Genomic DNA, 70,246 nt, shown 5'->3' on the forward strand with positions numbered 1-70,246 from the left:
AAACGCATCCTATGATTGCGACGTACTCTCTAGTGACATGTAAATGATCGAGATTGTGACATGCCAACACATTTTGGCACATGCCTTGTACCTACATGAATTGTTGTTAGGTTTCGCAATCTAAGGCAGGAAAATTCCGTATCGAGATTGCCCATTTGTCCAAACGAGATTGACCCTAGAATTATAGCTTTATGATTGCTTCTCTTTTTTAAGGAATTCCTTTTCTGATCCTTGATTTTTTTTTTATTTCAAATACTTAAAATTTCGTCAATCAAATATAATAAAAAATTATTCTCATCAATTGTCTATTATGAGAGTACGAGATAAATAATTATCCGGTGACCTAATAAATGTGTCAAGAGGGCTCATTAATGAATATCAAAACTATAACTAGTAAATGGGAGATTGGTCTTGCTCATAGGTCCATTCCCATAGAGATAAGTATATCTTATCGCAGCTAACACGATCATAGAAGCACTTACGATGGAAATCAGCCTGGAGATTAGTGCTGCTGCTTCTTGCTAGCATCTCTAACTATTGGAAAAGATTTGCTGCTATACATATAGAGTGAAAAATTTCCGAATTCGCAGTGTACTTATTTCAAGATTCTGTAATTATCGACGACTTTTTTCCTTCAATGAAATCTCGGTCTTTGCATGTAAACTATCCGATTTATCTGAGTTGAACCGGCGTGACGAGTCATATTTGGCAATCAAATTCAAATGCCAGTAGCTTCATTGGCATGCATTATATGCGGGTATGGGCCAAAGATTCACCTGTCTCGAGTAGAAGGTTAGAGTTTGCATTATGGAACCTTTTTGTAAAAGCTGAAAATAAGCCGAAAATTTTTTCAATGCTCATGGCTTCAACCGCAGCTGAAGTGCAAGATGAGACAGAGAACAGTTGGCCAACCATTAACAGATGCTAGTTTTCATGATTAATCACGTCTTTTAAAAAAAGTCGTTAACAATCTATTGCTGATTTTACGTGATTTTCCCAGATGTTATGGAAAAAAACATTGTTTGATCCGATGAATAGCTCGGTTTTCCCTTAGCTTATTAGTATGAAAACCAGGAAAACGCTCGAAACAAGAGTTGATGGAGAAAGAATTGAGCCCAGATTCATTCGCGCTTGACTGGAATGCATGTGTACTTATCTAGACAGATCAATGTATAGGCCACGTTTTCTTTAGGAACTTTTTGTAGATTCAGAAGCATTTGCCGTCTTCATTGCAAGTTTGAGAAGGTCTTGTTCATAAGAATGTGTAAGACATCACTTTGTTTAGGCCAGAAATCATTAGGAATCAATGCTTCAGATTCTACTCAAAGAGCCGCTCGACAATAAGGACTCACGTCCACTTAAATTAAAGGTCCGACATGAGATTTAAGTCTGTTGATGGGAAAAGTTGAAATTTTTTGTCAAAATTGAAGAGTGTGAACCTAAATGTGCAAGCATTGTTGGGTCGATGCAGGCAAGATACTCGAGGGTGACTTGCCAAAGCTCTTGCTAGAGAATAAGTGCTCTTCGTTCTCAAAGTTAGCAGCCGAGTTTTTAAGGAGATCATCTAGTAACAGCTGCCATAGGGATTGGTCTTGGGGAATGTATACGATAAACAGAGCCAAAGGAGTCTTTTTCCCTCCAAGCTGGTGATCAAGCTGGTCATGTGACCGCTCCATCCCGGCTATGCAGCTCCAAAGGATTTCAAATTTGACCAAAACAAGCGAGCGATCACAGTTAACATGGTCCGAGAAGCACTTACGATGGAAAACCAGCCTGAAGATCAGTACTGCTTCTTGCTAACATCTCTAACTGCTGGAAAAGATTTGCTGATATACACATAGAGTAGAGAATGCCAAATTCACAAGGCATATATTTCAAAAATTCGTCGTCCGACTTCAATACATCTGCCACTTCAATTGAATCATATATCACACATACACAGACTGTTTGGCTAGGAACTCCGAAAAACTGTGCAGCTGTAAAATTTTTTCTCGATTCTCTAATTATTGACGACTTCTTTTCAAGAAAATGTTAGTCTTTGCGTGTAAACTATCTGACTTATCTGATATGAACCGGAGTGACGAGCCATATTCAAAAGTTGGCAATCAAATGCAAGTGCCAGTAGCGTTCTTCGGTACGCATTATTTGCAGGTAAGGGCGAGAGGCTCACCTATCACCGGTACATGGTTAGATTTGCTTTATAGACCCTTTGTGTGAAAAGGTGAAAATAAACTGACAAAAGTTCAATACACATGGCCTCAGCTGAAGCTGAAGTGCAAGATGAGACAGAGATGCACAATTTCACTCCAAAGGCATTTTCAGTACTTTGATGATTGCACATGAACACAAAGTTTGAGATGTTGGACCAGATTGCTTTCTAGATTTAAAGAGTCAAGGGAAAAGGTGAAAAAAAGTAAAAACTGCAAGTTTGAGCAATGCACAGACCATGGGGCTCATGAGTGTGTAGCCTACTTGAGCCTTCAATAAGGCATGGAACAGTTGGACAACTATTGATGGATATGCTAGTTTTTCTGATTCATAGGGTACTTTGAATATTTTAATTACAATCTATTGTCGATTCTACGTGATTTCCACAGATGACTTGTGGGAAAAAGATTACTTGATCCGGCAAATAGCAAAGGAAATATGAAAAACCGGGATAACACTCAAAACTGAGATGATCAAGAAATGAATTGAACCCAGATTCGATCGCACTTGACTGGAAATGCATGTGCTACTTGTCTTGACAGACTGATGCTCAGGCCAAGCATGGGAAGACAGATGAATGTACAGGCCAAGTTTTCTTTAGGAAAATTTTGCAGACTCAGAAGCATTAGAACTAGTTTAAGTGCATGAGGTTAAACGAAATCTTCTCCTATGTTCTATTCAAATTAAGACTTACCAAAACCTGACAATTACTCCATGCATATACTGGAAAACAATTTCCATTTTATATCCATCATGCATGGAGAAACCAAGGGTAACTTTCCCATGTGACAGTGAGTCCATTTCAGGGTCTCATATTTACTGCCTGGTGCACAATTTGCAGACCACCCTTATAGCAAGAGGACAAGTTAGGTGGTTCGTGGCAATTTAATTTCGCCTGACCATGTTTCTGCACTTGGTTTTCTAGTTGAGTCCTAGCTGGTGACTGGGGATTGGAGATTTGAAGCAAATTGCAGCTGTTGGATCCATGCTCCTGCTCCTGCTCAAAACGGGGAAGATGCTAAGCAGAGTTGAGCAATTTGCGCGGCCTCAATGAGGAAAAAAAGAAACTGTTGGGCAATTAGAGATGGTGAGCTCGTGTGAACTTTGAATGCTGAGGGGTCTAGAGGGGGGACCACAAATTGCATGATGGTATTATTTAACAAGGCAAAAACTTAATGTGAAATCAGATCTTTAAGTGGTGGAGAGCTCATCTGCAGATGTGAACAAATTCGTGGGCGGAGCAGAGCAGTGCGGTGAGTCCTTAATGTTTTTGCACGATCATAGACTGAGTCCTTTAGGTTTTCTTTAGCCAACTGATTGGAAGAGATCATCGATTCTGATCAATCGAGACCTAATGTCACTTTTCTCCAGTTGGCTTTTGCGTTCATCCACATCGGGTTCACAGAATTGTGTATGATGACACTGTTGTCTCTTGGTCTGCCACTTGGGTTCTTGCATCTTTCTTTTCATTCTAGGAAGACAAATCTTCGACGGGGGCAGAAGAAAGTGGCCTCTTGTCATAATTCTTTGGTGGGTCTATTTCACTGTTTTTATATGTTACACATCTTTACAGTTGTATCTTATATGTCAAAGTATGTCAGCTGAATGATGTGTTCTGTTTCAGACATCTTGGGTTCAAGAAGACAATTCTGTTGGACAGAAGGCTTTTGGAGGAGTTGACAGACCAGTGTAACGCTGGAGCACTGAGCTGGGATAGGTTTTCATCTACTGTTAAGGAAGTTCATGCAAATCGAATGGGGAATCCGTTGAAGCGGTTGGTCATTCCAGACAGGCCAAAGGAAGAGGATCATTTCTATTCCAACCCTCATGAATGTTTGCAACCATCAGATGATCCCTTGAGCAGTACATGAGCGGTTAGCATTTGCGATGCTGCCTATTCCTTATGGTGCTTCTGCGAAGCTGTCAGTTGTTGGACATATCTTGGACAGTGCCGCGATGCTTGTGAAAAGTGGATGTTGTACAGATCAAGACAGGGTCTGGAGTTCGAAAGAAGCCTGAGATGTTTTGTGGAAGCAGCTGGAGGACGGTTCCATCCTTATATGTGAAATAATTCGGATGTATAGAAGCTGCCCCATGATTACGTGGTGAAATTGCGTCCAGCCGGTCCCTTGTACAAGGAAAAGAATTCGTGAAAGGTAAGTCACACGACCTCACGTCTTCTTTTAGTTTCTTTTTCCAGCTTAGCTATCCTCTACATAGTACTTTCAAAAGTGGATTCATTCATGTAGTCCACTGTAGCTTCTGTGTGTTTCTCTTTTGCCCACCCGAAATTATGTGAACTAATGTAGTGAGGACGAGGAGTGACGGTTGGAATGTGCACGCATGCTTGGAAGCTAAATAGTTGTCAACAAGTAGAATATAAGCCATTGAAGAGTTTAGAAAGCCCAGGAATTGGTGTTCCAGTTGCGAAAATCCCAGGAATTGCCCTGTGTTCTCCTACAAGCCAATACTGTTGAATTCGCGTCCCTCCGTTTTTCACTAGCGATTTCTGCTAGTGTTGTGGTCATTAGTTGCACCACCAAGCCTTAGTAGTAGTCATCATCTCAACCAACCGTTGCTTCGGAAAGAGGTAGAGAGTCTAGGTAGAGATTTGGATGGCTTCGACCAAAATTTCCATGGCTGAACCCCTTTTCAGTGCAGGTCGAAAGCTTGCCATGCTAGGGTGCTTTTGAAGAAGAGAATGATCCTGGTTTTGGATCAGGCAATGGCCTCTCTTGACACGGCCACTGATAACCAGGTTCAGAGGACAATCAGGGAAGAGACTGGTTACTGCGCTATCATTACCGTTGCTCACCGGATTCCACTATTATCGATAATGACCTGGTTTTGGTGCTCAATGATGGTAAGCCCTTCTTGTTCTGTTAAATATAGATTATCACACAATTGAAGAATCATTTCCTATAACTAGATAGATTGGTGATTGCTGAGGGAGGCTATTGATAGAAGGTTTAGAGGAAGTCTGCTCTTCAGGTAGAAAACTAAAATGACGATCTTTCAATGCGTACGGTGGTAAGACTCTTTGATCGCTCGAAAACCAATGATTTGAATGGATAGATTCTACTAAAAAAAAAACAGGTTTTTGAGCCGGATGGTGGTAGACTTCATTTGCATAGACTGTTGATATAGTAACAGTTCATCAATTGGTACAGTTTGTGCTTTATGAGGTTGGTCAGCATAGGTTGGTACCTGCATTCTTTCGATAGCATCGGAGTCAGAGTTGGAGTCATAGAATGTGCTTGCAGCGTCCTAATGCTACCCTGAAGCAGGATTGGATCCTACGGAAGAATAGTCAGCCGCGATCTCAAGTCCTGCAGACAATTGTGCAGATGACCACCCTGTCAATAAGTATTCGCCCTCCTGATGGTTCAACCACCCTGAATAACGCCTGGAGGAGAGTGGACTTTCCACTGCCTGTTCGTCCGACAATTCTGATCTTTTTCCCTCCGGGGAAAGTGCAGGTGATCTCCTTGAGGATCACTGGGAGAGAAGGAGCATACCAGATGCTGAGGTCTTGAAGCTCGATTTTTCCTTCATATGGCCATTCAGGGGTTGGCCAGGCAAGTTTTCGAGTTATGCTTGCGTTAAATCTCCATGGCTCCGCATCTCAACGTCCTGTTTTGTAGCGCAACTTTCCACCACGTTCTCATAGGAGGCGCAAGTCAATTTCCTGCCAACCAAGATGTTCTCTCTCACAGTTCCAGTTTGAATCCAAGCACTCTGTGGTACGTGTGCTTTTGTTCCATTGACCCTTATTGCTTCCCCAGCTGTTCTAGGAATCCCGCCAACCATACTCCATGACAAGCCCAACCAACCCGCAAACAGCAACATGGTAACCTTCCATTATTTTAACCTTCTCCGAAATTTCAGTATAGGTGTTTTCAATGAGTCATGGCCTGAACCCCAAGTATATTCCCTGGCCTCAATCTCAACAAAAACATCTGATGGTTTTGGGGATTGATAAGCCAATATTCTTGCGATCCTCTTCAAGGAACTCGATGGAAAGAGACCTTAGTTTGTGTGATCATGGAAATGAGCTCAGGCAAGTGTTAGATTGGCTCCTGCAAAATCCTGAATGTCGCCAAGGCCGAAAGAACTGTACCTGCTGATAACGGTATATTCAAGATAACGCAAATGCCGAAAGTAGCCACCGAAACCAGAGTTGGCAAAGCCCGGAAGAGAAAAGCCACCGTGGAGCATGTGTAGAGAGGTGTTTATTCATATTCGATCGCACTTGACTGGAAAAGCATGTGCTACTTGTCCAGGCAGATAAATGCTCAGGCCTAGCAGGGCAAGACAGATGAATGGATAGGCAACGTTTTCTTTAGGAACATTTTTGTTTATTCAGAAGCATTTGATGTCTTCATTGAAAGTTTGAGAAGGTCTTGTACATAGGAACGTGTAAGACAACCATGAATTTCTGTTCTGCGGTTTTCTCCCATGAGGGTTTTTCCTCCTCTGTTGTTTTTGGAAGTTTTAGTGTTCTTTGGATGATCGAATCCGGTGCAGAGAACTGAATGAAGTGTTCTGATTTTGACTCAACGAGGATTGTTTCCTTTTCTGCAGAAAGTATTGATGGGGTATAATTGGCCATTAATTAAGATTAATTGGCTTAATGTCAGGTAACGTAAATTAGGATCATATTAATCTCAAACCCCAATTTCATTTTCTCTAATAGAGTTGATCGAGAGGAAAAGAAATCACCATTGTTTTGGAGTCGTCTTTGCAATGTCTGGATTCTAAGTTTTTGGATTCGATCAAAATATCCTATATAGATTCGACCAATGATCACTCCTTCATTCACAATCCCCAGTTGCAGATGTGTTGAAGTCGGAGGACGAGTTTTTGAAATAGATGCCTTGTGAATTTGGCATTCTCTACTCTATATGTCTATCAGCAAATCTTTTCTAGTAGTTAGAGATGCTCTCAGGAAGCAGCAGTACTAATCTTCAGGCTGGTTTTCCATTGTAAGTGCTTCTCTGATCAAGTTTACTGTGATAGCTCGCTTGTTTCAGTCAAATTTCGTTCCTGTGGACCTGCTTAGCCGGGATGGATCGGTCACATGACCAGCTCGATCACCAGCTTGAAGGGCGAAAGACTCCTTTGGCTCGATCTATCATACACATTCTTCAAGACCAATCCCTATGGCAGCTGTTGCTAGATGATCTCCTAAAAAACTCGGCTGCTAACTTTGAGAATGAAAAGAACTTAATCTCTAGCAAGAGCTTTGGCGAGCCGTACTCGAGTATCTTGCCCGCATCAACCCAACGATGCTTGCCCATTTAGGTTCACACTATTTCAATTTTGACAAAAAAAACTTCAATTTTTTCCATTAACAGACTTAAATCTCATGTCGGACTTTTAATTTAAGTAGACGTGAGTCCTTATTGCCGAGCGGCTCTTTGAGTAGAATCTGAAGCATTGATTCCTAACGATTTCTGCCCTTAATGAAGTGATGTCTTACACATTCTTAGGAACAAGACCTTCTCCAACTTGCAATGAAGACAGCAAATGCTTCTGAATCTACAAAATGTTCCTAAAGAAAACGTGGCCTATACATTGATCTGCTCTGGATAAGTATACATGCATTCCAGTCAAGCAATCTTTTTTTTACCATAACATCTGGGAAAATCACATAGAATCGGCAATAGATTGTCAATGACGTATTTCAAAAACGTGATAAATCAGGAAAACTAGCCTCTGTTAATGGTTGACCAACTGCTTTCTGTCTCATCTTGCACTTCAGCTGCGGTTGAAGCCATGTGCATTGAAATTTTTCCAGCTTATTTTGACCTTTTACGAAAAAAAGGGTCCACAATGCAAACTCTAACCTTCTAATCGTGGCAGGTGAATCTTTCGTCCATACCCGCAATAATGCATACCAATGAAGCTACTGGTACTTGAATTTGATTGCCGACTCATGAAATATGACTTCCCACTCGTCACTCCAGTTCAACTCAGATAAAGTGGGTAGTTTGCATGCAAAGACCGACATTTCATTGAAGGAAAAGTCGTCGATATTACACAATCGAGATAACTTTACAGTTGCACAGTTTTGTGGTGTTCCTAGCCCAACAGTCCCTGTATGCGTGATGTTAGATACAACTGGAGTTCCAAATGTATGGAAGTCGGAAGATGAATTTCGAAATAAGTACGCTGTGAATTCGGAAATTTTTCATTCTGTATGTATAGCAGCAAATCTTTTCCACTAGTTAGAGATGTTAGCAAGAAGCAGCAGCACTAATCTTCAGGCTGATTTCCATCGCAAGTGCTTCAATGATCGTGTTAGCTGTGATAGCTCGCTTGGTTTTGGTCATACTTCAATCCTTAACTGGGGTTTTTAGGGAAACCTCTTGATAAAAAGAACATCCCTGTAAGCTTCCCCGGCGGTTCTAGGAATCTCGCCAACCATACTCCACGACAAGCTCGTTTTACCGGACCCAACCAACCCCGTAAACAGCAACACGGTGACCTTCCATTATGTTAATCTTCTCCAAGATTTCAGTGTAGGTGTTTTCAATGCTTCGCCTGAACCCCAATTATATTCAGCGGCCTCAACCTCGACAGAAACATCAGATGGTTTTGGGGGATTGATAAGCCAATACTTCTTATGATCCTCTTCAAGGAACTCATGGAAAGAGACCTAGTCTGTGTGATCATGGAAATGAGCTCGGGCAAGTGATAGATTGGCTCCTGCAAAATCCTGAACGTCGCCAAGGTCGAAAGAACTGTACCTGCTGATAACGGTATCATCAGGATAACACAAAGGCCGAGAGGAGCCGCCGATACCAGAGTTGGCGAAACCTGGAAGAGAAAAGCCACCGCGGAGCATGTGTGGAGAGGTATTTCTTCAGCGAACTGCTTTCCGACTCTCGGAGTCAATGGAGAAACAATTCGAAACCAGATTTGATCGCACTTGACTGGAAATGTATGTGATACCGGTCCAGACAGATCAATGCTCAGGCCTAGCACTAGCAAGGCAAGACAGATGAATGTACAGGCCAGGTTTTCTTCACGAACTTTTTTTTTTTTTCGTGTCGAGTTTTTAATAGCTGGATTCTAAGTTTTTCCGATTCGATCAAAATACATCCTATATAGATTGAAATAATCTTATGTATTGTCAAAATCTCTCCACCGACATATGATGCTTTTGAAACAAACGGAAAGTTTTCGATTCAACGATGCTAACAATGTCCTGTACAAAAATTGAGAAGCCCATAGGATAAAATGTAACTGATTACAATGGTACGAAATGATGTTGACATAAAAAAAAAAAAAAAAAGAAACACTTTGCTTCGTTTAAGATGAGTGTCCTTAAAGTCATAATTTGATCCCTAACGGGGCATTCTCCATTGCCGCAAAACGACACCGTTTGAGGGCTTTTGTCTTTTTTGGGTTCCAACACAAAAACGACGGCCTCACCCACTAAAACGGCCGGAAAAACTGAACCGGCAGAGTCGGCCTCTGTCTCTGCCCGGCTCTCTCTCTCATACCTTCCTTGTCTTGCTTGCTCTGAAGCTTGATTTCGCAGAACCCTAGCGCCAATGGCGCTATAAACTCGAAATCCAGCTTCAGGAGCCGTCCCTACGATTGATGACGCAGGAGGGTTCGTTTTAGCTTCAACCCGTTTCTTCCATTTCATCACTTGGCAATGGATAAGCGGCGATAGCTCGAGGTAATCTCTCTGGTGCTTCTTCATTGCCGCTTTTGTTGCAAGCGACAGCTTTCTTATTCTTCATTAATTCACGATGAAGTATGTTCTCGGGATTGCTTTTTTTTTTTTTTTCTGGGCGTCCATCGTTGATTTGGGTTAGAGGAGGTACAGTGCTGTACTGATGTTCCTTCGACCGTGCTTCCTCTCGTATTGTGGGAAATTTATGTCTTTGGTAGTCAGAGCTTTCGACAATCATTTACACGAGCTTTGACTGGGTGGCTGCCCGGTGGCGGGCGTTGTGGGTGGAGGGACGGGACTGCAACTTCCGGGCAACTATTCTGGCGCCCGAAGTGCTTTGGATTCTCTCGTCAACAAGAAACTTGTCTCTGTTTCCATCTTCTGGGGTACCAGTAGTTATGATCATTTTAAAGAACAATGACAGTATATCTGGTAGATTCAGTCGTGATAGATGTTTCTTATGTTATAATATGTTATTTATGGTTATGCTATGATGACTGACGAGAGATAAATGTGTAAAGACGGACAATGATATCAGTTGTCGGTGCCCGTGCTTGTCAAGACACTAACATAGAGAACATCAAGAATGCAGGGAAAGGTATATATGCAAACCTACAGGAGAAAGCAAGGAGAATGGCACCACGCATATGTTCTTTCCTTATGAAGTGGGGAACTGGAAAAGGGGTTTAACCAGCTCTTGATTCAGTTACATCCTCTCGACCACCTTTGAAATCTATGTAATTGAACCGAAATTGTCGCCGCTCTTTTAAAGTAGAAAATAGCTTCCCTGCAACAGCCACATTTCAATCCATCTGAAGAGCCACGGTGAATATGCATTTGATTGCACTGAAATGGGCAAAAACACCACTTGAGTATGCTAAAATTTCGCCTATATTTCATCATCATGGGAAACTCAAAAGTGTCCTCCAGTACCCTTTGACAGAAAATTTTCTTTCATTCCTCAGCCAAGAAACCCTAGCACTCTGACATCCAAATTGCTGCCTAAACATTAGACCTGTGGCTTTTATCTTTCTTGAGATCAACCCCATCTCCCGCAAAATAGAATATCTTCTGATTGTCTTGTAAGGCTGCCGTCTTTTGCCAATCAGCTGTGTCAACCGGTAGGAAAGGCTTATTTTTGGTCTTTGTGATGGGAGATTAGCCATTTCCATCAGCTCTCAATGGGCCTGTTGGAATTTGCAGCTTTCCCACCAACCTGCCATGGGCTGGTGGGGATGTCCACTGGTCCTGCAACGAAGCAATTCATCTTGCTTATGTTTGTATGGCATTCAAATGTTAGATTGTGTGAATTTAATGTTTTTTTATCTTTTTATAGCAATAGATGTGTGTCACTTGCTTCATATGATCTTTGGCTAAATCTCAGGTGACATCTTTAATCTGCAGGGAACCAAATAAAATTCCCCTCAAAAGTGCGTTCCCTCGCAGCAATGGCTAACTCCTGCTTTAGCAGATACCGCGGCTTCCGTTGCAGATCATCAGCACCGCTTCCTGCTACAAGAAAGCATGGAACCAGAAGACTTTCCCAAAACTTTTCCAGCTGTGGCACACCCTTCGTTTCCTGTAGTTCCTCTCTCATAATTCGTTACCCCTCACCATTAGTATTGACTGCTCGCTTTATTCCGTCTGATGCTCCGCAACGCTCCGAAGAATGGTTCTCCCTTCGGAAGGATAAGCTCACGACAAGCACCTTTAGCACAGCCTTGGGATTCTGGAAAGGGAAACGTCGCCTTGAGCTTTGGAAGGAGAAAGTTTTTGCACAGGAAATGCAAATGCTAGAATCTTCCAAAATGTGTGCCATGGAGTGGGGTGTTCTGAATGAAGCGGAAGCAATAGACAGGTATAAAAGCATCACGGGTCGTGAAGTTAGCTCAATGGGGTTCGCCACTCATTCAGGGGAACGGTTTGAGTGGCTGGGTGCGTCTCCCGATGGCCTTCTCGGTTGCTTTCCGGGAGGTGGGATCTTGGAAGTGAAGTGCCCTTACAATAAGGGTAAGCCGGAAGTAGCTTTGCCCTGGACAACCATGCCTTTCTATTACATGCCTCAGGTGCAGGGGCAGATGGAGATAATGGATCGGGATTGGGTAGATTTGTATTGTTGGACCCCTAATGGGAGCACCATCTTGCGTGTATGTAGGGAGCGCGGTTATTGGGAGCTAATTCATGGGATTTTACGGGAGTTTTGGTGGGAAAATGTAGTGCCCGCCAGGGAAGCTCTGCTGACTGGTAAGGAAGAGGAGGCCAATTTGTATAAGCCTGCATCTACGCACCGACAAACAGGACTTGCGATTGTCAAGAGCTTGAAACTGGCTAGCGAGGCGAAACTGTTATGCAGAGAGATTGCAGGTCATGTGGAGTTTTTCAGGTGATCAAGTTTGAAATGCTGAGCATGACTATGTGGTTCCCATTTTAGTGGAATCACATTCCTGTGCTACATCATTCTTTGTAGGATTATCAACATGGTATGATTGATCATGGAAGTCAGTAGGGCAGCCGACCCGCTGCTGCCAGCTGTTTGTCAAAATATGAGAATGAAATTTGTTTCATGGTCGTTCATCTCATTGAAATTAGTGGAATCACATTCCTGGGCTACATCATTCTTTTAGGATTATAGGGTAGGCCAGCCGACCCCGCAGCTGCCAGCTGTTTGTCGAAATGTACGAATGGAAATTGTGTCACGGTCGTTCATCTCGTTGAAATTGGTGGAATCACATTCCTGTGCTACATCAGTCTTCATAGAATTACCGACATGGTATGGTTGATCATAGAAGTCGGTAGGCCAGCTGACCCGCAGCCACCAGCTGTTTGTCGAAATGTATGAATGAAAATTGGGTCATGGTCGTTCTTCTCATTGAAATTCTAGGCAAAATTTTATGCCATCGGCAATTGGCCATTGGATCATATAACATGTCGAATGAAGTTGGTCCGCAGCATTGTTAATTCGAGACACGAATCGTGAATTGAGAATTGGACGGTATTGTAGATATGTTGAGATAATAAGTTTTCCCTAACATAAAAACATATAAAGCAAGTAGAAAAATTTCCAAATAACAAAAAATTTGTAAAATTAATGACCAAATGCAAAGATATCTTAATTACGCAGACATGCTAAGCATACCGTCATAGCACATTGTTCTTCTTTAAAAATGACATTATGTGCCATATCATTTACTATGGATATGTTATATTCAAATATTGACTTATCTTATTATGAGAGTATAATGAATATAATATGATATTAAATTGAATTTCACACTTATTTGATAGGTAAAATTTTACATGTTATGACTCGATAAAATTGATGCGCATGTAGTGAATCGGCAGATTCAGTTATGGACAAAAAGATACGCTTATAATTCAGTAGTTATAAATGTTTAACAGATACAGATGGCTTGGACCTCAAATCGAATCTAATCTCGAAAGACAAATCGAGAATTGAAGATTAATATCTATAGGCAGAGTAGTAAAAAAAAGTTATCCAAAAAGTCATTAAGATATTGCACTTTTACCAATTCAGTTCTAAACCTTTTAATTTTGCCAATTGAATGCTAAACATATTTAGAATTATTTGTTTATTTTCTTCTAGGGTTAATACCATAAAAAATTTCAAATTAGTACACCTGTGATAAATTTATCTCAAACTATGTTTTTATCACAAAATATCCCAAACCGGTACACGTGTTACAAATTTACCCCACGCTATTTTTTTTAACCATAAAAAATCATAAACCGATACATTTGTGACAAATTTACCCTAAACTAATTTTTTTTTATCATGAAAAACCTCAAATTGGTACGCTTATGATAAATTTACCCTCCGTAAAATTGGGTTAATACCATAAAAATCTCAAATTGATACATATGTGACAAACAAAGGATAAAAACCTTAAACCGATACACCCATCAACTACCACTTGTCTTCCAACTCAATAATTTGATGATTAGATTTAACGAAAATTAACATAGGGTAAATTATCACAGGTGTACCATTTTGGGATAAATTTATCATAAGTATACTAGTTTGGGATTTTATTGTGGTCAAAAAAATAATTTAGGGTAAATTTATCACAAATATATCGGTTTGGGGTTTTTCGTAGTATTAAACCTTTGTTCTATTTTCCTTCTTTACCTTTTTCTCCTTTTTTCCTCTGCCCACCATCTGAAGGCCAGCGGCCCTCGTTAGGCCAGGCCCACGATCATCTCTTGCCTATGGCAGGTGACCTCCGCCGACCATCGACGAGGCCTAACGATGGTCGAAAGAGGGATAAGGGAAAAAGAAAAAAGAAAAAGTGAAGGATGAAAACAAGAGAAAAGAATAAATAAATAAACAAATATATCAATATCACATGTCAACGATTTTTGACCAAAATAGGCTGGAAAGACTCAATTAATAAAATTAAATGTTTTAAGACTAAATTGTCACGAATGCAAAAAGTTTAAATGAAATCTTAATCGGATCTATTCCTCTACAAATTAACCAAGCTTTTTATAGTTTCTATGCCCCCTTTTAATCTATCTATGTACTTCTGCATCAACCACGTTCTAAATCCTCAAACAGAAGTCTATTACCTCAAAATAAATGATATGTAATATCGACTCCAACTGCTAGTATCACCTAAGTGAATGTGTCAAATTTCGATGAGTCGTAAATAAAATAAAGCTCATTATAACAACAACATTCAAATAAACATGATATAGTTTTCTGGCCAAAAGATTAAAAAAAAAAAAAAGGTATATCTTCATGAGGCATTAATGGTTTTCATCAAGGACTGCCGGTTTAAGTTAATTGGAAGACAGTTGCCTGCCAAAACCCACCATTTGCATCATTATGACAGGGCAAAATCACCCAGTGTTATTACTAGACATCATCGGATGCATGGCTGCAGTTAATTTTCCCATCAAATTGAAGAAATTGCTCTTAATTTGGCCTTAACCAAGCTGTCGTCGTTGACCTGGTCAAACATTTGCGGTTTTGTCCGTTTAGAACACCATTCTATTATCCACACAAATTAGGGAGCTTAGTTGGGAACGGAGCTGGTTCACATCGATATGTCCGGTTGAGGATTGCAATTGCAGGAAGATTTGAAGACCCTGTGCAAACAATTTTTCACAAGAGAGAGGAGGAGATTTTTTGAGAGAGAGAGAGAGAGAGAGAGAGATGGACAACGGGCTATCGTGGGCGGACCAATGGGACTACAACGACGACCCACCTCCGGCGACGGCGTCCGAGGACCGGAAGAAGCATAAAGACGGGTCGAAGTCCGGGAAGAAGAAATTCAGCTTACAGTGGGTGAAAGAGCTGTGCAAGAAGTCGCACAACAAGTGATGGATCCTGCTTCAGGCAGAGATCCCAATTCTTGCCTTGGGAATGTTGTTCATAGGAAAATTCCTTTTGTGATCTCCATTGGTTATTCATGACACAGGAACGCATTTCTTTCCTCACATTATGCAGAAAAGAAATTACCTGTTAGAGGCTTTGGTAAATTTTTTTCTTTTCATCATTTCTATAGTAAGTATTCAATTTGACCCATTAAAGATCACATTGGTGCACATTATTCTTTCAATATCGATTACACGCGTATGAACTTGCCGTTCATCTATCAAGTAAAATATTTTATGTAAGCGCCGTAATGTCGATTAAAGGTCATCACCATTGATGAATTTCATACGTTGTCTTCTCCTATATCGAACTTTACGTTGATTGGGCAACAAAATCTGCTTGTTTAGAGGAATAACGCCAAATAAGAGGTTTACACAATATATAAAGATACCTAGGCAATTAACTTCAGGGGTGATTGGTTTGAGGATGGGCCAATTGCCACCTTAAAATCGGGGAATCGGACCAGGTGTTAATATAGAGAGAGGGAGGAGGAGGAGGACTTCGCCAGTGCGCCGTGCGAGCAAATAGGAAAGGAGTATCAAAAAGAGAAACAGAGAAGACTCGCAGAGATTGAGGTTAAAAAGTTAAAAAAAAAATATAAATTAGGGTTTGTTTTGGCTTTACGAACCGATCCTAAAATAGGTTTTTCAAAATCGATCCATTCGGTCTGATTCTCGAGTGGATATTCACTTGGAATTGGAAACCAGACCGATTCCCATCTGTTTTCAAAATCGAGGACCAAATCGATTTTCGAGGCTCCATTCTAGTATTCAAGTAGAATCGATTCGGTTGCACGCCTCTAGCACGATGGTCTCATTATCTACTTTTATTCGATTTTTTCTCTCATCCCTTCGTGAGTCCCACCAGCCACTGTCTTTCTCTGACACACCACTCCCACTCCCACTCCCACTCCCACTCCCACTCCCCATCGCATGAATAAACATGTACTGTAATCTTGCGTATAATGAATGCATTTTAAGGGACAGGCATGGAAAACTACTCCAGAGTGTCATGAGCCTAAGAACTCCGTGCTTAAGGTTTACCTGTCTGTGCCCCAAACTGTATCTGGTCATAGAGAGTTTGTCCTCCTGGAGATCCCCTAAGCATGTGTTGTGGAGATAGTTAATCTACTAGTGATTATAATCGCCTCTAAAATGGTAGAATGATAAGGAATGTGGAACTGTGAACATCGTATCTTTAGTTCCGCAGTTAAAAAAGATGCGATTTTGTTTCCCGCTTCATCTGTCCATCCGTCTTTAAATGGTAAAGCTTTGGATCGTGATACTCAAATAGTATCCGAGCATGTGGACTAGACACTCTTTAAGGACCGGCGGGATGGAAGTGCTTCCGAAATGTAGTTGATGTTAATTGAGCAGCTTCGTTCGAGCCACCCGCATTGGGCTGCATACCATTTTGGGTCTGCGCAAACAATTGTCAGATCTTTCATGCCCGGACAATGTCTACTAGAAATTTTCGACTATACACAGGAAACAGTAACTGATTCTGGCTTATGATCATGCTTCTTCCAGGGCTATCCAATTCACCGGTGTTCCAGAGCTGAAGTCCGCATTTATATGGCTGGACAAAGTAGACAATTTGGTGGAGAATAATTGGAGAAACGTATCTACCATGCGCTTGGGTCACAGAGTAAAGACAACTGAGTCGTTTCATTTTGCTGCCTAATGCTTACTATGAGGTGAGTCCAGCAGAGTAAAGATATCACTGAGTGATATTGCTGTGATTCTTATTATACCCCATCGAGCGGGGACTATAAGCCCGGTGTCGGGTGATGGCCGAATCAGTTTAACTTGGGCAATCCAATGAACAACTCGGTCTCGACATCGGTGCTCCTGCTGCTGCTGCTATGTATTGCTGCTGCTTCCGGATGAGCTGATGACTGCCAATAATATGCATGGCACTGAAATTGGAAGCGAAAAACAAGGAACGCTCTGTTAGATTAACGAAATACCAAAAATCAATCAAATGATGATTAGGTACACCAAATGCGAATGCTGTGAACTTTGGATCTGTCTATAGTCCCCGGTTGGAGAACACAACATATTCTTCAGTGAAAATAATATCCGCAACAAAGCAGTATTTCACAGTGGGGTCAGTAACTTAGTGCTAGTAATTTTTCTTATCGATTCAGTTACTTTCCAAGCAGATCCAGTAATGCTCATCGGATCACAAAAACACAGAAATTTGGGTCCGTCTACAGTCCCATATGCATAATTGTATCTCATGATCGTAATTTCCTCGCCAGCAATTTTCTCAACATGAGTTAGCAACTTGGCATGAGTAACTTCTATTATGGAGTCAATCACTTTCTTAACAGATCAAGTACGGGACCATAGAAGAACACATAGATATTTGAGTTTGTCTATAGTTCCATGTAAAAAGGAAAAGCAGAATTGTATCTCGTGAAAGCAAATTTCTCAATGTGGTGGTAATTTTCTCTAGATGGATTAGTAGCTTAGTGCTTGTAATTACTTTTTAAGCAGATCAAACGGTCTCAAGATCATAGAATTCTTATGCGATGCTCAATGTATCTGCTCATTCTAACTCATGCTATTGAAAAAGAAAACTTCTCACAAATAAAGAAAGGTTCAATACAAATACCAGTACAGAACCCTGAAATTAGGCATCTCGTTATGTATCTTCCTTTTCATGAAAACTGATCATGTTAGGACTAATAGAGAGCAAGACAAACTGATGACCAGCATATTTAACCGGTACATCAAACTGTGCAGCACATAATCTACTACTGTTGGTTTGATGGGCAAAAGCAACAAGCCTATTCACTAAACAAGCCTATTAGTACGTTAGGGCAAAAGACATTCTTAATCATCGAAGAACTCTCTCTGGTCTTAGCAGATCATAAAACCACACTACTTGATCATACATGAAACTCGTCGAGAGATTCTATTGTCGGTTTCACAGGTCTGTGCAAAGTGATTAATTATGCGCAGAAGAGTGACGCTGCATGGCAAGTACTAGGTTTGGCAATAAAAGCATTGATGAGAAAGAGGGTTCACCATTGCAAGAAGCTTTGCATTCTCTTCTTTCAGAGACCACTCCTGAAGCACACCAAGCAAAAGTTGCTAAGATTTATATAACCGGGAATTTAACAATGGCGGATGAGATCGGACATGCATTCATCAGATTCCTCCACTTACCTTTGCTTGTAACTGCTGTACCTGATCGTTGAATAACTGCACCTGTAAATCAGATCCATTCCAACATTGTAACTTCCATGTGTGTGTGGATGTCGTCCACATACCTTACTTAGTAAAAAATGAAAAAATCCGTATGATGAACGATTAAATGGAAAGGGCAACGTGTTGCAATATGTTCAGAAACACAATTTGAGAGATGAGTTTGTAGTGGGAAATCGCGAGGTTAATAAACTAAAATAACTCGCTGAATTCTATTGTTCCGTGCCATGCTGATAATTTTCAGTAAGTGTTGATAAGTGTCAAGGAATTATTAAAAAATAAATGATTGGTGACACGCTTCTATAGAATTACCCTTTTTCATAGGTTACAAGCTATCACAGTTGAAAAAAAAAAAAAGGCTATCACAGTTAAGATTAATTTACCAACATTTATTTTCATAACTCTTTGACACTTTGAGTTTATCTAAAATTACCAACTTAAACTAAAGTGACTTACAAACTTTTGTCAAATTAAATTATTAACTAGTTTTGGATTATCAACTTACATTTGACTTATTTACCAAAGTCTTAACTTTTTTTGATTTACCAACTCTTATATTGAATTTCAACTTTATCTGCCTAAATTAGCAACCCCTTGCATTGCTAACCCAGTTGTTTAGAGATTTTTAACATAAAGTAGCGTGATTTACCAATTTTTAACCGTTAAATTGCCTCATACTATTGAGTAACCGACTCTTATTTGAATTATTTAATGATACTTATTCTTTTTTTTTTGTCTGTCCTATCTCTAACTCTCATCTATCTGACTTTTACTCTGCCTCTTTGCAGAGAATGGGAGTCAAACCCCGCACTTGATACTAATGTCCCCACCCCCCAATTCCTTTAACGATTTGCCAACTTTCTTATCTTTTATAAAAGTTTAGTTGCAATTTTTAGCTACGCCTTGTATGTACCAACTTTTTTAGAAATTACTAGTCTTGTTTAAAATAACCGACCAACCTTTCTTCAATTAAGTTGCCAATTAGTTTTGGATTAATTACCATGTTTACTTTTCCAGGTATAATAATAGGGCAAGTCCTAAAACTTGTCAATGTCGTGCACATACATTTTAAAATTTTCATTTGTGCATTTAAGTTGTAAAAATTGATACATTTGGTCCAACTAAGTCCTTTTTTACCAATTCTAATATAAAATTACCATCATTACTTTAAGGGATTTATCAATTTTTTTCCGGACCATTCAACCGACAAGTTGGATTCCAACTTGGATACTTAACGGTTAGTTGCCTCAAGTTCCACATCAGCAATTTCTGTCAATCCGTTTGATGAAATGATCGCATTGAACCATCTTTAAAAGGATGACATTAAAAATAAAAGTTCAAGGACTAAATTAGTAAAAGTTCAAGGATCGGTGGTGTCATTACCTCTTTCATGTAACAGTTGGTAAATTTAAGGTGTTGGTAGAAAAAATATATAAAAAGTTTGTGAAAGATAAGAGATTTTTTTTTTTTTTGTAAAGATAAGAGAAGTTAGTCATTTAACAAAACCAAATAATCTGGTTACGCATAATTAGTTTTTAACTTAATCAGAGAAAAGTTAGTAATTGCAACAATTAGGATTGGTAGTGGGTTTGTAAGTAAGGTAAATTAAAGTTGGTATGTCAACAGAAAAATTTGTAACTTTTTCAAAAAATCAAAATAAATGTCGGTAAGTCAGAAAATCAAAATCGATCGAACCCAATGAGAGAAAATCTGGTACATTAGGAAAATAAAGATTGATAATTCGTATGAAAGTTCCATAGATTTAAAGGGGTTTCGTAAGAAAGAAAAACAAAAGTTAATAAATGATAACAAAAGTTGATGAAACTAACAAAAAAAAAATAAAAGTTAGTAAATAGCTCCAATGGGAGTGGCTAATAAAAAAAGAATTAACAATTTAATTGAACAAAAGCCAGTGGATTATTTAGATAATGTTGGTGAATTCTTAGAAGAGTTAATATATTCTACGGGTTGACAAAAATCAAATAAAAGTGGATAAAAAAGAAGTAAGATGGCTAAAAAAGTTGATAAAATTTTGAAGAAAAGGAACATAGAGTCGTCCAAACAACTCTGGGAAAAAATAATGATAGCAAAATAACCAGGATCTTTGTTTACTGGGAAAAGGAGAACAGGTCAATAACAATGAATGTAAAGGGTGATCTAAGAATGTGTCTAGTTCATTCAGTTTAGGTCTTGCAATGCAATTGCAGTCTCTATTGAAATTGGTTTTTGGGTTCCTAATATTAATTAGTAAAGTCATGTTAGTGGTTTGCGGGAAATTGTTTTCTCTTTGTTTTCTTTCCCTTCTCACCATCTCCATGCCTCCAAACACAGAAGCAACTTGATGAAAAGTTTTCAAGCATCTCTAGGCACAATGAAAAAGGAAAAATATGCCAAAGAGGCATGTACCTTTCTTGCCCTAATGCTGCTCAAACTTCGCTCGAGCTGATCCCCAATCTCTTGGATTTCATCGATCGAATCCGATCCGAGACATTGTCCTGATAGCTTCCTGAGATGGAAAAAAAAAGGGTATAGGAATGCCATAGGTAAAGGAATTAGATATCAGGAACCAATTTGAATCCACAATTAACAACAGAGAAATCTCAAAATTCGCGGACCGTAGAGAAGCTTCAAGAAGCTCAATCTTCCTCTCCATATCCGCGGTTTCTTGCTTCAAACGCTACGCATATACGGAAGATTGTGACAATTATGTCTCCAGTGAACCGAGCAATATTAAACTGAACATATGTAAAATCATGTAGTGGTTAAATCTAATCATAGTGACAAATTAGGTAACACCGCAGGATCCCGCCAAACTAAGATTGCTATTACGAGGACCCTAATTTTCTTGCAGAATTTGTAGCTGCACAATCTAAACCATAGTTGATTCTAGGGCCCTCCACCTCTTGAGATCAAGAATAGGGTTATTATCAAGAACACGGTGCTATACTACTACAAGCTGCAAATACATATAGATAGGTTCACGCCAACAATCACTTTCCAAATTTTCTTCAAGAAAACCATACGATGTAGATGCCCTTGGAGGGTATGTTTTCGAGGTATCAAGTGATGGATGATAAGTGGGGTTTCAGAAGCTGACAGCATTTTAGAAGACCGGTTAAATGTCCAGTTGGACATACAGAGCTCAAAGTAGCATATTTAAATGTTTTAATTAACTTGAAACTTATTTCCCTCGCTATTTATATCAACAGTTATTCTCCTCTCTTCTTGCCAGTTCTATGGCCAAACCACAGAAATAAGAGTAGTGTGGCTTACAATTGTGTTTCATGTCCTTTATCTAACCATAAGAGCACTTTGATAGCACAGCTTGGATGTCTCTCTCAAATTGTTCCCTCCTTTACTATACTAACATTTTTAATTAGATTCTTGACTTTTCCGCTAAAGAGCGAAACGTGCATGAGGTTTCTAGAATTGAGTTCATAAGAGGAGATGGATACTGAAGAATAATTTTAGACATATTGAGACTTTTCTCCTAGAATTGTTTACTAAGTGATTATCCAGTTCCTAATAAGTACACAAATGAGTTTACTGACTCAAACAACACTTATGGAATTCCACATTGCTTAGTTAACCAAATTAGAAAGTATCCCCAGCATTGCTTATGCTTAAAAACCATGAAGCATCTCTCATGTGCCAAAGCACATGGATCATATGTATTCATAACATTCTGAAAGTTCAGTTTTTCAAAGTGCAACGTATACTTCTATTACTTAGTCAAAAGATGTATCCCTGAATGTCCCTTCTTATGTTAGTGTCCCATCAATGGAAACATACACTGTTGATTGATGCAGGGAAAAAGATTTACTAAGTTGATATTTGAAATATTGATTTTTTTATCAAGCTTCAGTATAGATGGATGTGGTGAAAATCCACAACCCAAATAAGAGTCTAAGAAGATTAGGACTCTTCTTGCAGTTGATTTAGCAATCTTATCAATCAAGATTCGAGCACTATTAGGATTTAATTAAGTTTCTTATTTCCAGTAGTTGGAAATTGTTTTTCTTGCAGAGACGTTTCCTATTCCAATCATGTTCTTGTTGAGAGGCTTCCCATCTTAAGTAAGAGTAGGATTTTCAGAATAGTTTATATACTATATCGTAATTCTTCCTATCCATAGAGTTGATGAATATTATCAAATTTTAAGTAATTTTCACTTTAAATTCGCGACTCGAGTGATGCCTTTTTTTTTTTTTTGGTCAGAGACTCGAGTGATGCTTAAGAAACTCTATTTCTGATGTTTAGGAAGTTTTCTCTGTGATGCCTGAAGAAATATATCCATTTTCAGTTGTCGTTCATTGAAAATTCTCTTAAAGTTCTCTATTAAGTTGAGTTCGCTACTTTAAGACATATCATCCTATATAACAATATCACAATAGAAATGACATGTCTTGAGTAGCGAGCGTCAACTTAATAGAGATCTTGAAGAGAATTTCCAATGAATGACAACTAAATTCGAGTAACTTTCTTTAGGCATCACATCTAAACGTCCTAAGCATCTCACCTAGGGTTTCATAAGTTGCACACTTAAGAGTGCATTCCCATCACACACATTTCATAGGAAAAATTGTGAAATATCAATGAGTTTTATCAATTCAATCAAATAGAACAAGTTACAATCATCCGTATAAGCTCTTCTAGAATTAATCATACTCCTAATTGAAATAGGAAGACTCTAAACAAGAAATATAGTAGAATTCATGTACACAAGAAACTTAATATCCCATTTACGACAAGTAGAAAAACTAAAAAGATCCCAACGGTACTCAAATCCTAATTGATAAGCTTATCATAAAATTCTTAATAAATTCAATCCAAATCCTAGTTGTCGCGAGCTTGCAACATCCATTTTCATCGAAACTTTGTAAAAACATTAATACTTGAACACATCGGATCTTGTTGTCTGCATTAGTGGCTATCCATGAACTGTTTTTCCTCAATATCATTACAAAAAACTCGAAAAAGTCATAAATTCAAAAGAGTTAAGTGACAATTTCACATCGCTTAGTAAACCAATTTAGAAAGTATCTCCAACATTACTCCTGCTTAAAAATCATGAAGCATCTCTCATGTGCCAAAGCACATGTATCGTGTGTGTCTATATATGTATATGTATTGTATCTTTCAAAGTCCAACGTTATAACTTAGCCAAAGGATGTATCCGTGATTGTCCCCATCAATGAAGATACACTGTTGATGCAGACAAAGAGATTTAAGAAGTTAATATTCAAAATATTGATGTTTTTAACAACCTTCAGTGAAGATGGATGTTGTGAAAATCCACGACTCACATAAGAGTCTAAAAAGATTAGGCTTATTCTTCTAGTTGAATCAGCAATCTTATCAATTAAGAATTGAGTACTATTAGGATTTCATTAAGTTTCTTATTCCAGGGTTGGAGATTCTGTTTCGTGTGTAGATGTTTCCTATTTCAATCATCTTTCTTGTAGAGACGCTTCCCATCTTAAGTCGGTAGGATTTCTAGAATAGTTTATATATATAACTGTAATTCTTTTTATCCATCAAGTTGATGGATATTACTAAATTTTAGCAATTATTGCTCAAATTCATGATGCGATATTTCTCTTACGTGTGATGCTTAAGAAACTTTATTTGTGAGGCCTAAGCTTCACACATAGGGTTTCATAAGTTTCATACTTAAGAGAACATTTCCATCACACATTTCATAGTAATAATCATTAAAATTCAATAGCATTCATCAATCCAATCAACTAGAAAGGGCTAAAGTATACTGCAAGTACCAAAACTTGTGTACAGTACTCACTTTAGTGCCAAAACTTTCAAAATGATTACTTAAATGTCAATTTTTTCAAAAAAATGCCACTTTAGTGCCAACTTCAATTTGAGCCGACGTGGCTCGCCAAAATCCAACTTGGCCTATTTTTTTATTAATATTTGAGCTAACATGGCTTGCCGGAGTTGGCACCGGAGTGAACTTTTTTCAAAAAATTAAGCACTTAAGTGATCATTTTGAAAGTTTTGGCATTGAAACGATCACTTTTCAAAAAATTTGACACTTAAGTGATCATTTTGAATGTTTTGGCACTAAAGTGAGCGTTATACACAAATTTTATCACTTGTTGTGTACTTAAGCCACTAGAAAGAGTTACAATGATCCATATAAACCTTTTATAGAAACAATCATGCCTCTAGATAGGAAGACTCGAAACGAGAATTAGAATTAAAATAGGATTCATCTGTCACATTTATGACATAAGTAGAAATATCTAACAAAGTCCACAGTTACTCAAGTCCTATTTGAACTAAAAGAAGAATCCAAATCCTAGTTGTCGCAAGCCTGCAATGTCCATCCTCATTCGAAGCTTTGTAAAAACATCGGTGCTTGAACAAATATCGACTTGTTTGATCTCATTGCCTGCATTAGTGCCTATACATTGATGATTCATCATGAATATAGTAAGTATCATTACAACAAACTCAAAGAGGGATTGATTTTAAAGTTTGAAATACCACATTGGGAGTTGAGATCATATCTTTTCATCTCTTGCAATGCAGACAAAACCTAACAAAGAAGCATCTTCATCAAACAAGGGAATTATGGAAGTGAATTTTTGAAGAGATTCAAAGAGAAAAACTCTTTGATCTGCAGGAAATAGGAAGGTACATGATCCAAAATTTTCTGTATCTATTTAGATGACTAGTAGAATAAAGGTTGCAAATTAGTCCATTGCAAGATGGTAATTTTGAATTAGATATATTATAAATTAGCGAGATATTATTTTTTAAGGCATTAAGAATGAGAAAGAATGATGCAAAACCTTTAATCAGCTTAGTTCTACCGAGCCTGGTATAGCATTTGACAGATAAGTCAGTCTGTGAAGACAATTGGTTTCACTTGAATTGATCAAAAGGAAATGAGATAATTGACTTGGGACAAAATAAGTTCATCTGCAACTTACGTTAATATATATATATATATATATATATATATATATATATATATATAGACACACACACACATTCTCATTGAGAGAAAACTTTCTTAAAGATTTATTCAGAAATCGAATGTCACTCGACTCTATCCCTCTTTTTTCAACTATATCATCATCATTAGCATGATCCCTACTTTGTGGTTCCAGTAATCCATTTAAATTGTGCACACATGTAGATGCATGTGCTTTTTTTCACATATGAGGCATATGCGCGGGTCTATGTGTTAAGATTACTGGGGAAAATAAAATTTTCCGCCGTCTGTGTTTGTGTGTTAGATAAGTCTATTTTTTCGTAAGTCCTTTGGAAATAAGTTGTGTACTGTGATGTTGTATGTTAATCCACACAAAAATTGCAGCAAGTTGCTTTCTTTTATGGAGCAAAAATAAAGAAAAATCGAAGTGCTCAACTTGCTTAACTTCTACAAATTGTGCATAAATGCTTGGAATGTACTAGGCCGACATTATTGACATCTCGTGCGTAACAATTCTGGAAACTTGTTTAATTAAACTGAGAATCTCACTGAACTCCTTATGAAGGCACCTGATGTAGCATCATGGAAAGGTTAAAGCACTGACCAGAATATGTTGTTCCATGTCAGCCCGGTACTTATCCGCATCATTTGCTGATCTACGGTATCGATCAATTGTCTTTTGTATTCTGAAAAATTGTAAAGACAGCACATGAGCTCAGCCACCGGGAATGCATTCTCCAAATTAATCAGGTATCATCAAAACTAAAGTAAGTGAACATCAAACAAATTAATGATCAATTTTTGTGAGTCATGCATGACTTCCCGTGAATATGTATCCTCGTCACCCGCAAATAGAATCTGCAAGAGGCATAAGCCTCATCAAGAAGTTATTAGCCTCTAAGTAACTTACTTGCAATGAAAGAAAGAACTTGGAGGAGTCTTGGCTGCCACCTTATACTATGTAGATAATCATGCCAGCAATATTTGTCTTCAAATTTTACCGTGTAACGTCCACGCTCACGCTAGGAAAGTGTATAATGTGTGCTGGTGAAATATATTTGAACGTGAGTGAAAAGTCTTCAGAATTCCACATGCCACCCCATGTCAGTAAGAAGTAAGAATAGCACATGATGCGTGTAAAATCATCAGTTGCATTGTGAAGCAGCACAATGACTTAGGACTTCTCGGAGAAATTATAAGAGCAAGCAGTCGAACCTACATTTAACTTGTCACTTCAAGGGTTTTTTGTGCCGGTAAATGAAGAACACTGAGTTCTTACTTGGTGGAGCAACTAAAATGGCAAACGTGTACGATGACGGTCACTTTTTGACATAAACACTCTTATGAATAAGAAATCCAAGAGATCAGGGTGTTGTGTAATGTTAGCCTTAGTCTGTTATACTAGTGAATGCACTCGATCCCATAAAATCACCGCTACACAATTCTAGTTAAGCCCATACTCTTATTCACCTTTCAAAGGACCATATAACCAAAAACATATGAAGTTCAAGAGGTCTAGGACTGGTTTCGCAGGCTATTGTTTAGGGTTAAAGTACAATTGAAAAATCGACTTGAAAATCTTTTGCCGGTTTTGTTTGGTTCGGAAAAGAGATTACATTACTTATGCGTGAAGTTTCGATTTCAATGAACCATGATTTGACATGCTTCTTGATTATTGCGGTAAATAGATAACACATTATTCACTTGTCTGACTAATGTAATATGTATTACATGAAATTGTTAGTTTTTGCCTTGCGATATGGTCATAATCTTGAAACATGGATTTGTATGATTTGTAAGATGACCCAGATAGGGTACATAAAATAGTCTTAATTCATGTCTAAGTGGCGCAAGAACAACAAACTGAATCAAACAATGTATGGTTTGAAGGCTTCACCCCTTTCAATTTTAAGTTTGGTCTTCTTCAACATCTTTCCAAGCGATCAAATTTGTCTGGAAAGGATCTACTTCGAACAGATTAGTACCTAACCACGAGTACGCTAACTATCATCAAGGAGACCAATCCCTAGGAGCAGCCTCAAAACCTATAACACTTCAAAAATTAACACCAAATGGCATGTTCATTTCATATCAATGTGGACTGGGGGATGAAGGCTGAATTGTAACTTGTCAAAACCTGAAGGACCAAACAATATCAGCCCCTAGTTGCACTAACATCAAATAAAGTCTCATTCCCCAAGACAAAGTACTCCTAACATGTGAAGTAGCTGGAGGAGATCAGTACTTGAAAGATATTCATCAATTAGTTTTCTCAGGAGGACCATTAAGAAAGATGGAGTCCAACTCCAATGCAACAGCGCACACAGTGAATGCCTTTGATCATCAAATCCCCCGCATCTAGCCATTTGATTAGGTACACCTCAACACATTGATTAGCCAAAAAAAGGAAAAAGCGAGAACATGGATTTTATCTCAGCTACTTTCGGTCTGAACAGAAGTCATATTGCTATTAAAATTGTCTGAAAATGAGAACTAGATTGGTCATCATCATGGGTTCAGTCCATGATCGAAGGTGAGAAGTACTAATGGTTTGACCAAATACCAAAAATGATAGAAAAGGAGAATAAGAAAAAACCCACATGCCATGATGCTGTCCCTCACTTACACTTTACAAACACACAGCATATATATGTGCATATGCCCTCATTTTGGATATAAGAAAGTTAACATGGCTCAATCGTGTTCCCCATCTAAAATCAACTCGAGAAATTAAAAAGTCAGTATGGGAACGCACTCGGAATTGCTGGAGAACTCGTAAAGCTTTCCTTTCTGCGAGAAGATGATCACGGCGACTTCGGCATCGCAGAGGACTGAGAGCTCGTAAGCTTTCTTCAGCATCCCGGTCCGGCGCTTCGAGAAGGTGACTTGCCGGCTCGTCGGGTTCTCGATTCGCCTCAGCTGAATTTTGCCTCTCGCCATGATAAAATCCTCCCTACACAAATGATGGTCATCAACCCTAGAATGACAAGTACTCATACACAGCGATGACCTTAACAGAATATACCGCAACGATCAAAAACCACAACTCACCAGGGACCTTGTGCAGCTTCAACCAGCTGAAGACTTTATCTTCCTATCCTCCTCCTACTGTCTAGACTTCAGACTGAAGTACTTGAGAGGCTAAAAACACTGCAAGACTAATCACACACTTTTTTTTTTCTTTTTCCTTCAAACAGACATGGACTATATCATCATTCGAACACAAGTCAACAACCGCAGAACGAAAATGGTCGGAGAAATATAGATTTGCCCAGGGTGTTCTCTTCTCTAAGCCACGAAATCAGAAACCCTAGAGAGGGATGAGAGGGCAAAGACAAAAAACTAAAAGGCAAGAATGAACGCGAAGGATCTCTCTCTTTATTTTGTGGCCACAAACATAGAAGGAAAAAGAAAAAGACCCATTATTCCAAATTCAACGATCTTCTACTCGAGGCGAAAATGGTGTGATGTACCCATGAAAAGGAGAATACAAACAAAGTGGGAAAGAAATAAGGAGGAAAACAAAGCATTCAAGTTCGACCGAAACGGCAATGATTAATTTGGTAAAAGAAGATTCAAAGACGCAGATGGGTTTTTTCTTGTTTTGGGAAAATTAAGAAAAAGAGAGTAAAGATGGAAATACAGAGAGGTAGAGACAGAAGGTGGACTGGCCTGTGGGACATGCGAAAGAGAGAGCATCAAGAAACGAAACGGTGAAAATAAATAATAAAAATAAAAAACAAGAGAAAAAGGCCGCACGATAAATATGCGAATTGTCGACATCATCGTACCACGACGTGACAGTTGACCAATGGGAGTTTGACAACTGCGAAGACATTATCTCTCACTTAAAGCCAATCTTTAAGCCCTCCACTCGATCAATCGAAAGAGATTTTTTTTTTAATTAGATTAATATTACGAAAAATTTTAAACTAATATATCTATAATAAATTTACTTCAAATTATTTTTTTATCACGAAAAATTTCAAACCGGTATAGTTATAATAAATTTACCCCAAATTATCTTTTTAATCACCAAAAATCCTAAACTGATACACACAAATTTACCATAAATTAATTTTTTTTACCACAAAAAATCTTAAATTGATATAATTGTGATAAATTTATCCTCCATTAAACTGGATTAATACCACGAAAATTTTCAAACCGATACCTCTGTGACAAATAGAGGGTAAAATCCCCCAAAATGATACACCATTTCAATTGTCACGTGTGATACAACTTAACACTTTAACGGTTATATTTAACGAAAACTAACATATGGTAAATTTATCATAGATGTATCAGTTTACGATAAGTTTGTCACAAGTGTACCAATTTAAAGTTTTTTATGGTAAAAAAAATAATTTTTGATAAATTTGCCACAAGTATACTAGTTTGGGATTTTTTGTGGTACCAACCCTTTTTAATTTGGGCCAATAATATGAGCCCTCTTGAGTTTGACTTGGTATTCCAAGAATTTTTTTGAAGAAATACAAAATTTTAAGGTCAAATGGATTTTTTAAAGTGTAATTGAAAGAGTATATTAGAAATCAACTTTGATTTAAATGTTGTCTGAAAAAAAAAAGTCTTGTAAAGGACTTTATGTATATATTTTTATATAAAGAATTAAAAAGAAAGAAAAATATACTAGCGCACGCCGGACGTCGATGAGCTACATCTAGCATGGTCGGTTGTTGCTTGAGGTGATGCTACCTCAAGCAAGGGCTGCCTGAGTTCAAGTGACCCCAAGTGAGCAAGCATCCTCAGGCAAGGCTCACCGGCAACGTCGCAAAAGGCGACATAGTGAAAAATGGTAATGGTAAAACTAAATTTTCAAAAGTTTAGCGAGTGGAAAGTCGGAAGGAGAAAAAATGCATTATCATTTTGAGAAAGCTTGAAACCCAAATCTAGTAGACCTTGCATTGAGCTAAGGGTCTTCGGAGAATTTTGGACATTTAATGCATCTCCCAAAAAAGTTGTCAAACTTGCCCAATGACCTTTAACGATTCAAAGTCATTTTCAAAGCCGAACAAAACGCTTGGCCCTCTCTTATTTGCCATTTTCCCTTGCACTAATTTTCTAGTTTTCTTTAGGCCAACCATTTTTTTTTTTTTTTCACAATCATAAGTAGTGAAAAATACATTTTTTTTTTCAGAAAAAAGACTGCAGAACCCTAAAATCAGTTATGCGTTACTTTAACCTACCTCGACTAGCAAGCTCATCAAGGAGTATCAGCCTATCTTTTCTTTATATTGGAGAAATAGTTAGTTTTTGTTTATGGATAGTTTAAAAATTCCATAAAAAGAAATCTATTAGGTTGTTCCACCACTCAATATAAAAGGTTGAGAGATAATTTAGCACTAATTCACTTGTTTCTTTCTCTTCCTCTCTAATCTTAAGTTATTCAACGCCCTTAAGGAAAGTGATGATCGTAATTACTCATGGAGCAACAAAAATTATCTAATATTCATTTTTAAGCTAATAATAGGGTGTTGTCACTCTTTGAGGACTTCACTAATTTTCAATGAATGTAGTAGTCACCTAAGTTATTAGGGGTGAGCGGTTCCAGGTTCCTTACAGATTCCACCTAGAACCTAGAACCTACCTATCGGAACGGATTCCTCATTTTTTGGAATGTGAAACCTACCCATCATACCTTGGAACCCGAAACCTACCATGTCACAAATTCTAGGGTCGGTTCCAGAGTACCCGAGAAGCTATCAATTTCTTTTATTTTCTTTTATTTTTTTTTCATTTTTAGTTAAGCAAAATGAAAGTGAACGTAACAACATCTAAGAGAAAGTAGAGGTGAGTGGTTTTAAGTTCTATACAGGTTACATTTGGAACTTAAAACCAATTTATTGGAACACGTTTATCATTTTTTTTGACCTAAAACCTAAAAATTTGTTTGGCTCCAGATTATACACTCATCATTAGATGCCATAGAACATTGTAGGATCATGCAAAAACATATACCAAGAAAAATATAAAAATTTATTTCGGGATCTAGGGTCCGGGTTCCGGGTTCTAAGTAATGGAACCTAGAACCTACCCGTTAAAATAGGTTCCTCAATTTTTGGAACTTGGAACCTACCATGCATACCTTGAAACTTGAAACTAGACCGGATCCTATAGGTTCCGATTCCAGGTTTTCGATTCTACCCTGGAACCATGCTCACCCTTCTTGGTTATATGAGTCGGATGATTATTGGAGACATATAGATACGATTTGTACTCACAAAAGATATCCTTGAAGAAGGTTAGACATGGCCGGTTCGTCCGAACCGACAGTTCCGGTTCCTAGAAAAGGTGGAACCGGAACCGACCCTTGAAGGCCCGGTTCCGATTCCGATTCGGAATCGCCGGTTCCTGGGCCCGGGGACCGACGTCGCCCCAACCTCAAAACGACTCTTCTCACGGTCGCAACCGAAACTATGCACAACACTCCACCGCCCGAGCCTCGAAGAGGAGAGAGAGGGAGGAGAGCTGGAGGACCAGAGGGGGCGTCATATGGAGGAGAGAGCTCACGGGAGTCGGCGAAGGTGGAAACACGAGCGGGATCGACCATACCCATTTATCCCTTCGGTCCTCACCATACCCATTTCTCCCTCGGCTCATCCTCACCATACCCATTTCTCGACATCGGACCCATTTCTCCCTCCGTTTGTCCTCACTATACCCATTTCTCCCTCGGCTCGTCCTCACCGTACCCATATCTCCCTCTCGACATCATACCCATTCTTTCCCCCCGGGCTTCCCCCTCCCCCCTTTTTTTTTAAAAACGGGACGGAACCATGGGCCCGGTCAATGGGCCGGTTCCGAGCCCTCGGTTCCATTTGGCCATGTCTAAAGAAGGTACTAGCGTGGTAATTCAAATTCAACTTTTGAGCAAGGAAGATAAGGATGTTTATTGGGAAAAATACCAAAAAAGCCATAAATCTATAGTATTGGTACCAATTCAGTCTTAAATTTTTTAATTGAACCAGTTTAGTCCTAGACATTTTTGCATTGGTACTAATTCAGTCCATCCCGCTAATTATGACGAAACCACTAATGTGGAAGCCGGTCATTCTACGTAACACCGCCAATTAGGGGTGTCCATGGTCCGGGTTTATTCGATCCCGGTATGGAACCGAGGATCGGACCGGTAGTCCCGATCCCCAAATTTTTGGGACCGGAGACGGGATCGAGACCGGACCGGACCAGGACCGATTCGGTCCGGTCCTAGTAGAACCGCTAACACTAACAGCTTATAGAAATCTAACCTTTGGATCTAAACTAACAACTTTCAATTTTAACCATCAACCTAATAATACATACACATGATGATTGTTCAACTATTACATGAGATCGAAGTGACCGAGTGAGGATGGAGACGAGGAGAGGAAGTGACGAATTGACGACGCATAGTTCCGGCGGTAGGTCTCGCCCGTGGCTGCAAGATGCAAGAAGAGCGACAATGCCGACGAGCAAGAGATGAGATCGTGAGAGGAGCGAGCGCCGAGCAGAGCTGTATCGCCAAGGCGAGACGCAAGCTTTAAGCGAGAGGAGAGGAGTGAATATCAAGCGGAAGATAAAAAAATTACGTTAACTAGTTCTTCAAAAATTTCTAATTTTTTTTTCTAATTGTGTGTGTGTGTGTGTCATAGAATATTATTCTCATGAGACTTAAACCTAACTTATAATTATATATACTTTAAGTGGTCCAGTACAAGAGGGTTGGTCCGGTCCCATCCACCATGGAACTAAGGACCAAACCGCCTAGTCACTGGTCCCATTTATTGGGACGGGAGACCGAAACCCCTCCCCCCTCAAGGATCGGACCAACCTAGCCGATCCCGGGCCGATCCGGTCCAGTTTGCTCACCCTTATCCCCAATGCCAGTGTGACATTTTTTTATAATATTGAACTAATATTTTGCATCTTTTTGTTATTTTTATTTTTTCCTCACTTTTTTTCTTCCTTTTTTGTTTTCACCGATGGCCGACGAGGGCTGGCGTTGCTTAGGTGAGGTCACCCTGGACCCTCTCCTATGGCCGATGAGCCTCGCCCTAGCCTAGGCACGGTTCGAACTCCTCCTCCTTCGGGCGAGGTCCGGCGAGGGGGGCCTCGCTGGCTACCGGCAAAAAGAAAAGGGAAAGGAAAGAAAAAGTTCAAAAAAAATATCGTTAAAGAAGGTATTAGCGTGGATTCAATTCCAAGCTTAAGGAAGATGAAGATGTCTCCTTATACTTGCTTGATAATGACATGTTTCCTTATACTTGCTTGATAATGACATGTTTCGGGGATTAATATGATGGATTTGGAACAAAGGTTCGTCGGGCATTCTTTCATGACTTTTCTTCCATCAGTCTTTGCTTTCTCTATGGCTTCTTCCCTAGCTTTCTAATTGCCGATGACATTCTCCTCATTTTCCCCAAGTTCCCATTCCTATGATATTAGTTACTTCTAATATTTTGATGGAAAAATCTTGATCTTTAATTTAAAAACACAGAGAATGAGGAAGGTGGAACTAATGTAATGCGGGGTTCACGAGGACACCAAAGTGGCATGGACTTTTTCATTAAATCGCATATCAAGATCGTCATATGTACTAATATATTAAGCCAAAACACGCACCCTCACGTATATAACAAATCTTAACACACTATTTAGTCCCACTTGACTATTCCCAATTAGTTTCTTTCAACAACTATGTACATTATATGGACAAATTACTAAAAAAAAAATCGATGGACTTATTGTAATTGTGCCAACTCACCGGCCGACCTTGACCCCTAAGAAGTAGGTTAAAGTAGTGAGTTGAGTAAGTCCCCCGAAATGACATGGCCCAATAGGAAAATCTCAATGAATTGGGTTAAAGAATCTCTTCCTAGTTGCTCTGAAAAAAAATTAGGAAATGACCCGTAATTCGATCTTGGTCTATTTGAGATTGTTCCTTTTAATCGTAAGCTTTGGTGCGGTACATGCAACACAAAGCACCAGTTCAAGCATCGAATACCCAAAAAAGGACCGAGCGAGAACAGAAGGAAGGGAATTGGGTTCGGGTCTAGGTTGATGTCAAACCACATTCTCTCTTTCTTCCATGTACAAATCTATGCGAAACCCTTGTCTATGCTATGGTTTGGCAAGGTATTTGTGGCCTTGGGCGAACTAAAGCGTTAAATAGCACCCTTTTGTTGCCTGCACAATTTCATAATGTTCCTCACCAACGATTCGTGGTTGAAGAATAGTTGACTTTGCCCACTCTGCGCTTTCTTTGACCACTACTCACCGATCAACTAGCTCTATAAGAAAATGGATTTTTCCTTCTCTCTTTTTTTTTTATTTCTTTTCTTTTTTTAAGTCACGCGGGACAGCTATCCGCACGTGTCCCAAATTGACGTCCATAGCTTCATTGATTCATTGAACCTTGGGGATAACCCTTAGACTTCTTTTCCTTCTTTTCCACGTTGTCTCCGAATCCATTTGACTAATTCCCTGAAGCTTCACATCGAGCTATGAAACGCCTTGCTTGTGTTGTTGCCTTTGTTAATCGAGCCTAACCAAAGCGTCTACGCCCAATCATTTCGGATAATGCTTGCATCCTCCGTATTACCGCGGCAGCTATCTCCTGTGAACAAATAGGCTCTTTTCACTTTCTTTACTTTGAGAAAGATGGGCCAACTCTTATTATATAATATTATTAAAGGCCCCGGTTCCAGTGTGCTGAACGAGATTTTGAGACTTCTGACAAATCCCCCGCTTGAGAAGCCGTTGGGATCACTGCACTTCCACTTGACACCTGTCGTAATGATGGTGTGCATGGCCAAGGAAGCATCGTTTTTTAAGTAAGATGTACAGCATTTACTATTTCCATGCCATGATAGGAGTGCTTTCCAATGCCGTTCCATTCGCACGAAGCCAAGCCCTTATGACATTTAAAAACTCCTCAACTTCAACTAAAGAACATAAGGTGCTGCTAAATGGAAGGATCTTATCAACGTCTTGCTTTCTTGGTTTATGCATTTAAGGCAAATATATCTACTCGCGATTCGTGTAATAGAATAGAGTATTGCATCAACCGCGGATCATACCACTTGCGAGGTAACCTCGCAAGGCAAGGGGACACCTTGGCATGTTTGTCACGTCGTCTCAACCCTCAAATGGGCACTACCCAATCTAGTCTTATAAGTAACATTCCTATCCTCACCATGGTTCCTTACCTCAACAAGGTACAAATATCCATGGACAATGCCTTCCGGCCCGATCTTAGGCCCCGAGAAGAGATCTAGCGTTACGCAATCTTTCTAAGAAAGTCATTTATATTACAGTCATTCACGGCTGAATTTATCGTGCTATGGAACTACCTCGAATCGATTCAATTGGTATAGAAGTTGTAACATGATTTGGCCCATACCTCCCTCCCTTTGCCCATGAATTTGATTATTTCGATGGATACGGGGATGCGGCTGAAACTTTACATGTGGAAGACGCCATCCGGAGGGGTCATCATTCCCCTAGAAATTTCAATGAATAGCCCAACATTTAAAGCAAGACTAGAATTCTCTGGCTCAGCAGTGTCTTCGTACAATTTCGGTTCTATGATGGAATTGTCCGATTGTAGCTCGACACACTACTTTGAATAAAAGAAAGTAAAATTCAAAATAACAACAATGTCTAGTGTGTTGTGAGAGCCCAAGGCATTTATAGGTGGAGAAGCTTTTGTCAAGCACCTCCCTAGAATGCATTCCGATCACTAGCCCAAATCTCCTTGCAACAATGAATCAATTGGTTAAATTGAAAAGATTTGGAACTCCAACTCCAAAGGTCCGTCAATAAATGACAAACCCCATTATACAGCTTTTGTTCCACTAGAAAGTATATTCTCATACTGAATTAATCATTCAAATTCAATCCTAAACCTTTTTTGTTTTGCCAATTAAGTTCTAAACTTTTTGTATTTGTGGCAATTCAGTCCATCCGGCCAATTTTGACTAGAAATCACCGATATCGCGCGGCCGGTCTGAGAAAGAGAAAGAGAAAGAAAAAAATGAAAAAATAAAAAATAAACAAAAGTTTAAAAAATATTATAATATTATTAAAAATTATTTACTTTAGCGTCAGTTGTGCCATGTCAGCTAACAAGCTGGGCAGGGATTTTGATGAGGAGAGGACCCACCCAAATTCACTCAGTTCTGACCAGGGACCAAGAAGAGGGGCCTGTTGTCTTTCTTGTCTAAGCTTGTCCATATTCTTATTTATCGCCAGGCAGTATGCACTGTACATCTTAGTCATCCCATGTGTTACTTGGTATCCCAGAATGTCTTGTCCCTCCAATCCCTTCCAATTAAGGCATCGCCTAGGAAATATGTCATCACTCGTGAATTCATGTGTAAGCTTAACTTCTGTCAGGGTGAAAAAAGTTGGACCTCGTTGTTTGGGATGGAATACAAGTCTACTAGATAGCCTCATTCTGCAAAATGACAAATTTTGAATCCAGAATGGTTCGGATGCCCTGACCCATTTGTCTGCATGCACCTACGTTGAAGAAAATCATAGAGGGGTGATGGATTGACATCTTTTGGCTTAGCCAACCTTAAAGAGGGGTCCACTGATGTTGAAATGCACGCAAGTTGTTTGAAAATATGCTCAACAGATATGTATCTTTCTTGGAATCAGCTGTCGTGTGATACAAATGTGAAGCCCAAGGTGCGGGCAAGTTATTTCCTTTGCTCCGCCGATTCTTCCTTGAGCATGTGTCCTTGTCATTGCTCATTTCTGATCTGATCTTTCTTTGCCTTCGCTATTCTTACTCTCAGATTTTTCGAAATGACTGCCCTGAATCCAATGTAGATGTTGTTGTGACGGTGCTAAAAGAGAATCCAGCTCACTAAAGATATAACTAAGTGACATTGCAGCAATTCTTACTATACACTATTGAACAGGTATTACTAGACTTGTGCCGGGTGATGGAGAATCAGACTTTCCGGCAGTCCAATGGACAACCCGGTCTCAACATCTGCACTCCGGCTCCTCTGGCTATGTATTGCTGCTACTCTAGGGTAAGTTGTTGACTGCCAAGGATTTGCATAGCACTGAATTGGAAGAAAGAAAAAAACAAGGACGCAAAACGCTTTGTCAAATAAATGAAAATAACAAATGCAATTGAACGATGATGGGGGACCTAGAAACCTTCACTTAATTAAAATGGGGAAAAAGCTGAAGCTCAATTAGAGATTTAAAAATGAAAAAAAAAAAATAGAGATTTACAGGCATTGGACAAGCCTTTCATTAGATCAAAAATAGGTGATGAAGCATCCACCTATGCAGCCAGATCTAGAGGAACGGCGACTACAAGCCCTACGCCATCTTCTGGATTGATCCCGATCGCTGCCTCGCCACCAAGTTTGACGATTACGGCTCGATCTGACCTATCTGGAACGAACAGTTCACAATCCTTCGAGCCCTCCGACTCCCCGATACCGTCCTCTCCCTCGAAGTTTTCCACTCTAAACCCTCAGGACGAGGGGCGAGGAGGCAGTGGGAACGAGGGCTTGCGAGAGGAGGATGGAGACCGAGAAGGGCAGCGCGAGCAGCGCGGAGGTCGAGGTGAAGTAGTGGTAGTTTTGAAGGAAAGTGTGGATCGATCTTCGCAGGATCGTCCTCGTCGAAGCCATCGGCGTTCTTCCCGCACCTTCTTCCATGGAGAGGAGGTTAGGACAGAGGCATGAAACGGGTGGTGTTGTGCGTCTCAATGCGTCATAGAGGAGAGCCTTGTTTGATGCTTCCTCCTCTTTTCAAGTAATTTTGCCCGACGAGCAACAAAAGATGGAGATTCAGAATTGCAATTAGCAGTTTGGATCCTTAATTGATTTCCAGGTAAAGTTAGAATTGATTCTATTTTATTTATCATCATTTTTGGGAGAAGAATAAGGTCCATCGATGCAACAATTACATGAAATAGAGTTATTTTCTTGTTTTAAAGGGTAAATTCTTTTTAAAAAAGGGGGAAAAAAATAATCAGGAAAATCGAAAAACCAAACCATACCAAACCGAAAAATTCGGTTCGGTTCGTATTCGGTTCGGATGGCAATTCGGTTCGGTTCATCCATTTACCATAATGATTTGGTTCGGTTCGGTTATTAAAAAAATCGAACCGAACCATACCATTGACACCCCTAGACAACGGGCTATCGTGGGCGGACCAATGGGACTGCAACGACGACCTGCCTCCGGCGACAGCGTCCGAGGACCGGAAGAAGCATAAAGACGGGTCGAAGTCCGGGAAGAAGAAATTCAGCTTACAGTGGATGAAAGAGCTGTGCAAGAAGTCGCACAACAAGTGACGGATCCTGCTTCAGGCAGAGATCCCAATTCTCGCCTTGGGAATGTTGTTCATAGGAAAATTCCTTTTGTGATCTCCATCGGTTATTCATGACACAGGAACACATTTCTTTCCTCACATTATGCAGAAAAGAAATTACCTGTTAGAGGCTTTGGTAAATTTTTTTCTTTTCATCATTTCTATAGTAAGTATTCAATTTGACCCATTAAAGATCACATCGGTGCAAATTATTCTTTCAATATCGATTACACGCATATGAACTTGTCGTTCATCTATCAAGTAAAATATTTTACTTAAGCACCGTAATGTCGATTAAAGGTCATCACCATTGATGAATTTCATACGTTGTCTTCTCCTATATTGAGCTTTACATTGATTGGACGACAAAATCTGCTTGTTTAGTGGAATAACGCCAAAAAAGAGGTTTACACAATATATAAAGACGCCTAAGCAGTTAACTTCAAGGGTGATTGGTTTGAGGATGGGCTAGTTGCCACCTTGAAACCGAGAACCAGATCAAACAGGCCGGCTCCAAGTTTGCGGAATCGAGAACCAGCCCACCTGGTCCTAGACCCACCTGATCCTAGATCCACTCGAGATAGGAACCGATATTCTGCCAATCGTAATAATCACTACCAGAGTTTGCAACAAAAGTTCACAAATGCATCCACCGTCTACAATACGCATCACACATGAAAGTGGGAAATTAGGGTTTTGGAAATTTGGAATAATAAGAATTAACAAAAAAAAGAAAATCAATCCAATCCGTGTGGGTGGATCCACACTTAGAACCGGTCCAATATTTACGAGTTTCAAATTTGAGGAATGGGGAACCACTGAAAACCAACCGATTCGATACAGTTTTTTCCTCGTCCCTAGTAACTATTTTTTTATCTAGTGTTATCGTGAGTCAAGATGGCCAAACAAAGAACAAGTGAAAACAAGAAAGTAGCCTTGTTCATTAAATTAGACTTATAATTAAGAAATGAATACGTGCATGGGCAAAATGCATGGCACAATCAAGTGGCAAGCAATTGCACGATAATTTGTGCTTTTTTGTTGCCCATTTGTTTGCCAACACTGCAAAACAAAACACAGGTCTAAGCCGAGTTCGTGCCTTCTCCGCTCTATCTAACCTACGATATCCCTTGGCAATTCGATCACCACCCAATTAGTATAAGAATAAATTCACACTACGTCCCAAATGATAAACTATTGATACCATGTTGACAATTCAAGGAAATGGACAAAGTTTGTACAGAAAAAACCAAGTGCATTTTGACATCTCTCAAATCAAAGAAATGGACGAAGTTTGCAGAGAAAAACCACGTGCATTTTGACATCTCTCATCGCTGTCGATGGCGATGATGACCGGCTGCCAAATCAAAGGTAAGGATAGGAGCTACTAAAACTTGGGGAATCAATGGCATATCAACCCATCTAATCGGCAAGTTAGTAACGATTAGTCGAATCCAATTCAAGTCCAACATATAGTAAACCGCTCCTTAAAAAACATAATCCTATCGTCAATCATTTGAAAACAACCCCGAAGGAGTATAGAAGACTATCCTAACCTGACAAGTACTGTTGATATGCTTTTCTCAGCAAATCCAACTTCGTCTGGACCTCTATAGAATTCTAACAGATGCATATGAACTCATAAGCAGAGCCAAACCAATCCCAAAGTTGGGTTTAGAAGTTTTCTGATAAAGATGCAACATTACCCTTGAAGGAGCAATCAAAGAGAGCAAAGATATGCAGAACCTCCATTCTTGCAACTACTACTTGCAAATTCCAATGACAGGAATACAGGTTCAAATTACAGAACTAAACAGAACAGTGTTAACAAGTCTTCCACATATACCTTCTTTTATTTGTTCCTGGCAGTGAAAACCTATAATAACAATAGGGAGTAAACAATTCTACTGGTACAAGTACAACAAGCGCTCGCCAAATATTGGCGAAACACCTCGAGACATTTTAAACTTGGGATGATTATTGCCTAGGTTGAGAGTTTATCAACTCTAATCAAATACCACAGTACACTGCAGATTTTTTTTTATTCCTTTTCTAACTCCCTTTTCTCAAGATAGCACCCAAATAAATACACAGCCGTCTGCGCGCAAACCGCACGCGGTGCGAAGATTGACAACACAAGGTCGCCAGACGTGTTTCACATGGATGGCTCAGTCACCAAGCAATTCCATGTAGGGAACGATCGGAACAGATCCTCCAGCTCCAAGACCGAAACCTAACCATTTCTTCACACCCCAATTCCAAGCTGCGCCATATCACACGAAGTGAGAATGACATATGACTACCAGAGAAAGTGAGGCAGCTTCAGATGCCCCCTAATTCCTCATTTTCAATTTATGTCAATGCCCTGTTTGATCCTAAAAGCAAGGCACAAAAAAGAAAACAGCATTGCTCGTAGACCAAAGCCCGACAGAAGCCTTACTCATCTTCAGCCACGGATTGAGGAGGCCTGTGGATCTTCGTGGTGGAAAGTAGAATCTGAGATAGGAACGCTACCTTCCATCTCATGGCGCTTCAGAAGTTGATGCTTTGAACAATCTGAGCAGAGCAGTTCCAGACAAAAGGTTTCCTCGTATTCATTGTCATTAATGCACCGACCACACTGAACACACCGAGCTATGCAGAGTGTGCAGGCCCTACATACTTGAGACGCATGTTCCTTACCCTGACAAACCTCAGCAGGGCAGTCATAGACCAACCTCAGTTTCTGGCATCTTGGACACGTCTCAATATCAATGGTACGATCATCCTCACATGATAAGTACATACTCTCTCTGTGATAGAAATATGGCTTGAGGGCATTCAGGTTCTGCTGCTTCTCACTCGTGATCCCCAACAAGAACTTCAACTCCTCAAAATGTTCCTCCGTTACCCCATAAAGCCCACCAATCCTAATATGCTTTACTCTGAGGGTACCCATCGACTTGAAAGTTCTCAGGCTACGCAAAATGCTATTAATACTAAGTCTTGTGCAGCCAGGGACACAGAGCTGTGGAAGGAAGGAAAAAAGGTTTAGGTCTCCATAAAAGACAGATTGAAATTTACAAGAGAAGAATAGATCACACAATATTGAACGTATCATTAAGAAAGGACACACGCCAACAATGTGAAACAGATAAAACATCTCCTCCTGACTGATCTCAATTCCTCTCCTGAGAAGGAACCAGTGAGCGATTAATTGAGATACCACAAAGTCCAACTCGAGCTTGGAACCAGTAAAAGACATCAGATAACTCCTCCTATTGGACAAAGTCATTTCCCATATTCCCTCCTATCAACAAGCTCCTACTTGCTTTTACACATACTAGTGTCCATGCATGGGCTACACGCATTATTCGCGACCCTTCTTCATTCCTCTTGCGACATGATAATATAGATATTACTCTTAAGAACTAAAAGTAAATATTTAAGTCAACAACAAACATTGGATTGACATTTTGCTATTCTTTCATGAACCAAAAGATAAATATTTATTTGATATCAAAAAGAAAATGAGAAGCCTTCTAGATTTCCACTGGCACAAGGATGAAGTAAATTGTTGCACTGTAATTACAACCCAGTAATTTCACAAAATGCAGTTTTCCATTGGGAAGTGGATATTTACCTTCTTTCATTTACCTATTTGTCCTCTTTCTTTGCCCAGTCCTACCCTTTCCTCTTTAAAATTAAAAAGCATTATTGTTTAAAAGTGAGTCAAATGCCAATTTTGGCTAGATTTACATGACATACAGGGCACAAAAGTGAACTCGCAGACAAGGAAGCTCAACGAAAGAAATTATGCAGTTTAAACAGGAGACAGAACCACCACACGTACCAAGTTCTTTCTTAGGAGGAAGAGGAGCAAAAGGAGGGGGAGGGGGTGCCAATACCATGAATGACAAACATGTTCATCAAGAGATGCAAATAATCAAACAAATAGAGCATCTCATAGATATAGACGATAATGTTGTTTAAACCCCCACTCCCAATACGTACCATTTGAAATATCCTCCCACACTTCAATTTCATCATGTAATGAAGAGTGTGGTGAATAATAAACAAGAGCAAGAATCAAGAAAAAAAATAAAACCCTAAAAGATTCAAAAATACCTTGCTGAGCTTTGGATTACTGTCAAGGACACGCTTCAGACCATCATCAGTGATCCTTGGGCACTCTACCAGACTCAAGCACTGGAGAGTACCTTGAGCTCTATTGGTCAATTGCATAAGAACTTCATCAGTAATCTTGTCATTCAGAGGATGATGTATATGTAAATTCCTCCAATAGAAGGGGTCATTTCGAACTGTAGACCGGACGGATTTGCAAACACCCTCGACAGCAAGAAGATCCCGCACACCCAGATAACCAAGAGCCAAAGAAAATGCTAAGTGAGGTCCATTGACAAAGGAACAAGTTCCAGCAGAAAGCTCGGGGTCTTTACTTGAGTGGTTATCAGGAATTCCGGAGCTTCCACTGCTTCCATGAAAAAAGCCATCCATATCATCAGACACCCCAGAAACTTCGTTCTCCAGGGAACACCTACCATATTCACCAATGGATCCGAGGCCAAGATGGTAGGGTGCATTTACATCTTCCGTTGCCTCAGGACATTGATTGCAGCTGCTTATTGATTCAAAGCCAACATGGCAGGATACCTGTAGCGACTCCATAACCTCAGATAATCCCCCAAGTGCATTTGTCAATCCAAACTCCCCATCACAAGGGTCCTGTCCCTTTATGACCTCCTCTGAACACCCATGATGTCCACTTGATGAACCCAAATCCAAGGAAGATGCATCTCCTGCTTCCAAGGAATCGGGATAACCAGAAAATTCACTCATTGAACCAAAAGCAACATCACAGGAGCCATGCGCACTTTCCTTCACCCCATAGCGAGGAGGCATGCTACTGGATGGAATAGAATTGGTATTAAACCCGATTGTTCCAGGAAAAGCCTGGAATTTCATCGCATTATTCCAGAAAAAATTCAACCCGGCAAACAGCTGGTAATCATCAGGACTAGCCCCAGCAAAATCACTTGTGTAGCCACCATAATTCATCTCCAAATCCTCGAGCCAACCAGTTATAGCCGTAAAAGTGGTGCTTATATCCATCCCGAATGGATCGGAAGGCAAAAGGTCGAGGATCTCATTGGAAACTGAATCCTGAGAGCAGCCACCACCATCACATCTACTCCTTCCATAATCCAAACAATCCTTAACATCCCCCTCCAAAAGCCAGGGCCTATCGGCACCATCCACCTTATTCTCCGAAACACCCTCCACAATGCACAGATTGGCAATCCTAATCGGGGACATGTCTTCGGGTAGATGAGCAGCGAAAACCGGACGATGAGAGAAGTTCAAAGCCATCTTATCTACAGAAACGGCTGATGCCTATACAAAAGCTGGATTTTTTTTTTCTCTCTTTTCTCTTTTTTTGGTTTTTCGATTGGGAAAAGCAGGAACGGAACTACAAAAGGAATGGGGGCGCAAGAACGTGGAAGATCTAAGCGAAGGAAACCCTCAATTTCAGATGGCGAACTAAAAAAAACGCATCGAAAATCTCATAGAGTTTCACGAGTAAGGAACCGAGGAAACCCTAAAAAAAAAAAAGAAACTCCCACAATGGAACCGAAAATGATAAACTAACAGTCAGATCCTCATGTAGCTATACAGGACAAGAATCAATGGAATATATTTCTCCCTCTCTCTCTCTCTCTCTCTCTCTCTCTCTGCCTCTCGCTCTCTCTCGCGCTCTCCCTCTTTCAGACGGTACAGAGCTAGGGTCAGAGAAGGAATCGAATTGAAATCCCCCAAAAACGAAATCAAAGAATGGGAAGAACCCCAACACCGTATCAAGAAAACCCTAATCTCGCTCCCAAGAACGCAATCGACGAAACAAGAAACGGAAAAGGAAACCCAATTTCCCTCTGGTACCGAATCGAATCCTCCTGAAGCTGGAATTCAAAAAGAAGAAGGTAAAAAAGAGAGAGAGAATGTCGAGGGGGAGGAAAAAAAAACCTGTTTTTTTTCTCTTTTGGAGGGGCGGGGGAAGGAGGAGGGAGATCTCGGGCGTCCCTGTCTGTCACCGAAGAAGAAGAAGAGGAAGAAGAAGATGAAGAAGGATTGAATTCGATCAGGAACCAGAGAGAGAGAGAAAACGAGAGCAGGAATCAGGAACCAGGGGGAGAGAGAGAGAGAGAGAGAGTGATGGACGAGGGAACGGTGAAGTTGTTGTTGTCTAAAATTAGGGTGGGTGGAGGAGAGAGAAGGTAGAGAGATGACCGACACGTGTCAGTGGAGGGGCGACGAGAACTGTACACTTTCTTCGCGGTAGAAAGATGTGGCGGGAGACGGAATCTTCGTCTTGGCGACGCGTTGGTGGCTCCGGTCCCGGGTGATTTACTGGTTCCTGCTTTTCCGGGTTTTGACCCGGATCCGAAACTCTTTATTTCTTTTCTTAGCTTCTTCTTCTTTTCTCATCAATTTCTTTTTTTTTTCTTTTTTTATTTTTTAGTCTTGGCTCCTGTCAGTCCCTTTTTGACCTTTTTCCGAGGTAACGTGATATTCATATTTGGTATAAACACGTCATCATTGGATTTTGCTTGTGAATTTCGTTGTGTTTATTCTTATTCTTCTTCTTTTTCTATATTCGGGGATATCCAAGTCTCGGCATGAATCAAAGGGTAAACACTAGGAGTGTGCAAAAGAACTGAAAACCACTTGGATCACGTGGAACCGAATTGAATCGGCTTGGAACAATTAGCTTCTAAGGGTCCCGATCCGAACTCCGACTCCAAGTGTGGAATCGCCCATGGGGACCAAACAAATAATATATAATATATTAGTCAATTTATAATGTTAAAAAATTAAATCCATAATTTGAAACCCGATCATTTCGTCTCAAACTCTCACTCTAACATCGATCTCTCCGCCTCCATTTGTCGATTCACGACCTCGATTCTCATTGACTCGTGATCTCGACTTTCAATTCGCATCGACCGATGGCCGCACCTCCAATCGTTCATCGCCTCCCTCTCTCCCTCTCGATCGCCTCCATTTGCTTGTTGGGACCGATTCCATGGGCCCACCAGGACCGACTGTCCGATTCTAGGGTGGATCAATGAACCTAATCGACGATTCCCGGTTTCAATTTTTTGAAATTGGTCTTTAGTGGGCGGCCCCCATCCCAGAATCGGGAATCGCCCACTAAGACCATGCTCACCCCTAGTAAATATAATTGAATTAATAGATTTAAAAAAAGTGATCAATACCATTAAAAACCCTAAACCGGTACACCTATGACAAAATTTACCTTAAACTATTTTTTGACCACCAAAAATTCCAAACCGGTATACATTTGACAAAGTTACCCCAAACCGATACACTTGTGACAAATTTTCCCTCTGTTAGTTTCCATTAAATTTTATCATCAAATTGCTAAGTTGGATGACACGTCGCAATTGTCGAGTGTACACGTTTGGGGTTTTTACCTTTTAATTATCACGGGTGTATCAATTTGAGATTTTTATGAATTAATCCAATTTAACGGAAACTAGCGAAAGGTAATTTTATCGTATATGTATAATTCATCACGGATGTACCAGTTTATGATTTTTGGTGGTCGGAAAAATAGTTTGAGATAAATTTGTAATAGGTGTACCACTTTGAGATTTTTTTTACATTCAAAAAAATAATTTGAGATAAATATCAATTTGAAATTTTTCGTGGTATTGAAAAAAAAAAAAAAAAGAGAGAGGGATAAGAAGATGAAACTAAATTGAGCTACAAATCCAACGGGATGAGCACACGTGGCCATTTTTGTGGAACTTGTCGTGTATTTAATTAAAACATATAAAAATTGAGCCTTGCCTTCGAAACCTTTGAACCCAATTTTGAAGTTACCAATTGCGATATTGATTTCATGTCGGATCCGCACATCCAATCACACCCACCCGAAAGCTCTTGAATGAAGCTATTGATTGCTGCCGCCCAGTGATATTTGATGAATTTTGAGCGCCACCTTAAACTAATCTCTTTAGCCCTATTAAATAACGATCTCCAATGTCGCAAACTAAGAGATTTACAAGCGAATGGTGAGGTCGAGCTTTGAGTTTGAAAGGAGGACCACGAGTTGTAATTTGACATGGACATATTTGGATCTTTATGAATGGGATATCGTTTGTTTTTCCAATCTAAACAGCTCGCCACGATTCCGGCTTTTATTACTTTTTTATCGTCGTGATAAACTATGAAAAGGGTATTTCCTGCTGGTAAAAAAAAATTAACATCCAAGGCAAATTCGTTCTTATTTTCCAAAATCTACCGAAAAAAAGAACAAATCCGAATGGAGCTCACGATGATCAGATGGGTAAACTAATAAATCTTAACATGTATATCTTAAGCCAATGAGATAAGCGCTTAATAAATCACTCGAGAATCTAAGATAATCTTTTTACATATCAAAGGCAACATCAAATGTCCCTTAACCCCATTATCTTTATCTTCATCATCTTAGAAGGGGCTCCAATCATTTGTGGTTTAGTGTCCTCACTGTGCTCTTTAATTTATCGATTTAGTGTCCTATTCTGCTCTTCTTTCGATTTCTTTTTAGGGAATAAATCATCAAAAGCTTCAAATCGTGGCTACTCTAACGCACTTATCCTAATTGTTATTTGTGACACAAAAAATCACAAATAAGTATTCATATGACATATTTACCTTCTACCAAAGTTTCATTAGTGAACATCGCTAAAAAAAAAACTACATAAAAGGACAACAAAAGGAAAATAATATTGACATAATGACCATGTGATTTAAGTGGAATGAGAACAAGATTATTTTGACGTGAAAATATTTGACGGAATTTTGATGGAGGGTAAATTCGCGATATTCTTTAGCGACGGCGACATCCGACCGCTTCCAATGGAGGGAGCGTCGTCGTTCTCTTGAAACTCACGCTCGCGATGTCGGAGCCGTTTGATTTCAGTTGTCCAACGAGAAAATGCGGTTCTTGATTTCTAGTTGGGTTTAGGTGCGTGCTTTGGTAGATGGCGTTAGAGCGAGGCGAGCTACAAAGATCCCTCGGCGTTCGAGGAGGCCACCCGATGAAATTCCCGATTCGCCCCTCGGATATCCCGCAAATTACCCCACGACCAAACCCTCGGCGCTCGGAATTCGTAGCTAAGCTTAGAGAAACTCGAATCCGTGGGCAAAAGGGACAAACGACAATGCTCCCTAGAGAAGACGGTAAATCGCAGCATCCGAGGTGGCAAACTATGATAAGTAATGTGAATTTTAGCTAAATTAGCAGAAAAATATACGGCTTATAAACCTATAAAAAGCGTCATCTAAATATATAACTCGAAAATAATCATTTCGAAAATCTATCGATATCGGAAAAGTATATATTGGTGAATCGGGAAGTCGGTTCTAGTATCCGGTGGTAGCAAATTACGATTAACTAAGCGCAAATTGAGAGTTAAATTATGAGAAAGATTGCCTAAAATTGTAAAAAGTGCAACCTAGAGATGTGGCTTAAACTACTCGTGTTAGATGTTGAAGTGATGATGTCTCCCTTTACCGAACGATTCAAGCTTTTGGGTAGGTGTTTCGGAGCCAAATATCATTTTGAGACTGTATCACTAATAAAAAAGGGGGGGGATAAGTGTATTTGAAGCCCTAAAACTTATTGCGAAAATGCCATTGAGTTCTAAAATTATCATAAAGCGCAATCAATTCTTGATAATTATCACAACACCGCAATTGACTCATAAAACTTTAAAAAAAAAATGCAATTGAGCATTAAAATTGATCAAATCGACACAATCAAATCATAAAACTTGCTAAATTGATGAAATCAAGTCCTAAAACTTGCAAAGGTTTTTCGTTTCTCAAGTTATTTGGAATTAATGGAAGGGATTGATTACTCCAACTCGCCAAGGTTCAAGACATGATTGCATCTTTTGAAAGTCTCGGGATTCAATTGCAATATTTGTGATAAGTTTCAAGGCTTGATTGTACTTTTTGAAAAATTTTAGAATTCGATTGTGTCGTCATGATGAGTTTTAGGACTTGCGGTGCCCTTATCCTCGAGAAAAAACCCTACGTACGAAGAAAAACAAAGTGAGAGAGAAATAAAAATTTTGGGAACAATGAAAAAAAAGAAAAAAGTCGGGTCAAAGGAATTATTTTTGGGTCTTCGGTACGGGCGGGGCCCACCGTAAGATCCGCGTGGAGGGTTGGGTTTTTTTTTTTTTTTTTAATGGATCGGGACACTTATCCGGAAAGAGGATCCGAATCCTTTTTCTCTCTCGCTCTCCGTCTCAGGTTATCAGATTCGGAAGAGATAGAACATCATTCCGGGCCCCACCGCAATTCCCTCTCGATTTGCAAAGCTCCCTTCCTCTCCAAGGCAAAGGAAACCTCCAAATTCATGTTCAAAGGTTTGTGCATGAGTGTCAAACAAGCACCTTTGATTGTCTTTTTCTAACGTCTTATAAAAGTACTTTCATCTTCCTAATCTCGGTTCCAAGACTTCTCGAAGAAGGTCGTTTTATTACAGGCTGTATATAGTTTCTTTTTCTTTTTTTCCACAAGACGGTGTTCGCGTGTGCCCTCCTGAAAAATTGCGGTTTTCGTTATTCGAATCGTGCGTGTCTCGAGAACCGTCGGCACAAATAACCTGGATAATGACGCCGACAGTCCGTGAACTTTGGCTCAATGTGCAATGCGATCCATGAACTTTAACCCACCCTACAATGTTGCCCCTGAAATTTTAATTTATTCAATATAGTCTATAAAATGTTTCGTACATGTTCAATTCGGTCCCTGGATTGTATGAAAAATATTGAACGTTGTCCCTAATCTTGAATTGTCCCTCCATTAATTCAAGATTAGGGACAATGTTGAATATTTTTCATACAATCCGAAGACTGAATCGAACATGTACTAAAAGTCTAAAAATCACATTGACCAAATTAAAAGTTTAGGTATGACATTGCACGTTGAGTTAAAGTTCATGTACCTGAGTAGACAAGCTTAAAGTTTAGGGACCACTTTATACATTGGATCAAAGTTCATGGATCGGTTGTGTCATTTACCAAAAATAACCCTACAAAAGAATAAGGCCAGGGAAGAAAAGGCAACAAACAATATCGTTTGGTAAAACAATTCAACCACCATTGATCGAACACTTAAACATCTCCCGTCCATCTAGAGTATATAGGAGCTTATGTCCCTTTAGAACGACTTAATTTTTCAAGGTACTGGTGAAAATCCGTAAAGTTTTCGGAATTGGTGATTCGATGAGAATTCTCGGAGCGCTCTCGTTTCAAACTCGTAGCTGTCATTTTGTCGGTGGATCTTATTCGTTGGCCCTCGAACCCGAACCCGCCGTGCCTCGCCTCTTCTTCCATTTTCGGCCATGGAGGCCGGATCAGCTTTGGTTCCTTCTTTTGGGGTGTAGTATTGCAGTTGCTTTGGACGAGGAAGTTGGAGAAAACTTGGGAGTTGAGAACAGCGCGCCCAAATCAAGAATCCTATCCCTTCTCAGCCAATCAAATTATTCGATCTTCCTCCCGAACAAGGCAAAAATCCTTAGCAGCCTTGGAAGCTAAAAAGCTTTCCCTTGGCCCCCGACAAAAGGTTGTCCCAAGCTAATGGTCAATGATTGCGGCTCCAACCTTCTCAAGTTACGCCATGCGTGCTGCTTAAGTTGGGAAACTTATTTAGGAAAGAGCTATGGTTCGAAAGGATTTTGGAATTCGACTGGTCGGCTTTCGATCCGGCCGTCGGGGTAAAAGCTGTGATTCGATCTGCCTTGGGTTATTCGGGTTAGCAAGCCGAGATTAGTTTGATGCCGAATGACGGGGAAATTTCAGGGAGTTATTCGGTTTAGCAAGTGGATATTATTTTGATGCCGAATGACGGAGAATTTTAGGAATTGTAGCGTTGCTTGTGCATCAATGAATATTCAAATTCAGTTGCTAAAGCAGTCAGATTTGTTTTCATTATGAGAGAATGTCAACATTTTGCTTTCGGCATGCGCGTGTGTGGGTCTGCCTGTTTTATGGGTTCAGGCCCAATGAGCCGAGTATGCTTGAGCCTCCACCTAAGTCATCCTCATGGCCTGGCCCAACACGTATGAAGGTGGCGCAGTTCCTTGTTCTTCACACCAAGAACCGTCAAATGAGCGAGTTGGGTCGTGCCTAAAATAGTCCGATATAAATTGACTGATTTAACCTGTATCGATCCAGTCTTAATATAATGCAAGTTTAATGACTCGTACACGATTCATAACCAAAGCAACACCAACACTAACATGCGATACGTGACACAACACGACATGCCGACACATCATTCTAAAACAAAAAAGAATTCCAACACGTTGGGACACCTATATTAAATGTAAATTTTCATATGTACATGATAAATTATATTAGCAATGAGTTTCTTCTTCTTCTTCTGTTATATCGTGATTATTGTTATTTTTTTGCTAGCTAATTATATTAATTTTGGGTTGATTGGGTATATGACTTGAGTATATATGTTTTTGATAAATTTACATTTGATCCCTAATTTATTGAAAAAGCTTAAAATTGATTTGTGCGTATCAAAATAGTGTGTCAAGATACTAGACTCGTGTGTCGCTAGGGTGTTTGGAGCGCCGATCATAGGTCGGTCGCATGTTGGAGAGTGTCGGACATGACGGGTAGACCCTTAGATAGTGTCGATGCTTCATAGTCCATGACCAATCCATTCATGCCCTTTTGGACAATTTGGAAGTCAAAGCTTTGTGCGTGACAACAACACCTGCATTCATCTGAGCAAATTTAGTGAAGGAGACCGGCCACAGTTAAATCCAAATTCCAAAATACCATCACACCATAAAATTGCAAAGAATTTGAATACGCCACTAGGAAAAGACCACGTTTATGTACGGGGAAAAGGAATAAGAACTTGATTTTGAGAAGACACCCTTAGGACTAAGAAAATTCTTTGGTTTTGGTATGAATCCTTCAATGATGCTTTCCAATTCCGTATTTGCTTCCAATTCTACCAAGAACTTGTCCTAATCTTTTTCTTTCTTTTTTTAAGCCATGACAAAGATCCCGGATTTACATTACGTAAGATATCGGAACAATAAGAGCACATTTTTCATCGAGTAAACAATGAACCGGAAATGGCCCGTGAACCTCAAAATGGATGTGATTGGTTGCGGAGTCGGGATATTTTCAACTCGGTCAAGATGGTTGCATGTTCGAATTTCCACTTTACCGCACACAGATTGCTGCGGGGTCAGGACTGCCTCCACAAGTCGCAATCAACACTAAGATGAACGAAGCGAAAATGGTGGAGGCACCGATGGGAACATTGGGAAGGACAATGGTAAATCAAGAAGAATAATTAGTAAATAATTAGCATGCAATCACCTCGAAATCCATCTTTTACGAAATCATGACACGTGAACTGAATATAATTGAATTAACAAAAGGCCACAAGACCATGACGACAAAATTCACGGTCGCTCCCACGGGCGACATATTTGACCCTATCTCCCCCCAAAATGCAAATAATTCCAAGTCTAGCATGTCTACGACGGACGGAGCCCCCCGTGTCGGATCAAATTGCCAATCTCTTGGGTTAATAATTAAGTTCCCCTTTCACGGACGTCTTAAACTTCAAATTAAACATTTTTAAGTCGCGTCAATATCGACCCATTAGCCCGTTTAAATTATAGATATAAGTATATTGGAAATCCTAAAACTCGTCACAAAAGAGCAATTTAGTCCTAAAATTTTCAAAAAATGCAATTAAATCCTGAAACTTGTCAAGAAAGTACATTCGAGTCCTAAAATTTTTAAAATGTGCAATCAAGTTCTAAAATTTGGCACGAAAGTGTAATCGAGTGCTAAAACTTCCGAAAAAAATGCAAGCAATGAAAAGACTCTATTTCACAAATTTGAAAGATTTTAAGATTTGATTGCAATTTTTAAAAGTTTTAAAACTCAATTACACTTTCTGATAAATTTATGATTTAATTATACTTTTTAAAAATTTTATAATTCGATTGTACTTTCGTGATAAATTTTAAGACTTGGAACGTACTTATTAGCAATAAGATCCATCAAGAGTTGAAACAAAATGTCCACCATATGCCTCACACCTGCCAAAAAAAATGGCCAAAAGTTCAGAGTCAACAACACGTTTAAGAAGACCATGGCGTTAAACGGTGTGGTTGATGGGTTTCCTTGTTTGTGCCTTAATCGCCAGTTTCGCGTTTCTTGACTTGACCAATATTGTTTTTTTAAACATAAAAAGGTTGTCAAGTAACCCCAGAGCGCCATTTGAAAGCAGGCAGAGTGATTCGTGGCTACTTCTCCAGAGAAAACCATCACGAGGAAAAAATCGAGTGAAAAGTCTAAAAAGACGGAAGAATTTCTCCAGAAACACGAACCCAATCGGCGAAAAAAGGCAAAAGTCGAGTTCTTTCTCCGTAAGTACCTCCTCTTTCTAGTTCTCTCGCTTGTTTTTCCATCTGGGTCTGTTTCTCTTGGATTTCCACATTTTTGTTGGAGTTAATTAGTGGGTTGTCGTTGCTAGTTGTTGGGGTTGCTTTTTTGGTGGCTAGAACACGAGGACAGCGAATGTGGTGAATATGCTTTGGCGCTCTCTCGTTTTGAGCCAAGATCAGAGAACAAAATGAGGGGTTTCTAGAGCTGAGGATCAAAAGGTTTTTCCCTTGTCCTTCGATTGGAGCAGCTATTGCATTCTCATTTGGTTTTAAGAATTGGGTCGAAAGAAGTTGGGGTTTTTGGTGCTTCAAGTTCTGAGGATAGATGATGGTGAAATTCAGCATCAGGGCATGAAGCTGAAGAAGGGTTTTTATGACCTTCTTCTTCTTCTGCTAATGGGGATTATTTGAAGCTGTTGTACAGTATGATCTGCGTCCTTTTTGTTGTTTGAATTGGTAGCTGAAGTTTTGTGTGGTTGGGGCTTAAGTGAGTGTTTAAGATGTTGTGAGGGAATCTGATTTGCTGAGGAAGGGCTTTTCCATCTCTTGGGAACTGATATTGCTTTTCTCTGGGGAAGAGGAGACGCCTAGTGCATTGTACAAATAATGTTCAAACAGTTTCTCAGCAAGCTTCCACGTAAATCATCGAAGTCAGCCGACAGTCGTGATAATGGTGGGAGCTCTAATCCATATGCCAACGCTTCGATCAACTCGAGAAGTGGTGAGCTTGGAAGTGCCAAGTCTGGGGCCCTGAACCCGGTGTCAAGTTCCGCTCCTAACCATGGTTCAGATAAGGGGTCGAATCATGGCACCAAGACTTCACGGAACTCAAATGTCCAGCTTAATGGGTATTCAGTGTCTTCTGCTTATGAAGCATTGCCTGGATTCAAAGATGTACCGAGTTCTGAGAAGCAGCACTTATTCATAAGGAAGCTGAACCTGAGTTGCATCATATTTGATTTCACTGACCCAACAAAGAACCTTAGAGAGAAGGAAATCAAGCGGCAGACATTATTAGAGCTGGTAGACTATGTAACTGCTGTTAATGGGAAGTTCACTGAAACAGTAATGCAGGAAGCCACAAAGATGGTATCCTTGAATTTATTCAGGGCACTAACTCCTCAACTGCGTGAGAACAAAACAATAGAAGCCTTTGATCTGGAGGAAGAGGAACCTTTGATGGATCCTGCATGGCCCCACTTGCAGCTTGTTTATGAATTCTTCTTCAGGTTCGTTGCATCATCAGAGACGGACGCTAAATCGGCCAAAAGATACATTGATCACTCTTTTATTCTTAAATTGTTAGACTTGTTTGACTCAGAAGATCCCAGAGAAAGGGAATACTTAAAAACTATTTTGCACCGTATCTATGGGAAATTTATGGTTCATCGCCCATTCATCAGGAAAGTCATCAACAACATATTTTACTGTTTTATTTTCGAAACTGAGAAGCATAATGGCATTGCTGAACTTCTGGAGATTCTCGGTAGCATTATTAATGGGTTTGCTCTGCCATTGAAAGAAGAACATAAACTTTTCCTTGTGAGAGCACTGATTCCCCTGCACAAGCCAAAGTGCTTGGCTATGTATCATCAACAGTTATCCTACTGCATCACTCAGTTTGTGGAGAAGGATAGCAAACTTGCTGATACAGTCATCAGGGGTCTTCTTAAGTACTGGCCGGTTACGAATAGTTCAAAAGAAGTGATGTTCTTAAGTGAGTTGGAGGAAGTTCTAGAAGCAACTCAGCCGCCCGAGTTTCAACGTTGTATGGTGCCCTTGTTCCGACAAATTGCTCGTTGTCTGAGCAGTTCACATTTTCAGGTGCGTGCCCTTGTGGGATGTGGAGCCGACTTTAGTGCTTTTCTTTTTATTGGATTACCTGGGTGATAGTGGTTCATTCTAAAACATCTTTGTGCTTTACAATATGGTATGCGGTTGTGCAAACTATTGGTACTTTTAATAGCTATTGAGTTTTGAGGTATGCTTTTTATACGTTTATGGAGGCAGCTGTGTTCCCAGAAAGAAATTTGCGGTCAAGATTTGACAAAATTGTTTTCCTTTTGTCCATCCCTTTGCATTGCATTGTTTGCTTCAAGTCAATTACGGTCCATGTCTTTCATGTTCATTGTCGTTTGTACGATCAATTTGCCCCACCCCCAGCAACCCCAACAAAAGGGAAGAGGGAAAATGGTTAACAATTACGTGCTTCTGTTCTATTGAGTGGTGCGTCAATATGTTTCCCAGTGTATGTTTACTGACGCAGTCAGAGCAGGGTTTAGTTCTATTTAGGACATGGTGTTCGTATCATAGTTTATGAAAAAGAGAAGGTTTAGGCATTAGATTGGCATACTATGGTTGGAATATGTTCCAGTAGTCTCCGTCAAGCTACATACTTCGGCAATTATGGTTCCTGTTGAGAAATTCTTGTTCTAATGCCCTCTTTGCATTGGATAACTGTTTTATTTGAAGCAACTTTCAGTTTTGATAGTTGATAGTTTGGTTCACTTTTAGTTGATATAGACCCTGGTTATTATTTGAGTGGTTTTGAAACTTATTTGCGGCCTATCATGCCTAAGAACAGTTGACAGTAGAGTCATCCAACACGTTCTTTTGTTTCATCGTCTGATGAAACTGAACGAGTGAGCTTAAAATAAGTTAGTTTCTTCTCAATGTCAAATCTGGCGATACTTCTTATCTCAGATGGTACTCTGTTCTTTTACGACTTAGTTTGGTTTTCAATTTGCATTAATCACGAGTTTAAAAAATCTGCATCTTGGAATTTGAGTTTATCTGTCAGGTTATTTCACTCAAAGATTTGTGTCAGGTTCATGGTCGCTAGAGTTTTTGTTATGTTTGAGTCGTGTGTTTGAGTGGCGGTTTATTTTGAAAGAACTATTCTATCAAAAAACTGAACTGCATAGGCTAATCAGATAATTCTGTATTTGTTGGGGTCAGTTTTTGGCACATACTCATGCTGGTTCTAGGAGGCATTGCCAATGGGAAACTGATCTGAATGCAAAAGTGAAGGGATAGAAGTCTATGGTGCATGTTGTTCTTTTGAGCAACTGGTCATCTGTACTTTTAAGTATGAAAAGTTGTAACTCTTCATCTCATCCTGAAAACTCTCTCTCGTGTCTGGCCTCCACACTTTAGCATGGCTAAAGTAGATCTCTTCATTCCAGAAGCCTGGCTTCTTCTTCATAGATACACTTTCCATACTCGAGGCTTATTGATCTGCTGAGATTACGTCTTTTAATTTTGAGCTTTAGGAAAATAAAGACAAGGGGTGTTCTTTGTCGAGTATTGTCTGCAACTGAGAAAGCACAAATAAAAAGTATGTGAATTGAGTTTTGTGGTTTAAATGTTAACATTTGACGGTGCTGGGGCTTGCTTTTTCGTTCTTCAATTCCTCAAAGAGAACCCGCCTACAGCCCTATTTCATAGTGATTGAAAAATGATTACAGTATGCTTTTTGCATAGTTTCCTGCATGCTTGCTGGAAGAAACAATCAATGATTTTAAGTCCATGGTTGTTGATGGTCTAACCGATAAAATAAAAGATTTGAGTGATGATACTCATGCCCTCTCGTTGAAATGGTCTATGAATCAGAAGTATTACTTCTAATGCACTAGCTATATAGGGGTTTCATTTCGAAACATCTCCACAAGATGCTGGTCCGGCAATTCACTGGAGTGCTATGTTTTTTCTTCCTCAAACAAATGATTAATCTTCACGGGTCTCTAAATTTAATTTCTCATGGCAAAGGGGTAGGTGAATTGTTTTACCATGGTCTGTTTTCTGCCAAAGACAACTTTGACTTTTTCTTCGGGTTGTGTTCTCTGAAATGTTAACCCTACAGTTGTGGAACCTCATATCTCATAAGTTCACTGAGCATGAATCTGTTTGACTGGCAAACTCCTCCTTGTGGAAATTCTAATAGATGCAGGTTCATTCTTTTGATCTATTGATTTCTATTTACTTTCCTTTACTTTTGCTATGAATATACTCTGTCCATTTCCCTGATTCTTTCTTTCTCCCCTTGCATCAATATCGAAGTTTTCTTCACTTTATCTTTAGTGGAGAGAGAGTTTCAGATTGACTTTGGATACTCCAATTCTTGTCTTTGATGGCCAGAAAGAATAGTGCTGTTTGATGTTACTTGGCCTTTGGAGCTTAGTAGGAATTTTGTATTCCCTCCTCTCTTTTCGTCTTATTTGATTGTGATCTATATACGCACATACATACATACTCAATGCTGTCCTCCATATATAGCTGTTTGGGCTTCAATTGAAACAAATTGTCATTCAGTTATTACAGAACAGGAAACTTAGTCATTCTTTGACATGTTTCTACTGATAGAGAGGCTTAATTTTTGGACCGGCAATTGTAAATCAAATTTTGGCCGAAGTTGAAATGGGCTTGAACTCAATTTGTTATTGCTTTAATCTTTGTTCTTCTATTTTAAAGGTTGGATAATGCTTACTGTTGATAATGTGCTGGAGCTGCTATGCACTTCTGCAGTAGTATGGCTGGCTATTTTCTTGTCTAGATCATATCTTGGGTCTGATCTGGCTTCACAATGGTTATTCTCATTTTGTATGCCCATTTTTGAATCGTAGGTGGCTGAACGAGCACTTTTTTTCTGGAACAATGACCATATCGAGAATTTAATCAAGCAAAATCGCAGTGTGATACTGCCTATCATCTTCCCTGCCCTTGAGAAAAATGCCAGGGACCACTGGAACCAGGCTGTTCACAGCTTGACCCTGAACGTCCGTAAACTATTTTATGATCTTGACCCCGAACTGTTCAAAGAATGCCTGACCAAGTTCCAGGAGGATGAGGCAAAGGAAGATGACATCAAAGCGAGACGCGAGACCACGTGGAAACGCTTGGAAGAAGCCGCCGCGAAGAAAGCTTCGAGCAACGAGGCTGTGCTTGTACTTGCCAAAACATTGTCTCGAATGACTTCAGGTTAGCATGAACAGCACTTATCCCTCTGCTGTTGGTTCTAGTGGCTTGGTTTATTTTGTCTAGTGGGGTTGATGATTAGAGTCGGGAAGGGTTAATGTTCAAGGATTGCTGCTGTATACTATCTTCATTGGAGGGAGTTTTCTGTAATGTAGCGAAGGATGATGACTTGACATTGGTCGAAGGCCACAAACATTTACTGTAATCGATCCGCCCTGTTTTATTTTTCTCCTAAATCTATGTGCCATTCAGCTCAATACTGTGTATCTCGCTGTCCTCGAGTCGTAAGTGCTACTGAGAACTTTGGACTGTTCGATTAACTGGCTCTGCGCAAGAGCATGCTTATGGTTTCAGATTGTTCTTTGATCAATTTTCGTACTTTGAAGGCGCAAAAACCTCTATATCTCTTTGTGTTTCTTTAATCAAATAACTTGTACCATATGATTTTGAGTCAAAGCAATGTCCGTGTCTCGTTGTATCAACTCACCTTCACAAAGAAAATTTATTGGTTTAGTGCTATACACAGAATCGACTTATCCAAAAAAGAAGTGCAAGTTTTGTGTCAACTTTTCGAGTTCAGTTCGGCTTGGAGTTGATCTTACTGATACATTCATGTTCAGTTTTTGCTCCATTTCTGGCTCCTGGTTGGTCAGCCGTTTCAGATTTTTGCCATATAAAACCTTGAGAGCCACTTTTGGGTGTCGAGGCAATTGGTTTAGGGTGATTTGACAATGAAGGAAGGACTCTGAAAAAAGTTAAAGGACGATAATAAGAGAAAATGTTAAAGATCTCTACTCGGTTTGAGCAGTCGATCGATGACGGGTCCGACTAAACATACTATTACAACCTTCCAAGTGCAACCCTGGCCGAGCAGAGCAAGTCCATAGATTAAAGAAACATCCCCATAACAAGGTATAATCTCACGTACATAACCATATTTACTAAGTCATTGACTCATCGGGTCATAAATTCATTTCTTATTTCATATATAATAGGGTGAGTTGTCATATGGATGCTCGGAATCATGGCCAAGGGATTCAGATTTGTCGGGGCATCCCATGATTGACGGGCTCGGGTTCGAACGAGGTGTCATCGCTCAACCCTGATATGACTAATGCAACAAACCGTACTCGGTTGTCGCTGCCTCGCCTGGGGAAAGCATATACGAGGAAGATGAGCAGGGCATCTTGGGTTCGCACTTATTTTATTTGATCATCCGATGGGCAAACGATTTGACCAAGATCCTTAAGACCAGCTAAAAGGCCAAATCCTTCACTTTCCTAGGATCCTCAATGTCAACGGCCCTTGTTTATTTTACGGGTGCAACTTCTCATTTTGATCCGATCGATGACATGAACCTAACACTAGCTCAATAAAATAGAAGATATTATTTAATTTATGGGTACATCATTCTATTTTACTCCGATCGATGTCATGAGCATATAAGACTAGCTCAAGAAAACAAAAGACGTTATTTAATTTATGGGTACATCGTCCTATTTTACTCCGATCGATGACATGAGCATAAGACTAGCTCAAGAAAACAAGAGGGGTTATTTAATTTATGGGTACATTATCCTACTTTACTCCGATCGATAACACGAACCTAAGACTGTAGCTCAAGAAAATAGGAAACATTAATTTACATCAGTGCATAGAAACTTCATAGTCGTCACTCACTTGATTATTGCTTACAATTGAAGGAGGAAAAGTGCCGGAAAAGTCATAAACCTATTGTGTTACACCAATTTAGTCATAAATCTTTGTAATAATGCTAATTTAGTTCTAAATCTTTTGAATCACAACCAATTTAGTTATTCCGACTAATTTTGGTTGAATATTACTGACGTGGACATCGAATGACCTACGTGGCACGATTGGCGCCGATGTGAATATCTTTAAATAACATTTTAATAAATTTTATTTATCTTTATCTTTTTTTTTTTCCTTTCTTCTTTTCCCTCTTTTCTTCGTTGATCGGCGAGTATGAAGTCAGCGAGACCGCCTTCGCTAGATATGGCAAGGCCGGCACTTGCCAAGCTAGGGTGGCTTTGCCCCATGTTGCTTGGAGCACGTCAACACCAGTCATATCACGTAGGCCGTTCGACGTTCACGTCGGTAATATTCGGCTAAAATTAATCGGAAGGACTAAATTGGGCATAGGTTAAAAGGTTTAAGACTAAATTGGCATAATTAGAATAGTTAAAATCAAATTGACACTAATGTAATAGGTGTTTGACTTGCAATAGGTTTATCGCTTTTGCACTTTTCCCCAATTGCCGGTACACTTTCATAAAGCTTACTCCAATGCAATGAATTCCTTTCCCATATTCTATGTCTTGCTAAAAATCTAGCTACTGCTCCAAATACAAGCAAACACAACAAGGCGTTAATGGAGATGAAGGTGGAGATCATCTCCAAAGAGACGATCAAACCGTCCTCTCCGACCTCGGCCCATCTCCGGCGCTTCGCTATCTCTGTCTTCGACCAGTTCGCGGCTTCTGTTTACATCCCGCTGGTCCTCTTCTATGCCGACGCTCCTCGAGCTGGACCCGAGATCCATGAAACACTGGGGCGGATGAAGTCGGCGTTGTCGGAAACCCTAGCTCGTTTCTACCCTCTTGCAGGTAGGATCGCTGACAACGTACGCGTCGACTGCACAGACGAAGGCGCGGACTATTTCGAGGCTCAGGTGACGGGGATCGGCGTTCGGGAGATCCTGCAGTCGCCAGACCCGGACGCGCTGAAGCTGCTCCTTCCCGTGGACATCGACTCGCCCGAATCGTTCCACGGTCGTTTGGTGTCTGTCCAGTCGAGCTTCTTTGTTGGCGGAGGAGTGGCGGTTGGGGTTTGCGTGTCGCACAAGGTCGCGGACACGTCTACTCTGAGCTCGTTCCTCCATAGTTGGGCGGCTGCGGCTTGTGGCGGAGGCTCAGTGGCCGAGCTGCCGGCACCAGATTTAAGTACCGCCTCGACTCTCTTCCCTCCTTCCGAGGCTCTGAGCAGCCTCCGCCCAGGGAAGATGCTGAAGCAGAAGTGCCAGTCGAGGAGATACGGCTTTCGGCCAGCGGAGATTGCGGCTCTCCGAGCTAGAGCAGCGAGCTCGATCGCCGCTCAGCCCACTCGAGTGGAAGCCATGTCAGCCCTCATATGGAAATGCGCGATGGAAGCTGCTGCGTCCTCCGGCCGCTCTCTTCTCGCGCAAACCGTGAACATCCGAAAGAGAATGGAGCCGCCGCTTGCTCCGAGCTCCGTCGGATGCTTGATCAGCTACTTCACAGCAAAATTAGATGAAAACGACGAGCACCAAGAGAAAGATCTCCTTCCAATGCTAGTGGCCAAAATGAGGGAAGGAATGGACGATTTCCTCGGAAATTACGCGAAAAGACTCGGCGGGTCGGAGGGCTTTTCAACGTTGTGCGAATTGAATGAAAGAGCGGGAGAGTTGATGAGGACGTACGGGCCGAGCTTCTACTCGGTCACGAGCTGGTGCCGGTTCGGATTATACGACATCGATTTCGGGTGGGGAAGGCCGGATTGGACGAGCATATGCAGCTCGGAGTTCAAGAATGCGCTGGTGCTGATGGACGCGAGGGACGGCGAGGGAGCGGAGGCGTGGGTGATGCTGGGCGAGGCTGAGATGGCGGCGTTCGAGAAGGATCGGGATCTGTTGCGATACGCCACTCCCAATCCGAGCGCCTGGACCGGCCCGTGTCAGCCATGATGAAATCCGATTTTACAGAAAATAAAATTCTCATCCCCATCCCCATCCCTCGTGCCCATCAACAAGAACATGTCCATGTTCATGTTCCAATGTATGAACCTGTTCCTTGTGGTTGATCATATGTGAAGCCCAAGGTTTGGATTAAGGACTGTACCTGATAATCTCCTAGTCTCAACCATGAAAATTACTGACCGGGTCAGTGGTTCACTCGTGCTTTTATTATCTCTTCTTAAATTAGCGCTTGGATGGGGCCGTCTAACTTAGACGCGCACCGCAAGCCGTTGTAATTGGTGTGAGAGTTCTCGATGTGTATTGATTACTGAATCTGGCGGATCTATTCTTAAACGATGAGAGAGTACTTCTAGTTGCAGAATTTGCTATGTTATTTGCTTTTTTTTCGAGAGCTTGAAAGCATTCTATGTATCTTTCGAATATTATTTTGATTAATGAATCAAATTTTTCAAAAAATAAAAATAAAAATCAGCGCTTGGATTTCTTGGAAAAAAATTCTAAATTTTAGATTCAATCTCAAATCTTTACCAAATTTTGTTTATCTCACAAAAAACTCCAAATTGTAAGTCCAATCCCAAATTTACCACGAATTATATTTTGTCTAAAAGAAAATATAAGCTGTAATCTATTATCAAATCTACCCTCTTGGTCAAATTCCAATTTTGACGTGACATTTTCACGTCTATAACAAATCCATATCACCAAAATAAAACCATTTTAGAATATGAAAATTAGATACGGCTGACGACGATTTTTGTACGGTGGGGCTCATGGAGACAGATTTGGGATTACAGGAAAAATTGGTGATTTTTCTCCAACGTAAAAAGAAATTTCATGATAAATTTGGGATTGGATCTAAAGTATGAATTTTTTTCAGACAAAAAAATAATAATTTGGGGCATATTTAGACTGGAGTTAAAGTTTGAGGTACTTTTTTAGGACAAAAATATAAAAGTTGAGGACGACCTTAGTGGAATATCCGTAAAAGACATATACTTTTATGAAAAAGTGAGTTCACCTTTTTTGTCGTGTTTTTTTCTCCTCTTTCCTTTCTTGCACTCAACCACTTTCTTAGAAAAAGCAGTGGTGCCACCATGGAGAAGCTCCATTGCCAGCGTCACTTGGGCAATGCACATCGAGTATACAAAACATTTTTCCAAAAAAAGAAGAAGAGGAAACCTAATCGACCGTCGTTGACGTGTACAATTTTTGCAGAATTTTTAGTAATTTTTCCTGGATTTTTTCTTTTCTTTCTTTCTTTATGTCTTTTTGTTTGATCGAGGTCCGACGAAGGCCGCTGGCCGGACCCTCGCCATTTTGTGTATCAATAAAAATAGATATGAATACAAATAACCAATCCAAACAGAAAAGGTCAAAAAAAGTAAGGACAAAAAAAATGGTCACCAAATCGTGTAGCATGAAGCTCGTTTCGTGTATCATGCACCAATCGGAGTGGTTCAACTGGCGAATGCCCAGAAACAAAGAAAGATCTTCAAGGGGCATAGACAACAAGTAGAACCTATCAAAATTGGTCATCATCACCGCTGTCAGTGATGATATGAGTTTTGGTGATCGGCCACCGATTGTGCTACGATGTTATGATAAATTTGTTCTTGGGAAAGGAGAGAAATGCCGCAGGTTATACCAAATTGATATGTTTTTCGGATTTGCACTTGATTGTAACATTTTGTGATTGGTTTAGTCTTGATGTTATGTACCTTTCTTTTTTGTGAAATGAAAGTTTCCTTTTGACAAAAAAAAAAAAAAACTCATACATGATGAGCTGACTTGTTTATATGGGTTAATCATTTTTGGCAAATGAGCCATAAATGAATTTAGAATGGTAAAGCCCAAAATGATACAAATATTAAATGAGTTCATAATTTACTTAAATCTAACCCACCTTTATGATTCTCTCTTTCTCTTGCTCTCTTTCGGATTTTGCGCTCGCTCGCTTCGCGCTCCCACCTCAATTTAGGTACACGTCTTTCTAAATCAGTGAAAAATGAAAATGTTCAAGCAAAATGGGTCGGGTCGGGTCATTGAAAATTTGCGTTGTGTGAAAATGAGTCGAAACGGTTAATCGGATCTATTTCAGGTTGGATCATCTTTGACCTGATTCGACACATGCGCATGCCATCCTACTCTTTTTACCGAAGTCTGTAACCAACGGTCACTAGCCATTGCGCAACTCCATATTGAAATTTGGGTTAAAGGTCCGGTCCTCGAAATTTATCTGCGTTCGCCATTTCCGCACCGAGGCATGAAACTCTCATAAGATAGGATGTCTCGTGTCGTGGACAAGGCGATGGAGATCGAGAGAATTCGTAATTGGATTGGATCACTCGTCGTCGAGTGCAAGGACATGTACAAGTTATTGCTCTAGAGGAAGTAATTCTTCCCAAATCTAATGATTCACCTAAGTAGTTATATGAGATGCACAAATTATTATGCTAGTCGAAAAGCAAAAATGTTGGGGCGGATGAAGTGACTGTTCTCGGGAGTATTACCAAAAAGTCTTAAATCAATTGCATTGTGCCAATTAAGTCTTAATTTTTTTGCCCATTGAATACTAAATTTTATGTATTTGTGCCGATTCAACAGGCCAATTTTGGCCAGAAATCTCCAACGTGGCGTGGCCGGCATTAACATGGATAAGTTGAAATAATATTTTAATAATATTTTTATTTTATTTTTTCATTCTCTTTCTTTTTTTTCTTTTCTTCCTTCTTTCTCCAGTCAATCGTAGAGGTACGACGACTAGCTAGAGGCAAGGAGCAATGAAGCTGGCTGCCATAGGCTACGGGTGAGGGCGAGCTTGGCGACACCGGCCTTGCCAAGCCGCCATCCCCGGGTGAGGTCGAGCCTTGCCCAGATTTGGCGAGGCTCAACCTCGTTCGGTGACGGCGAGGTTGCGCCTTGTTAGGACCGGGTGAGACTTGCCCTCGCTTCCGATCGATTGCCAAACCTTGTCAACCGTCTAGAGGAAGAAGGAAGGGGAGAGAAAAAAAAAGAAAAATTAAATTAAATAAGGTAAATGAAAATATAAAATTAAAAATAAATTAAAAATTATCCATAACAGTGTGCCATGTCGGCGCTTGTCGCGCTATGTCAGCGATTTCTAGCTAAAATTAATTGGATGTATTGAATTAGCACAAATACAAAAGGTTTGGGACTCAATTGAAAAAAAAAAATGTTTAGGATTTTTGTTAGTCAAACGTAAAATCTCATTTCATTCACTTCCTCGGGATACAAGAGAGATATATCGTAGTTCAAATGCAAACAAAAATATTTTCTAGACAACTTCCAAACAAAACAAGGTTCGGATTACAAAAGAAATCATCATAATAAGGTTAAGGGTTATACGCTCAAAGAGCACGTTTGTGACTTCTTCACACCATAATCGGCAGTTGATCACCGAATCCATCTTCAGTAATGCGCACACATCAAGAACTCCATATATTGCATTGGCTTTGCCTTTCGATTGTGCGTGTCTATGTATGCCGTCCTCAACACCATTGCCGAGCAGAATAAAAAGTTTGAACGAGCATAGATTTGACACGAGCGAAACTTTCACGAAGCACCTCTAATCTCCTTCGAAACTAAACTTGTTGACCGACAAAACCCAAGGAGAGCGAAACCCCGAAAATATACACGCACAAAATCTCAAATCTAAACTAGATTGGGATATAAATCTCTCAAAAATGAGAGAGAAAACCTTTCAGATCTAGGCTAAATCGGAAGAGAACAGCTCCGAAACAGGAGGAAAGCAAGAAAAACAAAAAAAGAAGATCAAAACAACATAACAAAAGGGTGAGGGTCTCTCTCCCTCGGGAAATGTTACTAGCAATGGCGGCTATGGTTTAGGGAGGGTGGAGAGAGGGGAAAAGAGATATGTTTGGATAGTGAAAATATATAATTAAATTGACATAATTATAATAAATTTATAAATTTTTTAGTAATTTTCCCGCCGTTCTTGGAAACCCTAGCTCATTTTTACCCACTCCTGGGTAGGATCGTGAACAACTATGCATCAACTTGACGAACAGCAATGCGGACTATTTCAAGGCTCAAGTCACGGAATAAATGGTGGAGGCTTGGTGGTGGAAAACTCCTAAACTTATTACAATTGTGTCGGTTCGGTTATAATTTTTTTTTCTAACTTAGACATAAATCTTTTGCATAGAATCCACCGGGGCAATTTTCGCTAACATGGATGCTATGTAGGCATTGACATGAACAATTTTTATAATTATGATATTTTACGATTTTTTAAAATAATTTTTCTCTTGATTTTTCCATTTTATTTATGTTTTTTTTTTATCATTATTGCCGGTGATCCTCGCTAATGCTAGCGCTTGCAACGCGACAAGGATGTGTCATATCGAGATCTAGATATAGATAAATCTCAACACTGCTGTCATTGTGGTATTAGGAGCTTTGCGGACACCACGTAGTGGTTGTTTGAGGAGTGCAAATACTTTTTATAAAAAAAATATTTTGCTAGCATAGTAATCTTTGGATAACTATAAGAGTAACATTATGTTGCGGGCTAAAAATTATTGAAGGAGTGGATTTTGCAATAATTTTTAATTATTCGTATTTTACTTTTTTTTGGCCAAGAACAAGCTGTTAATCCTACAGCAGATTAAGTATGGTCACATAATAATTTCTTTATTTTACATAATACCATCTTAAATTTCATGTCCGCAAATTCTGTTACTAAAATGGGGTAAGGATGGAAGGTGGCAATTTCGAAAGGCGCTGAAATCATTTTAAATGAAAAGAGGTACAAAAACGTTTTTCTATTCCAATCAAAAGTGGCCGAATTCTTATCAAGATTCGGTTGATATCTATTGAGCAACGATTATGTGATTGTCCTTAATCCATCATGAGATTGACGGACTGTCCTTAGCCACAAAAAAAATAAATAATAAATAAATAAAAATTATTATCGGGTCTGCTCCTTTCAAGAATTTGTGGCTTAGTACATGTTATTACTTTCACAGACTTAAAACTTTCAAAAAATATAATCAATAGAATGACATTTTAAAACTGTAATGTTAGCAAAACCAATATCTATTAGGTCAACAATGGATCAAAATCACAAAAGTTTATTTCATGTCCTCAAGTGAATACCATCTTATTGAACATGTACCGAAAGTAATCCTAAAGTTACATAAAATGAGAAAAGTAAACTTTTTTTCTCGACAAGTATGGTCATCTTAAGGTTCTGGTCAACCAGAGGATGTGCCATAATACAGAATAACGCCAGAAGCGCTGATGAAAAGATGCCCCCAGCATCAAAGTCTTAGGAAATCGTACATCCATCACATGACATGTCGGAGATTATTATATCGAAAACCTAAAGAATCCGTCTTTTCGTCGAGCCTACCGTTGACTTGTAGCTCTGTTAATTTTTGGCCTAATACAAAAAAAAAAAAAAACACCTTCAACTTTAATCTTTATAACAATTATATTCAAAAAATTTTTATCTCATAAAAAATCTCAAACTTTCACTTTTGATATCTCAAAAAACTTTCAACTTTAGCATATGTCTCGATTATATCTGACACTTTTTTTTTGTCTCGTAAAAAATTCCAAACTTTACTTTTGTCCCAATTCTACTATCGTTAGCCTTCCGTCCATAACACCGATAGCTAAGCCTATATGGCTCGAATTTTCTCCCCGAACTTATCAATGAATCTTTGAGATTTTGAAATAGTATGTTTCATGGACGACGAGATTGTAGATCGTTCGTTCAAATATCTCTATGTCTAGCTATTCTTTGAGCTGTTGAATGCCGAAGAGAATATGAAGCACACCGTCTTAATAAACTTTGCATCTCTCGACAATATGTAGGGGAAGCGAACAATAGAAGAGAAGTTCGGGGGTTTTTGATTGTCAGCTTTGTTGAGGTATAATTCGATCATTAATCACGTGGAAATGCCACGTATGATTTTTTTTTTTGTTGGACATGTTGGATTAATGAACGGGATTATCGACCGAAGGTTAACGGAGGTAGAATTGGGAAAAGAGTAAAAGTTGAAGGTTTTTTATGAGATAAAAAAAGTTCTGGATATAATTGGGACATATGCTAAAGTTGAGGATTTTTTTGGTATAAGCCGGCAGAATCGGGACAAAATTAAAAGTTTGGGATAGAATTGAGACAAAGATAAAAGTTGGAGCCTTTTTATGAGACAAAATTTTTTTTGGATATAATTATTATAAATGTTAAAGTTGAAGGTCTTTTTGGGTATTGGGCCATTAATTTTTCTGCAAATCCAATATTTTGCCCAAAAAAATATGATTACTATCATTGTCACTAGATGCAGGTAAGCAATTAACACAGAAACTTGTAGTGACATAAGAATGAATGCATTAAAAGCCCTAAAACATGACATGACAACGCGCGCAAGTGAATTTGACCTGGATTGGATGCAAAGGACAAATACAGAATAATGCATGCTTGCTCTGAAGAGGTTATGAAAAGATGCCCCCAGCATCAAGGTCTAGCAAACACTCCACCGAAACAAAGTCTAAGGAAATCGTACGCCCGTCACCTAGCATGCCAGATTATTATATCGAAACCTAAATAATCTGTCTTTTCATCGAACCTACCATTGAGATATAGCTTCGGCAACTTTTCTATGATAAAAGTACTACAAAATTACTGAATTTATTGCATCGATACTAGTTCAGTCCTAAATTTTTTAACTATATTAATTTAAGTCTAAAACATTTTCGCATCGGTACCAATTCAGTCTATCCGCCAATTTAAGTTGAAAATAGCTGAAGTGAACGCTGATCGCCCTACGTGGCATTGTTGGTATTCAAGTAGACATTTTTATTTTTTTAATAATATTAATATATATTTTTACTTCTCCTTTTCTTTTTGCCGGTGGCCGGCCATAGGCCATGGCAAGCGAGGGTTGGCTTCATCAACCTCGGCCGGGCCTAAATTGGCTTCGTCAGCCTCACCTAGGTGTGGCCCAGTGAGGCCAACCCTCACCTATGGCCGATGGTTGGCGATCGGCAAAAAGACAAGGGGAAGAAACAAAAAGGAAAAATAGCATGAAATATAAAAAATAAAAATATTATTAAAAATATTAAAAATTTCCACACTAGCGTCGATTGTGCCACGGAAGACGGCCGATGTCAATGTCAGCAATTTTTGGTTTAAATTGGCTGGATGGACTGAATTGGTACCGATATAAAAAAGTTTAAGACTAAATTGACATAATTGAAAAATTTAAGACTAAATAAGTACCAACGCAATATGTTTAGAGCTTTTTTTTTTTTTTTTGCGCTTTTGTCCCTTTTTAGCGAACGATATTTTGCTAAAAAAATATGATTACTATCATTGTCACATGATGCAGCAAATTTTTGATAAGAACTTACTGCGAAATTTTTATAAATTTATTTGCAAACAACTGCAGTTTACCTTGCCATTCTACTTGCATATTTCCAATTGCCCAACCAAAACAAGAAATTCCACAAGCGTTCAACCATGGACATGACGATTGAGGTCGACATTGTAAAGAGAGAGACCATCAAACCCTCGTCTCCAACGCCCCCCGAGCTCAGACACTTCAAGCTCTCTCTTTTTGATCAGTTCTATCCCATCTTTTACACGCCCCTCATTCTCTTCTACGCCGGCAGCGACCCCAGCGAAGCTGCCCAGGAGAAGTCGCGGCGGTTGACGACGTCGTTGCCAGAGGTCCTCACTCGCTTCTACCCGTTCGCGGGACGGATCGTGGACAACTTGTCGCTGGGATGTGTCGACCAAGGCGCTGAGTACTTGGAGGCAGTGGTAAATTGCGATCTCTCTCGAGTCCTCAAAGAACCTGACACGGCAGTCCTCAGGACGTTTCTCCCTGCCACAGCAGACATCGAACGCGCCGATGCCACGACGATGCCGTTAGTCCTCGTGCAGGCCAACTTCTTCGAGTGCGGCGGATCGGCAATCGGCCTTTGCGTCATGCACAAGGTGGCTGACGCAGAGGCACTGTGCACCTTTGTGAACGCTTGGGCTGGCACGGCCACTGGGGCCATCACTGAGGCCATGATTCCGGAGTTCCGCACGGCAAGCATGTTCCCGCCTCTGGATTCTCTTGCCAACTCCTTTCCCTCCATCGTGCCAGCAAAGGAGAAGTGCGTCCGGAGAAGGTTCCTCCTAGAATCCTCAAAAGTCGCCGCTC

The 70,246-nt window shown here is 39.8% G+C and overlaps 7 protein-coding genes across 17 annotated transcripts in view; 5 read left to right on the plus strand and 2 right to left on the minus strand.

Annotated features, from left to right (window-relative positions):
• Positions 1–9,655: 9,655 nt before the first annotated feature.
• Positions 9,656–12,774, plus strand: LOC115738914. 4 transcript variants are annotated; one of them, XR_007196666.1, is made up of 3 exons: positions 9,656–9,901; positions 11,303–12,391; positions 12,726–12,774. XR_007196666.1 is itself a non-coding variant. In XM_048271215.1 (3 exons), the coding sequence occupies exon 3, from the start codon at positions 11,347–11,349 to the stop codon at positions 12,283–12,285; it is 939 nt and encodes a 312-aa protein (XP_048127172.1). In that variant the 5' UTR covers positions 9,656–9,901; positions 10,491–10,603; positions 11,303–11,346; the 3' UTR covers positions 12,286–12,429. The 4 variants fall into 4 exon arrangements, 3 of the variants coding, with proteins under 3 accessions (XP_048127172.1, XP_030527578.1, XP_030527577.1); XM_048271215.1 differs by lacking the exon at positions 12,726–12,774 and adding an exon at positions 10,491–10,603 and having other exon boundaries at positions 11,303–12,429; XM_030671718.2 differs by lacking the exon at positions 12,726–12,774 and having other exon boundaries at positions 11,283–12,429.
• A 2,181-nt stretch (positions 12,775–14,955) lies between these two features.
• On the plus strand, positions 14,956–15,331 carry LOC115738916. The gene has a single exon (XM_030671724.2). The coding sequence runs from the start codon at positions 15,075–15,077 to the stop codon at positions 15,240–15,242; it is 168 nt and encodes a 55-aa protein (XP_030527584.1). The 5' UTR covers positions 14,956–15,074; the 3' UTR covers positions 15,243–15,331.
• Positions 15,332–17,069: 1,738 nt separating this feature from the next.
• On the minus strand, positions 17,070–29,065 carry LOC115738915 (MADS-box protein AGL42-like). Of its 3 annotated transcripts, XM_030671721.2 has the most exons (9): positions 28,744–29,065; positions 28,524–28,580; positions 28,228–28,425; positions 26,077–26,158; positions 21,127–21,188; positions 20,918–21,017; positions 18,473–18,514; positions 18,332–18,373; positions 17,070–17,214 (listed from the first exon to the last, which is right to left on the minus strand). In XM_030671721.2, exons 3-9 carry the CDS (start codon positions 28,410–28,412, stop codon positions 17,095–17,097), a joined length of 633 nt encoding a protein of 210 aa, XP_030527581.1. In that variant the 5' UTR covers positions 28,413–28,425; positions 28,524–28,580; positions 28,744–29,065; the 3' UTR covers positions 17,070–17,094. The 3 variants fall into 3 exon arrangements, with proteins under 3 accessions (XP_030527581.1, XP_030527580.1, XP_048130346.1); XM_030671720.2 differs by lacking the exon at positions 28,744–29,065 and having other exon boundaries at positions 28,228–28,449; positions 28,524–28,737; XM_048274389.1 differs by lacking the exon at positions 28,744–29,065 and having other exon boundaries at positions 28,228–28,421; positions 28,520–28,737.
• On the minus strand, positions 22,872–45,043 carry LOC115738905 (F-box protein SKIP14). Of its 4 annotated transcripts, XR_007197482.1 has the most exons (4): positions 42,928–45,043; positions 41,261–41,827; positions 40,971–41,083; positions 22,872–22,883 (listed from the first exon to the last, which is right to left on the minus strand). XR_007197482.1 is itself a non-coding variant. In XM_048274380.1 (3 exons), exons 1-2 carry the CDS (start codon positions 44,188–44,190, stop codon positions 41,267–41,269), a joined length of 1,824 nt encoding a protein of 607 aa, XP_048130337.1. In that variant the 5' UTR covers positions 44,191–45,043; the 3' UTR covers positions 40,572–41,083; positions 41,261–41,266. The 4 variants fall into 4 exon arrangements, 2 of the variants coding, with proteins under 2 accessions (XP_048130337.1, XP_030527564.1); XR_007197481.1 differs by having other exon boundaries at positions 40,971–41,827; positions 42,928–45,032; XM_048274380.1 differs by lacking the exon at positions 22,872–22,883 and having other exon boundaries at positions 40,572–41,083.
• An 8,064-nt stretch (positions 45,044–53,107) lies between these two features.
• LOC115738889 (serine/threonine protein phosphatase 2A 57 kDa regulatory subunit B' theta isoform-like) lies at positions 53,108–58,545 on the plus strand. Of its 3 annotated transcripts, XM_048278775.1 has the most exons (4): positions 53,108–53,317; positions 53,425–55,159; positions 57,958–58,329; positions 58,365–58,545. In XM_048278775.1, the coding sequence occupies exons 2-3, from the start codon at positions 53,942–53,944 to the stop codon at positions 58,315–58,317; spliced, it is 1,578 nt and encodes a 525-aa protein (XP_048134732.1). In that variant the 5' UTR covers positions 53,108–53,317; positions 53,425–53,941; the 3' UTR covers positions 58,318–58,329; positions 58,365–58,545. The 3 variants fall into 3 exon arrangements, with proteins under 3 accessions (XP_048134732.1, XP_030527536.1, XP_030527537.1); XM_030671676.2 differs by having other exon boundaries at positions 53,110–53,317; positions 57,958–58,545; XM_030671677.2 differs by having other exon boundaries at positions 53,110–53,317; positions 53,453–55,159; positions 57,958–58,545.
• A 2,156-nt stretch (positions 58,546–60,701) lies between these two features.
• Positions 60,702–62,033, plus strand: LOC115738890 (BAHD acyltransferase At5g47980-like). The gene has a single exon (XM_030671679.2). It carries the CDS (start codon positions 60,702–60,704, stop codon positions 62,031–62,033), a length of 1,332 nt encoding a protein of 443 aa, XP_030527539.1.
• Positions 62,034–69,561: 7,528 nt separating this feature from the next.
• Positions 69,562–70,246, plus strand: part of LOC115738815 (BAHD acyltransferase At5g47980-like) — a 1,338-nt gene continuing 653 nt past the window's right edge. The window contains exon 1 of the mRNA XM_030671541.2: positions 69,562–70,246. This exon is cut by the window's right edge and continues 653 nt beyond it. Coding sequence (XP_030527401.2) covers positions 69,562–70,246 — 685 coding nt within the window.

Source organism: Rhodamnia argentea, chromosome 1 (genome assembly GCF_020921035.1).
Source record: "Rhodamnia argentea isolate NSW1041297 chromosome 1, ASM2092103v1, whole genome shotgun sequence".
In the NCBI taxonomy this organism is placed as follows: Eukaryota; Viridiplantae; Streptophyta; class Magnoliopsida; order Myrtales; family Myrtaceae; genus Rhodamnia; species Rhodamnia argentea.

Coding starts and splice junctions, on each gene's coding strand:
- LOC115738914 (XM_048271215.1), top strand. CDS start 11,347: ATGGCTAACTCCTGCTTTAGCAGATACCGCGGCTTCCGTTGCAGATCA.
- LOC115738916 (XM_030671724.2), top strand. CDS start 15,075: ATGGACAACGGGCTATCGTGGGCGGACCAATGGGACTACAACGACGAC.
- LOC115738915 (XM_030671721.2), bottom strand. CDS start 28,412: ATGGCGAGAGGCAAAATTCAGCTGAGGCGAATCGAGAACCCGACGAGC. Junction 21,189..26,076: donor ACATGGAACAACATATTCTG/GTCAGTGCTTTA, acceptor GTATATGCGTAG/CGTTTGAAGCAAGAAACCGC. Junction 21,018..21,126: donor CTTCTTGAAGCTTCTCTACG/GTCCGCGAATTT, acceptor TTTCCATCTCAG/GAAGCTATCAGGACAATGTC.
- LOC115738905 (XM_048274380.1), bottom strand. CDS start 44,190: ATGGCTTTGAACTTCTCTCATCGTCCGGTTTTCGCTGCTCATCTACCC. Junction 41,828..42,927: donor GTAATCCAAAGCTCAGCAAG/GTATTTTTGAAT, acceptor TTCCTTCCACAG/CTCTGTGTCCCTGGCTGCAC.
- LOC115738889 (XM_048278775.1), top strand. CDS start 53,942: ATGTTCAAACAGTTTCTCAGCAAGCTTCCACGTAAATCATCGAAGTCA. Junction 55,160..57,957: donor TGAGCAGTTCACATTTTCAG/GTGCGTGCCCTT, acceptor TTTGAATCGTAG/GTGGCTGAACGAGCACTTTT.
- LOC115738890 (XM_030671679.2), top strand. CDS start 60,702: ATGGAGATGAAGGTGGAGATCATCTCCAAAGAGACGATCAAACCGTCC.